Source organism: Pseudopipra pipra, chromosome 3, assembly GCF_036250125.1.
Source record: "Pseudopipra pipra isolate bDixPip1 chromosome 3, bDixPip1.hap1, whole genome shotgun sequence".
NCBI lineage: Eukaryota > Metazoa > Chordata > Aves > Passeriformes > Pipridae > Pseudopipra > Pseudopipra pipra.
The window spans coordinates 71,464,373-71,518,182 of record NC_087551.1 but is presented as its reverse complement, the minus strand read 5'-3'; the positions used below and the strand labels follow the sequence as shown (position 1 = coordinate 71,518,182).

General features: G+C 41.2%; 2 protein-coding genes and 1 long non-coding RNA gene across 3 annotated transcripts; 1 reads left to right on the top strand and 2 right to left on the bottom strand.

The window, feature by feature from the left end:
• Positions 1–31,758: 31,758 nt before the first annotated feature.
• Positions 31,759–36,375, bottom strand: CD24 (CD24 molecule). Its single transcript, XM_064649845.1, has 2 exons — positions 36,221–36,375; positions 31,759–33,662 (listed from the first exon to the last, which is right to left on the bottom strand). The coding sequence occupies exons 1-2, from the start codon at positions 36,287–36,289 to the stop codon at positions 33,477–33,479; spliced, it is 255 nt and encodes an 84-aa protein (XP_064505915.1). The 5' UTR covers positions 36,290–36,375; the 3' UTR covers positions 31,759–33,476.
• Positions 36,376–44,110: 7,735 nt separating this feature from the next.
• On the bottom strand, positions 44,111–48,006 carry LOC135411789 (uncharacterized). Its single transcript, XR_010429316.1, has 3 exons — positions 45,871–48,006; positions 45,597–45,729; positions 44,111–44,198 (listed from the first exon to the last, which is right to left on the bottom strand). It is a non-coding gene; the product is annotated as an uncharacterized LOC135411789 (long non-coding RNA).
• A 104-nt stretch (positions 48,007–48,110) lies between these two features.
• MTRES1 (mitochondrial transcription rescue factor 1) lies at positions 48,111–52,500 on the top strand. The gene is made up of 4 exons (XM_064649844.1): positions 48,111–48,216; positions 49,650–50,079; positions 50,906–50,978; positions 52,071–52,500. The coding sequence occupies exons 2-4, from the start codon at positions 49,658–49,660 to the stop codon at positions 52,245–52,247; spliced, it is 672 nt and encodes a 223-aa protein (XP_064505914.1). The 5' UTR covers positions 48,111–48,216; positions 49,650–49,657; the 3' UTR covers positions 52,248–52,500.
• Positions 52,501–53,810: the final 1,310 nt, after the last annotated feature.

Here is a 53,810-nt window from a genome sequence, read left to right as displayed (position 1 = left end):
GCCATAGTTATTCTTCCTTCACTAACTCAGTGGAAGAAGATAATTAAATTTCATAAGCTACTTTTTCTCTAAAGGCCTGATATTTTCAGTAATAACGCTCATTAAAACCCAGTCCCTCTCTGGTTTCTAACAAGCAATCCAACACACCACTTCTCATGAGGACCATGCCAAGATGACTATCCCTGCCTGTGCCATGAGTGCAGCATTTCCACAGTCTAGAGCCAGCTATGCCAACAGCCTTCAGCTGACAAAATCCCTACCAAGGGTTTCATGGCTCTGGCTTAGAAAAGTAAGTCCATATATGCCATGTAGTAGTCCATGTGCAAGATATTTCTAGCTGATTTTGCACCCCAGAAGGCTTTAGAGGAGCTAAGCAAACCAAAACACAGGTGGGAAAAGTGAGCTACCAGACATCACCTGCTGACTTTGCAAGAGATTTTTCTTAGGGAAGTTTTCTTTAAAAGGAAAGGCAGCTTTGTTTTGAGAGGAAGTTGTAATGTAAACAGCGTCTTTAGAAGATATATTTGCTCTTTTTTTTTAGCAGCCATCAAAATCGGAACAGTTTAATTTTTGATTCCTTTTGATTGCTTTCATATTTTTTTTCAGGAGAAATAGAATTTTTTTTCTTTTATTCTAGTCAATTTTGTGACAAATACTACGTTTGGGAACCCTTAGAATTTCTCCCAAGAGGAATAATCCAGCTCCTGCCTAGATCTAGTCATCATTAAACAGTACAGCTTTCAGCATAGGCACAGGGGAGATGAAAGTTTGAAAAAAATGTTAAATACTCATGGTCTTAAGCTTCCTTTTGGGTTAACTGATGATACCTCTACTTTTGCAACACAAACCTTCCCTTGGAACCAACTGGATGTAAAGACAACACAGAGGACACTATGTTCAATCATATATCTTCTAAAAAGAAAAGAAATAAAATAGTGGCACTAAAGTAACATGAATTTCTGTGCTCACTGAAGTCAATTAGAGCATTGGCTTTTATTTTGGTGATGAATAATGGCACAAAACAGTGCTCATATCCCTGGCCTTTCCTTTGAGGAAGAATGCTGAAACAGGAAGGAGATAAGCAGTGCATGGGCTGAAATCCAAGGCAGGCAGGACAGCGGGAGACCAGGGTTATCACTCTCAGACGAACAAAGCTTTCCAACCCCACACGAAGAAAATCAATACAGGAGGAGAGACAGGGTGAGGCAGAGCATGCTGAGTAAAATTTAATCCATCCAACAGTTACAAAGACCTAAATACACACTGTATTTATCCAGGCCCTGTCTGTCAGCCTATAAACCCTTCAAAGCAGTGAGGGCTGCTCTGGGAAGAAGTGCAGCAGCAGGCTGTGTTACACTTATAGCAGATTTTCCAAAAATCTCCATGCCATCTGGGAAAATGCTTGGGGCCCTTTTCACTAGTGATGCCCATAGATGTTTATGGTTTCCTAGCACCATATCTAGCTGCATGTTCATGGATAAAACCTAGACATGATGCCACAGGAAAAGCTTTCTTGTGGAATAGCTTAGTCCTTTGGTGTTTGCAGCCTGCTTGAAATAGCTCGAAGGGAAAAAAAAACCATTTCTTTGCTTTATAAAATGCAGCTGCTCCAGGGCTGGGAGCAATAGTTACTGCTCTCATGAGAGCAGATACCACAGTAAGACCTGGTAGCTTATTTTGGAAAAGATATTGATAAAATACAGGTAGTTCAGTGAAAAGCAACAAAAAATTGTGTAATGCCCTGGAGATGCTGATTTACCAGGAGAAAAAAAAAAAAAGAAAACTAAGAAAAAAATCTCAAGAGCATGTGAGCAAGAACTGATAACACTCTATAAATATTTGAGAAAGGAAAAAATATAATATGGTATAGTTAGGAAGACATGAAGGAAGGGAAACAGTGATTAGTGAGTCCATGCTAACACCTAGCACTAAAGCTTGGATAGCTTGTGAAATAATTCCATTGCTTCCTTATGATGGGTCACACAAACTTTCTCCAAAACCTAGAAGTGTCTCAAGATTTTCCAATGGACATGAAGAGCTCATAAACATCCTAAGGTGAGAGGCTGTCCTTTTACATACTTTTCTTATCTAAATCCCCACAAACATAGCTGATCTTTATCTCAAAGCCTAAGGGCACTGCTTATAGTGTCATGCTTGTTAGATATACCCTCTTCATACCAGCTTCGGCCTCTTGAAGAGTCTGAAGAGTCTGTCACATTTCTATCCAGCCTAATACCACTTTGATTGCCATGATAATATTATTGTATCTGCATATTATTGTATCTGGGGATTTTGGGCCTGCCTTTCTGTCAAAGTTATATTGATTCTCTGCTATATTTTAATCTTGTTATGACTCAAACGGAGAAGTGAAAGGGAACAAAATAACCTTTTTCAACACTTAGGTCCTAGTTGGGGAAGGAAGATTATTTACATACACACAAACACACAAGCACGCAGCTCTGACTTAGTGCTGTTGGCATTTTCCTAACATTTGATCATCTGGTTGCTAAGCACACTGCTACATTACCACTTGACATTTACATTTTATTTTCAGTTTATTGCTAAAGGTAGGAAATGAAGCACTCTCCTACTCTCTTAAATTATATTCATCTTGCTAATAATACTGCTAAAAGCTCCATTCCATTTCATTTAATGAACTTAGAATACCTGATAAACATTCAGATACTGCCAAGCAAACCTATTGTCTTTCCCGCCTGAAGAAGCAGGACCTGCAGAGAGCATTTCTCATTAGAGAGGAGGGTTACTAACAAAATCCTGGCTTGTAGTCTGGGTGGAAACTCACTGGAGCCTTCCAGAAGAGTTAAAAACATAGAGCAAACCAAACCCACAAGAGCTTTGAGATGCAACATCAAAAAGCTGAGCTCCTATAATCTAAAATAAATGGTAGGGTGTTGTGCAACCAAAGAAACTAAAGCAGAAGTCACCATGCGTTTTCTCTGCCATCAGTCAGCAGGACAGTAAGTAGCAGAAGCAATTTAATGCGATGTACTCCTGAGCATCTGACTGTGAGGCTGGCCTTCCCTGCAAAGGAAAGGCCAGGAGAGGCTGTTTATCAGAAGAATGAAAGACCAGAACTAAATTTTGCCAAACTCATCATCTTTGGAAGATTTTGACTCGCTGGTGGCTGTACTATAAATCACTTAACAGCTGAACGATGTACGTCTCCTGTGCCAGAGGAAAACATGTGAAATGAGAGCTTTATCTAATGCATAAATAAGTGGCTAGGGAGACTAGCTCAGGTTCAGATGTCTAACTTCCAGACTCCCTAGTCAGGCATCCCACTCCTCAGGGCCCACCTAGAGAAGTACTGAGTATCTCCAACTCCCACTGGTTACAGTGGCAACTATAATTTCCCAGCCACTGCTATCAGTGAGAAAAATAATATAGTCTGATAGAGGTCTCAGAAATAAAGCTGGGACCTTACTTTCCTTCCCGAGCAGACCAGGGCGATGGCAAGGATAAATCTTCTGCTCCAGGAAACTCCAACTGTAATGGGCAACTAAGGACAGGATATAAGCATATGTCCATTTGTAAGAGAACATGGAGGCTCTAGCTCTTCCCCATGCTTGAATGGGAAACAGGCAGCAGGGACAAGCCAAGGATGGCCAAGACTTCTGTAGCTCACTGCTGGCCCGGCAGAGGTGAGCAGACAGCTGTGACAGCCTGTGGGGTGGGTGCAGGAGACTGGGAGGCAGTCCTGGTGGGGTTCATGCCTTCTTCCTAACACAGAGGAGGAGATGTAGGAGGAGGTTCAGCCTGGGGCAGAACTGGAAATTGTTTTGTAGAATAATGAGTTTGCCTGTCCTCTGTTTCCCTGTAGTCTCTCTACACTGATCTACCCAAATCAGCACCCAACTTCTAAAGCCCCCTTTTTATCCCTCCCACAAACCCTCACAGTCCTGCATGTCCCAAAGAGCCTGACCACAGCCTGGACCCATCCTTGCCTACTCCACCTCTCTCCCCTGACAGACTCCAGTTCTCAAAGGTCTGACTCTCATCCTGTTTCCACAGGCAAGCCCCAGCCTAGGTGCAGCCAGGGTAGGCAGGGAAAGCTCAGGAGCAGCTCTCTTTCTTGCAGATAAACAAGTTACCACCTGCCAGCTTCTCTGCCGTGACACATGCAGCAGCCCACACACAGGTTCTTCTTTCTGCAAAGGAAAAATGTAGCTTACCCCTCCACATGAAAATAAACCATTGGGAAAAAGCCTACAGGTGGAGCGCACTCCTGTCACAGCTGGGACACAGCATTGCATCTGTGTTGTAGGAACTGGAGCATGAGGAATTGCTGCAGCACATGTGGTCCCTTGAACGTCAAGGAGTGACCAGTGCAGAGGAGAGATGTTTAGTGCAGGAGAACTGGGAGCACTAGGTGAAAACAACAGCACAGAGACAAGGATTTCTCTGAGTGGGTGGAATATTCTGGAAGAAAATACTCACTTATTTTCCAAAGTAATTGGTGTTGTTCTGAAGAACAATTCATTTTTCTGGTAAAAAAAGTAACTTTTATTCAGTGTTAGCATGCCTTGCCGACAACCCAGCTTTACAATGTACAAACAGCTTAAGTTGTGAAGAGCAATGTAGAAAAGTAGAGCAACAGGTCCATGTTTGGTACCATGGCAGAGTTGAGCCACTGCCATCAGCATGGTGAGTGAAGTCTCTGAGATACCACTTGGATATACACATCACCCTCTGGGTTTGGCCCATAGCACCTAGAGGGACACGGCATTCACAGGTTTCAGCAAGTAAAGCTGCAGATCACTCTAAATTTAAGTGTTGCAGTGGTCTCAGAATTGTCACATCATTTCTCCTGCCTGCACTGTGCAGTGCACAAGCACAACATGAGGCATTCATGTAAGCTCTGTGCTGTGCAGAGCAGTAGGCACAATTCAGTTTCTCCTGATCATGAAGAGGTCCTGGAGCCATTCTGATTTTCCCTGTAGCTCATGTGGATTATAACTATAGCTTAATAAGCAATTTAAAAATAGTTTATTAAAAGAATAAACATTCCATCAGTTACTAAACTGCCCGAAGCTTCTGTATGCTTATAAATGAGGCAATATCAGGATCTCTAATTTTCTCTCCTATAATTTTAACAGAAAGAAAACATTTTGCTAGACAGTAGATTAATTTTCCTTTTTTATTATATGAAGCGGTTCCATTGTTTGGGAAGGGATAGTAGTCAATCAGCTGCAGTTTCTGTCTGTATGCAGATGCCTAGTAATACTTGAATGTACAATTCTGATTATTTATGAGCTAGTTGTCGAATATGTGTTGCAGTCAATTCTCACAAATACTAGGCTTTAAGAAAAAAAAATAGCATAAGGTTCCAATCCTAGTGTGTATAAATAACATTGTCTTTGCCTATGTGAAAAGCAGATACCTGCAAATTTTCTATCAAAAGGAAGACACTAAATATGCACAGTCCAGATTTTTTTCCTAGATTTCTATCCCATGTGGCCTGAAACACAAATTGCAAATATGACAGTGATTTCCAACCTTCATCCTTTCCATCTAAGGCTTTCTAAATATCTCTTAATTATATGACACTCCTCGAACTGTTAGATCTCAGGGGAAAGAGGCTTTGTTCATTATTTTTCTATATTTCTGCCTAATTAGATCTGCATGCCAGAGGAATCCCTGCACTTTGCAGCTGCAGTAAAGTCAATGGCAAAAATCAAATTAAATCCCCAAAGACCTGTGAAGAAGCTGTACCCGTGTCACAGATATCCAAGGGCTTCAACACAGTCGTGTGGTTCCTCGTTCTTGTCAAGGGGTGGCACTGGCCAGGCCCACGCAGACTGCAGTTTGCTAAGTGAAGCAGGTGTACTGATTCCTGCAACACTAGCCAACTTTTCTCCAGTAAAGGTTTAATCTAAGAAGAATGTACAATAGCAGGTACAGAAAACCTCCCCTACACTCCCGTAAATTTCATCAGTCCAATTACCACACTTAAAAGGCAGCATGGCACTGGGCTGTACCTTACAGGCAATTCACTCACCCATGCTGAAGAGACACAATTTAGACATATGAAAAGGGAGTGTATCTAGCACCTGTTTGAAGAAAGCAAATAACAAATAATTAGAGAGAAAGTGAAACTTCACTGAAGCGAGGAAGTAAGTTTAGCTCCACATATACTGACTCCTGAGGCAAAAGGTTTCTAATTAAAAATATTGTCGTGGGAATGCATTGCCAGCCACCAGCCGGAGGGAGGAGAGTCCCTGTGTGTTCAGTGGGCTCTCATCAGTCTCTAGTCTTCCCTCACCACATCCCAAAATAATGAAGGGTGGTGGGTGTGGGGCTCCTGGGAGCCGAGCTCCAGCACACGCACAAGATCAACAGTCAAATGGAAAGTGGTACCACTTTCAGAATCACTTTTGCCCAGTGGTTGCCCCTGAGCAACTTGGAAACTAATGTTTTTCTTAATTAAGGTCTCATTTCAGTTGCAAGGTTGCATTTTCCGTATGGAAATATTTTACATTTACATCAGAGGAACATGAGGGTGCACTATGGGAGGGTATAGTTTCCTTCATTTCCATACTGTCTCCATCTCAAGGACAGAAACATACTGTGTGAGTATCACGCCCCAGCAGTTGGGTCTATCATGTACCATCTAGCAGCTTTAACCAGACCATGACAGAGTTGTGGTCAGGTGTGGTACAAATATAAATGAGTTCAAGCATTCCTGGGATGCCCCAAGTAGTGACTCCAGAACAGAAGCAGTTTTTAACCCTTATTTCACCTAATTCAGATAGGCAGAATTAGGTCTGAGCAGCAGGAACATAGTTGGCAGAAGCCAAGTAAATATACAGAGGTTTTGAATTATCCTTGGTTTTGCTTTACCCAAGCTATCCATTATTCCTCATTCTCCTGTTCCCTGGGATAACTGAGGGACAGATTGAGACGAATTGATGAGAGTCAGCAGTGCCTCACATGTAATCCAACATACACAAATTTGACATCAGTGTTGTTAAGAACTGACTGAAGAGTTCAAGCTTGTGTTTTAAGTGGCAGAAGGAAGAAATTACACTTACAAACCTGTTATTTATGAATGAGCAAATCTAGATGTATTCAAGCACTGGAACAGCATTTCTGGCTGGCACCAAAACACCACCCTAGGCAGGCAGCAGAAGTCTGACAAAGGAGGAGACAGTTACTTCTCTTATAATAGGATAAGAGCCAACAGTTTTAAGAGAGGTGATCACATCTGTGGAACAATTTTCAGAGAAGACCCAAAATGAAAGTGATCCCTTAACAGCAGTAACAGATGGATTTTTCATTTACAAAAGTAAAAGCCAGAGTGTTTGCTGACTTCTCATGATAGAGAATTACAGGGACAACAGATAGCCCAAAATCACTGCTCTGTATAGCACAGGGATGATACTAAAAATGTCACAAAATATAGGTCTCTTGAACTCTACCAGCTCCTCATTGTTACCACATATCTTGGTCAGCGTGGATTGTGTCACCACCTGCCCAACAGCCTTACCTGAAACCTGCATATGCCATCACAAGCTTTATCAAACCATGCTGCCTCTCCCAGTGTCTCCAGGATATGGCACCATCTTCTAGGCACAAAAATTCTCACCCAGGCAGAGTTTCTATGCATGAAAACTCTTACACATGCAGACATACACACACACACACACACACACACACACACATTCACTCTCCACACATGGCAGTAGGGTCTCCTTTCTTCTTTCAGGTCAACCCTGGACATCTGAGCCATTGGAGCAGCCCAGGTGAAGAATCCCATGAAGATGCTCATTATGCATGTACTGAGATTTTTGCTTACATTTACAATGCGACCCATATCCACCTCTAAACTTTCACAGACATTTCATTTTCATAGAGTGGTTTGAGTTGGAAGGGATCTTTAAGATCACCTAGTTCCAATTCCCCTGCCATGTATAGGGACACTTTCCACTAGAACAGGTTGCTCAAAGCCCCCGTCCAACGTGGCCTTGAACACTTCAATCTCCAGATTTCTTTTAGGCCCTCTTTTGGTACTGGAAGGTGTTGTAAGGTCTCCCAGGAGCCTTCTTTTTTTCCAGGCTGAAGAACCCCATATCTCTCATGCTGTCTTCATAGCAGAGGTGTTCCAGCCCTCTGATCATCTTCACGGCCCTCCTCTGAATCCTCTAGTTCAAAGACTCTCTTAGATTTTGCTACTCTTCTGGCTTTCATGCTGGGGAAACAGCTCTTTATAAGCCCCCAGAAATCTCCTTCTTTCTCAGCCAAGTTGTCCTTTGCCACTGAGGCTGCTGAGTGCTCACATCAACTGTTGATATATTTTTCTTTCACAAATTCAATATAACTTTAGACCTTTGATGGGAATTCCGTGTCTTCTTCACATGCATCATGTTTTCCCTCCTCCATCACCATCTCCTTTTTGTTTGTTTGTTTTTGAGATTGTCTGTATTTCAAGATCAGTCTACTCCACTATATGATCTGGTCCTCTTTCTTGGATGGTCACTCTCGTTATTAAACAGTTCATGCTCTAGGTGTTCTTGTTCGGCAAATTTTGAGCAGCCTATGCAGCTGCTCTTCCCTTTCATTCAGAGTATCTACACATCTCCATCTGAACTCTACACTTGCCTCCAGCATCATCTCCCTAATCCTCTGATCCTTGTTTTCAAGACATGCAGAAGGCTGAATTTTATCAGCAGGTAGATCTCACATATCAGTAAATAGAGACTCACTCTAAAGTAGTACATGGCAGAATGACTGCTTACAGAAGTACCTCTGACTGCTCTTGGTCACTGTGTCCCTGTAGCCATTAAAGTCTTCTCTTCTTAGCCTTTGACCCTAAAAAGGGGGAGGACAGAAACCCCACCAGACTCTCCTAGATCTCCCTCTTCCTTTCTCTGAACAGATGTAGACACAAAATAAAAAAGAAACAAAACCAAAAAGAGTGGCTTACTTATCTGAGAGTGCATCATATTACAGAAACCTAATAAGAAACACTGTCCCAGGCTTCCCTGATCACTGACATGTGAGCCAGGCGCAAGGAAGGTGTCAGCATTACCTTGATTCTCTGCTGCCTAAAGGATACTGCCACCTTTGGAGTTATTTTTGTAACCATCTTCTATATGGAGTCTTGATCAGGTTGGGCATTCAGGCAACAAGAACAATGTCAGTGCAAACAGTTTTAAGAAGTAGAATGAAAAGAAATTAGGTCTTGTACATGCTTTCTTGTTTAATATTAACAGCAACAACAAAAAACCCAAACAAATTAACTACAGCAATAACAAATCCCAAACAAATTTTCACAGGCAGCAGCTTCATTAATTTAGTTTTAACTTGACAGTCAAATGGCTTGTAAATTCCCTGTTCAGAAGTCCCGATCCTGAGCTGTGCTGCAGGTGATGTTTGGTACCCTGACAGCTAGCAGGATGGCCATGAATGGAGTCACTAACACCTTCAGTCACCATGAGATGTCTTCTGGCCACAGCAATGCATTCATGCTTAGGATTTCTTCCTTCCTACCTGAAAGCCCCTTTAAAACACAGTGGGCTGAGCTAGGACTACAGTGTTTTAGCAGCATTTGAGAGGCACTACGAACATCACAGCTGCAACTTCACTTGTCAACAAAACAGCAGACCAACTGATGTGTCTACCTGTTCCAGGCACCTGGATCTCTTCTTCCCCTTTACAGCTGGCTTAGGATTATTTTCAGCCCCACATAATTAGTGAGCTAACAGACACTTTTCAGTGTCTTCAGTTCTCAATTTTGTAAAAATCGATCTCTTTGGAATTTGGAGGCTGGGAAGGAAGGATACCGTCATTTTACTTACAGTGTTCTCACATTTTCACCTGAGACTTCCCTATTGAGCACATTAACTTGAATATCCTGTGTAACACCATTCAGCAAGGCCTCAAAAATTTGGTCTAAAGACACTTCCCATGGTCCTTTTCTAACAATTTTCTCCTTTAACTTTGCTCAACAACTCAGATCTAACCACTCATTATTTTTGATGTAACTAATATACTATGCCATACTTTCATAATTTTTATCTCCCCTCCTATTTTTCTGCTCTGAAAATTTAATTCAAGTAGAAAATGGGCAGTGACTGTGGAATTAAATTGTAAGTATGAACAGTATTCCCTTTCCTCTTATTTCTTCCATTTACTTTTCTGGACAGTGCTTTGGAGAAAATATGGAGAAAATATTGCTGTTTAGGAATAGCTTGTTCACTCTAGGCACAATTACTTTCACTCCTTTGCAGCACTCAAGCCATGATATTCCCTGTCTGCCTTATCAGTTCTTCAGCTTGGAAGATGGACAGTACATATTTCGACAAACCTGGCTCCAAGTAGTCATCACGTCTCAGAGGACCCTCCTCATCCAGACATGGGGAGGGAGGGAGAGCCAACAAGCAAACCCCCAGCTTTTTGCATATCAAAATAAATCTTCACTTCCACTCTTCCTTTTCAAATTGCATTTTCAGTCCTTAATTAAATCAATGGAGGAAATGGACTGTCCTCCTCTGGACAGATGAGAGGGCAAATGGAAGAGGTGAATGTCTGCTCTCTTTCAGTAGTAGTTAAGGAGGTTCCAGTAAGAGTCACTGCACAATAGCAAATGGCATTTTGTTTTTCAGGTGTTGACTGTTTTCCAGACATTTTGATGCAATTAGGCAGACATAGCAGGTCTGTACCATTGTACCAGATTTGCAAGTTTACTCCAGTTTTGCTGCAGGCTGTTAACTGAAGTCATGAGAGAAGCAGCAGTAATATTTCAATTATATAGCTGGAAAGATCCTTATTACACAGGCATTCCAAAATAGTAGTGGCAGAGGCCTGGTTTACAAGCACCATTTGATATAATACATTCTGAAGGGATGCTGTCAACATCTTGCTCCTTGCAGAGAGGCTGAGTAAATGGGTTTAGCCTTTTCAATGGGGCTGTAAAAGGATTTTCTTTATAATGAAGAAAGTCCCTTTAGCTCTTTGCAATACCTGTGGTGTCCCAGTCTTTCACAGTGCCTCCCTTAATCTTTTGCTGCACTCCGTGGGTACACTGACAATCAGGATAACAGCAAGTTGTTTGAAGACTAATTCAGTGACAAAGAAAATGCTGTGCAAGGGTGGCAAACAGAAAATTCATGCCATGGATACTGGTAGCTACAACAAGGTTTTTCTACACACACACCCATGCTTTTGAATTATCCCCAGACCCCCCCAGGTGCCATTCCCTTTTTTGTCATCTTGAAGTGCTGGCACGAAAAATGAAGTTTACTCAGTCAGCCCCTTGCAGGCATCTCCATGGAGCATAAACAGACACTTGAATTGAAGCATGAATTCTGGTACTGAATCAGGCCTTTGCTCAGAGCCCTGCAGGGAGCAGACCTGGAGATAACTCTATTTCACCCCCAAAAGTCTTTCAAACTCTTCAGAGACTTTTCAGGTGGATTCCAGGGTCTTTGATTCTCCCTGAGATTTTCAGCAATTCATGGAGCATGTTCCACTGCCTTTAGAGGAGGACACTGGGTGAGGACAAACGTGTCACACTGCTTCACAAAAATCCCCATCTCTGTGTCTAGAGCCCTAGCAGGAGCCTGGAGGAGACCTTCAGGGCAGGCAGCCAAATGTCTCACCACACTTCTGTCAGCAGTTACACACTGGCAACACAATTACATGTGCGCAGCACCTGGAATGCATAAAGCATTTTTTTCCACTATTCATAGGCTATGATAAAAAATAATTAAAAAACAAACACAAAACAAAACCCCATCAACCAACCAACCAACCAAAAAAAACCCAACAGGAACATTTAGAGAAGGATTTCTGCAGACCATCACCAAGTATGTTAAAATGAGGACTAAACAATCCTAGAAAAGGCTGATTCTCAGAAAAAGGTTTAATCTGAATCTTTGGAGCTGAACTCTTTGCCTCTCTCTCTTCTCAGCCTGGATTGGTCTCTCCTCCCTTTACTAAAGTGCAGCTCTCTTTTAGCTTAGACTGGCTTGGAAAATGCTCTTTTCAACAAGCAGCAACCCAATGTGTTTTCATTGTCGTAGAAAACCCTGTTCTAGTAATTCAAGACAAATCACCTGTGTAGACTTAAATTTTTTTACATTCAGATGTCATCTGCACTCCTTCTTGGTTTTTTTTTGTTTTTTTTTTTTTGTTTACATCACCTTTTCCAGCTTTACTTCTTTTTTTTCACGTCTTCATCCTCAGCAAGACAGTGATTCAAATTTTTGAATCTACCTTCTTAAAGAAAGAAAGTTTCTCAGAAACAGGCACTCTGGACTTTCATTCCTTACTTTAAATGGCTAATTGTTTTCTAAGGCAGTCCCTGAACTTTCATACAGAAAGAGAGAAGTCAGCAACATGCAGGAGAGCTTGTTTCCCTTCTTGCAGGGGAGCACTCCCAGGCAAGTAGATGCAATATTTGCATTGCCATCCTACCCTGAAACACTTTAATCTGCCCGTTCCCAAGGCACCATTTGCATAAACAGTAACGTACAGGAGAGCTGCCCAAATAATCTTGCCTCTGCATCAGAAATGTAGCTTAATTTTTTCTCAAATGAGCAAAGCACCTTTATGTGTTAAACCATTTTGAGTAGGAGGTATCCGAATAAAACATTAAAGGTATTCTAATGGGAGGGCAGGCCACTGAGCAAAGTGTGTGCAGAGAAGCAAAATATACAGAAGTACAGAGTAGAATATTCAGTCACCTTTTTAAGTAGTGTCTATGTTAGAGAGACCTCAAAACCTTACATGACCTGCTCTTATGATGATAGACTAAAAAATAAGAACAGGAGAAAGCATCCACGAAACATCATCAAGAGACTTAAACAAAACATTATGCATAAAAAGAAGTATTGCTGTATGTTTTATTTTGGTCTTTGGGTTTTTTTAGTTCTTGCTCCCCATTAGCTCTTTCTTTGGCAACCTCTGCCTATCTGCCTCCCACTCCTCCCTTTGCTTGTGCAGGAGCAAATCCTGAACGGTGCAGTAAATCCTTCCTGCATTTCCTTCATCGCAACAGAGATCAGAAGCTGGACTCAGAGCACCAACCAGCCTTAAAAACTCTTGCTGTGGTTAAAGGGGGAGGAATTTGTAACACCCTGATACAGCCTGTGCTCGTTGGCACTAACGGCAGGAAAATACAGAAATACAAATAAAGGGTATGATAAAACTCACAGCAGAAATACCCCTTTGTATATTTTCTAACCGTCAAACAATTGTCTCAGTGCTCTTGATACAACCTTGGTAACACTTATATAGGATAAACTGGGGCTTTATTCTCTTTGTCAATCTATCCTGTGCCCAGGATACTGTTTTTTAACTGACTGCAACAATCAAACAAAACATTAATGGGCCAAAGTAAGTCCAACACCAAATACTTCCTCAAATTGCTCACTACTTATTTATTCTGTTTGCAGCCAAGAAAACTTTGAAATTCATTCTCACTTGTGCTTTTACACAGCTTCTCTGTGTCACCAGTGGCAATTTCAAAATTTGATGTTATTTCCTGCAGTTCAGACCTATGAACAATTCATAGCTGTGATGTTTTTCTTGTATCAAACTTAGGAAGTGTGTGAACAAGAGGTTATTTCTTTGGAGGGGCAAATGTCAAGACTGGTGCCTACTATATGTAAAGTGTTTAATTCGTTTCAGCTGAATAACTGGGCAACAAAAATTACCTTGCTGTATATTCCAATACAATACTTTAGCTGGCTAAATTTTATTGTGCTCTGAGCTGCAAAATTAAGGGCACATAGGAATTACCTGTAGTGGCACACAAGTAACATCTGCCTTTATCAACAGCTGTACTATACACCTCTCCAAACTGCCCTTCTGTGACCCCTCGTAATTTCTCTTGGCACAGTAACCTATATAAACTTGCACAGAACCCGGCTTACCTCTCCCCAGCCAAACCACCCCCAGCGTATGAATAAAGAATAAACACTTTCTGCTTTATCCTGCTATCGAGATCAAATGAAACATTGCCCTGGTTTTCCAAACAGTGCCAGTGCCTCTTTTTGTACGTTTTCCTGGGTAATTTACTTCTAAAGAGCTTTTCAAATCTGAATTTTTTCTCTCTCTCCTACACTCAGCGATGGCCGCAGCCCTGTGCCGGGCAGGGCGTCACAGCAGCCCTGCCCGCCACCTGGCAACCCTCCCCACGGCATCCTCCGCACCGAGCTACTCTCCTTCCCACCACAGAGAACAAAGGCGCGATTGTGTCCGCACGGAGCGGCAGGGCTTGTTTTCGAGCCCTCGGTCCCCTGGGCAATGCACCCAGTCCCTTCTGGTTCCCAACGCACCGGCACGGCACCGGAGACAGGCATAGCTGATTTCGCTCCCTGTGTCCCCAGGGCCTCCCACCACATTCCAGCACACAGTAACTGTGATTATGCTGTAAACTGGTGGCTGCCCAGTGGGGAATAGGCTGCTGTAGATTCAGATGAACCTGCACACCTGAAAACATGGGCTATGATTCTGTGCTTCTGAGCACATCACATGCCTTTGTCAAGCCATAGCACCGGTACTAAAGCGAAGCAGGGAAAACACGGGGAAAGAAGCAATGGCCAAGTATTCTCTTGAATAATGATAATTCTCTCTTCTAAATATTATCACTCCTAGATATATCTAGGTATGAGGGGATTTTGATTTTTACAAAACATTTCCTTACTAGGTTTCGTTTCTGATTGCTTATAAATTTGCAAGCAGTTTATCGGGCAGACCATCATGGTAGCTTCAGCCTTCCATTCACACCTCGGAGAAGTTACACAGCAGTGTGCTTGAGCAAGAACACTTTTTCTGATGAAATATAACTGCTGGAGCACTTCAGCTGAGGACAGACTCTTTGATATGGGTTGGCCAGAACCCAGCATCTCTTGGTACAGCAGGTGACTCTTTGCTCCTTGTTCTCAGTTCCCAGTGATACTGCTTAAATGCATTCTCTCTTGCATATATTTTCTTAGACCGTATCTCCAATTTTACTGTTTTCTGTGCCTGTCTCTCACTTGCTGTTTGCCCATTGAAGAACGCTGTGTGCACATGGTTAAACAATACCCTGGGAAATCCCACCAAAGCTCCATGCTTTCAACTCCTCTGTGAGCAGTTCAAATCCAGTGCTCACATAGTGAACAAGTCCTTTTTTCATCTTTTTTTTTTTTTTTTAATCTGCCTAGCTCTGTGTTTGTTGCATTTATTCATAACAGAAGGGCAGCCATTTCACTCACCAGCTCCAGTCAGTTTAACCCAACCCATAATACCACCATTGTAGTCAGCTTGCTGAGAGCTGGAAAAATTAGACATACCTGTTGGTAACGAATGCTGATAATTACACAACACACAAACAACAAAGCAGTCTGCTAGATCCAATCACTCCCTCAATTTAAAGACATTAACATTGATAATTGCATACTGTGGAAACTCAGAGGCAGTAAAGAAGATTGCATCCTCTGTACTTATCATGAAAGGCAGCACAAGAGCAGAGAAACTTACACTTTAGGAGGAAAAAACACATGACATCTCTTCTACAGATGAGGAATGGGGTACAGAAATAACCATTCAGCCAAAGATGTAATAGAGTAGAGCTGGAACCAAGTTAACTGAGTAACATAAATACCTGCCACAAGTTTTGGCATCAAGCCATCTTTATAAGGCAAACTCTAGGACGAGACTGAAAGATCTTGTGAGGCTGTACAGAACCCGCAAATTCCATCTCTACGTGTAATTCTTTTGAAGAGCAGTTTTTAATTTCCTAGTTTGCTAGATATTAATCTCTGAGTCAGATTGAGCTTTTCGAGCTGTTTATTTATATGATGAAAATTAAATATTTTTAGTCTCTATGTGGAAGGATGCACCACAGATAGTGACATTCACATCCAGATGCTCCATTTGTGTGTGTGTGATGCAACATCTTAAATAAACTTATTTCTGGGTTCCTGATTTTCTCTTATCATCAATGCCTGAAGATATGACTCACAGAGAGATGCTTTTTGATCTAGATTGTTATACATGGAACAAAGGCATGAATTTCCAAACCTTAGCAGCCTGACACTTTTTTTTCCCCTTTCCCCTTATACTGAACAGGTGTTGTCATTTCAGTAGACCAGAACACGAACTCATCCAGCATTTAATTGCTCTGAAGACAGGCTGAGAGAGTTGGGGTTGTTCAGCCTGGAGAATAGAAGGCTCCAAGAAGCAGCCTTCCAGTACCTAAAGGGGGCTTGCAAAAAGAGTGGAGATGGGCTTTTCACAAGGGCATGTAGTGATAGGACAAGGAGGAATGGCCTTAAACTGAAAGACGGCAGGTTTATATTAGATATTAGGAAGGCATTCTTGACTGTGAGGGTGGTAGGGCATTGGAACAGGTTTTCCAGAGAGGTTGTGGATTCCCTACCCCTAGAGGTGTTCAAGACCAGGCTGGATGGGGCTGTGAGTAACCTAGTCTAGAAGAAGATGATCTTTAAGGTCTCTTCCTATTCAAACCATCCTATGATTCTATTATTAATTTTATTTATACCTCTATTTCCACAAGACTGTACTTTCTCAAGTCCACTTATTTGTATAATACAAAACTAATACAAGCTACACAAATACAGATATCTTTTAAAACAATCACTGCATTCCACTCCCAGCATTTGCAGCAGGATGAGGCATCACTTGCACCACGTGTCATGTCAGCTACAATTATGAATGCACATCAGTATGTTTGCAAGGCAGCAGCATACAAAAAGCCTGATCTTACCACCCCTGATGATGAAGGCTGAAGAATACAGAAACAGAGTGGTAATAAAGAGCTGTAAGAGTTGTAATAAAGTGCTCATTTTACACACTGCCGTGCAAAGATCCAATGTGCTTTAGGTCACTTGGCAGGACACTGGCCAGTCCACCTGCCCTAACTGCACAAATTCCCAGCACTGTTCTCTGGAGATGTGCAGGGAAGTTTTCTGTGTATGAAGCTGTTCCTTTCTATTGTTAGTGGAAAGAATTGGTGGGAAGCGTGAGATGTCTCCTCCTGATGATAGTATTTGTAAGACAAAAGCATGATTTCTAAACTCTGAATGAGCCCAACAAAGACTGAATTGAGGCTTTCTACACTGAAGAGAACTCTCTGAACCCTTGGCCTTGGAGAATTCGGGGGAAAGCCTTTACCCTACCCTCTGTGGGTTGCTGTGCAGAAACACATAACATGAGGGCTTGAGCACCACAGCCAAGTCTGACTGTTCCTCAGGAGCAGGTTGTCCTGTCCCTCCACCACACAAACCCATCAGCCAGTCACAGACCCAGCCACATTCAGGACTTCAGGCCACCCCAGAGCACCCATGCCATTCAGGTGCCTGCCTGCCTGAACCATGACAGCTTTGGGGAGTGGGAGTTACCTGTCTCTTTTCTAACAGGTGCTTTTAGGCATGAATAGATTACTACTGTAAGTGCCCAGGAAACTTTCAAACATGGTATAGAGGCACCTTGCAGTGGAGGAAGCAGACAGACTGGGTAACTGTCTGAGCCTTAGGCTCTGGGCTCCTAAGTCTCAATTTAGGTAGGCTGGATCCTGCAGAGACCTAACACCTTATTAAATGTTCCTTTTCCAGGTCTTTCATAATTCCTCGGCATTCCAACTTAAGTTCCTCTCATCCTAGCACAATGGCACCATTTTCAAAGTGATATTTAGCCAAATATCCCACTATATCAAAGATGAAATATCTCAGAGGAACATGAGCATTTCGAGTGAGTTTTGCTTGTGGCAAAAATGAACTGCATACCTGAGGTCTTTGATCTCAAACTAGGCATTTCAACCCAGCTCTCTTTCACAGAAGCATTTGAAAGGGGCCACTTTATATTTTGTTCCCACAAAAGATACAGAAGGACTTCAGAAACCTCAAGTACTTTCCATGGGATGGAATTGCTGTTCTTCATCCACTTCTAACACTTCACAGGAGAGGGGCATAGATAAGGGCGTTCATGTCAAGGACATTGGTCATTCAAGAAAGAGTGGCTGGAAGCATGATTCAGGTTCTGTGAGAAATCACTGAACATTTTGCTGAATTCTCCTAAAAAGCCAAAAGAAAAACAAAATCACTGTATGAAAGTATGCTTCATTATTACAAAGTATCCAGAAACCTCTTGTATCATTTCTCTTCCTACACGTGGTCCAATTAGTCTTCAGTTTACTTCAACCTTTCATGTAAGGAGTAGTGTAACTTGGTTTATGTCTTTTTAAAAGACACTTACTAGACATTTTGTGCAAGTAATTACTGAAGCTGCAATAGAAGGGGGAAAAAAGGCTATCTTCTACTCCATTACTGTACATTAATATATTTTCCCTGACAGTTATTGTCAGGACTCAGTTTTCCTTACCATCAATCTACTTCACACAATTTAGTCTTCAATTGGATGGAAACTTTTCAGGCTAAGAATATCCCACAGTCCTTCTGTTGCATGATGATTCCCACCACTTTAGGTATCTGTTTTATCAATCAAGAGGACTAGAGATAGAGATTTTTTTATTCCAAAAAATTAATTATTTACCTTGGAAACTGATATGATTAGAGTCAAAAGTGTGAAAAAGATTCAGAAAATGTTGCCTTTGCATGATGGGCACTCTCAGGAACAAAGAATGAATTTCCATTTTCTATCTATCTTTTGGCCTTTCACATTTTTTGAGTGTAATTTGCATTTGAAATCAGGACAGAATGTAGGTTGATGCCATAATTTTTTTCATCTGTCAGGTGGACTCCTATGTTACTATCCCAATTCCTCCGTACATTGCAGCCATTTCATATGGTCATATGAAATTACTGTCAGTATAACAAAAGTGTTTTGTCTCCAGTTTCCTGAACTTACTCATCCATAGCTTTCTGCTTGCTTGTATCCAAGTGACTCTCTAATGAGAATGAATGACAAGTTGGATTATTTCAGCCCAAAAGGGTGAAGCTAGATTTCAGGAGAAAATTATTTATAGTTTCAAGTCAAAGATGATGCACAAATAGGTTATTTTGTATCTCATATATTGTTGATCGATTGTAAAAAGATTTCCCCACTTGAAGTTGTGAGTTCATTGTATTTTGGACTGGAGATAGGGATTGAGGAAAAAATTTATAAGAAACTACTCTACCAAAATAATTAAAGTCAAATAATTTTCATTAAGAAAAAAGAAAGGTCAGACATAAACAGATTGATAAGATGTGATGGTCTCTTCCTCTCCCTTTAGCTGTTGTGTGTGTGTGAAGTCTGCTTTGAGCTCTCAGGCAGAAAACAGGTGGGAGAGCATTTCTGGAAAAATGAAGCTTTTCCTTTTTTCTGCCCCTGTTCAGATGTACTGGCCTTTCAGTTCTCATTGTCAAATGCATGACCATACTCTAACGTGTGCAGAGAGAATGACCTCTTGTAACACCACAGCCAAACTGAATCCACCAACAAAAGGGAGTCATGCAGCTCAGGCACCACTACTCAGAGGTCTCTGAGCCTGCTGAGCAGACTCAGATCAAGCTGCAGTAGTAGCTCTCACACTTGTAAGTGTTCCAGCCCCACACCTGAAGCTGTGCTGCTGCAGAAGAATCATTTCTGCATACCCCTTCAGTTCAGATAGCATATCTATGTATCTGCACACAACCAGAAGGGATTACTGTGAATGCTTAGCAAATGTCTGAGAAGAGCTGTCAGATAAACACTTCATCATTTTTAGTATCCTCAAACAGTTTCCATTAAAACAAAGAAATGGATGGATGTCACCAATTGAAGGACTCACTTCCAGCAGTGAAATACAAGAAAGCAGCAACTGAGAAGGTGCTGAAAATTTTTGGTATTTTTCATGTTGCCCAAACCTGAGAAGGATATCTGAACATGTCACAGCTTTCAAAGCAAAGGGATAACTCTTATTCACAATACCACATTTTTGATAGAATATGGGCAGCCAAAAGGGGGGAAAAAAATCAAGAACACCCATTTGATAATTCTAACAGAAAAAATTGTCAGATGAGGGACTGAGACTAAAATCAAAGGGTGAAAATGAACAGTGAGGTACAAAGAGGTAGGTATCTGTCCCAAAACAGCAACAAAGCAACAATAGCTTTGTAGCTTCTTCAAGTGTAAGGTCATTGAAGCAAGGGCACCTTGCTTCATGCTTATGCAACAGGTAGCAGGGTTATAATCCATGGGTTATAACCTACTAGTCAAGCCACCTTGACTAGTAACAGAATGGGTTAAGTAGCATGGCTGCAGTCTAACATTGGCAAGTCTGAAAAGTGAAAGAAATTTCTAGGTTCAGCAGAAGATAGCCCAATTCCTGTAGAACACCACTTCCAGGCCCCTGAGAAATGCTGCTTTTGCTTCATCTGATCAGTGAACCTTGCATTCCATAGGAAATAGCAGGTGAATAATTTCACTCCCACCTGAAGAGGAGGGACTCCACTAGCAACAGTGAAATCTGCACTCCTTCAACAGATGCAAAGTGAGGTTCCTGGGAGGAAAGCGGGTCAAAGGCTTTGATATTTCCTTTGCTGAAGCTCAAACATCAGAGTCAAGCTGCTCTAACAAGATGAAATGGAAAAAGATACAGAAGGTTCCAGTTTAGAAGGTGAAAAAAGCAACTGTGCACCAAATGAAGTATTTTATGTCCTTATTTCAGGTGTCAGTCCCTGAATTCTTGCTATCATCCAGGATATCACTCACGCAAAGATAAAAGAACCCCAAAACTCAACCAAAACCCAAACCAAACCAAACCAAACCAAAGAAAACCCAAACCCACAAAAAGGCTAACCCAACTAAAAAAAAAAAAAACAAAACCCCCAAAAAAACAAAACAAAAGACAAAAAAAGTCCCTGTACTACAAGGAAGTACTATGGACAGAAGCTTAATCAGTCCGTTAGTGATGTGTAGTATCTAATAGGTAACTTTCCCTTCCCTCGTACTCCCATGGATCAATGCAAACTTCTGGTTATTTGTAAGATAAAATATCATGCCATTAGCATATCTGCCATTAGCAGAAGCCATCCATGACAAATAGCTCAGGCACTTGACATCCCCAGAACAGTAGATGTTGATTTTTGCTCTAGCTCCAGCAAATTTGTGATTAATTGGAAGCTATTCAGTGTTCCAGTGCCAAGGTAGCACTGTAAAAAAGCACCAAACAAGACCTTGTGAACATCTTTGCTCTCTGTTATTAAAAGAAAAAATTGCATATCCACTATAGCTGAAACAATTATTCTGGTGACTTCATTTCTGGCTCTCTTTCCTAGTCACAGGTTAGTGATATTCGATGTAATATCAGTATGTGTTTATCCATTCAAGGGTGTCAGGGAGTGCTGCCAAAGCAGGGCTGTGTCATGGGCTTAAACTCCGAAGGAAATTCAGGTGCATATCCAAGTAGTGTCACCTCCAGCTTCTGGCAGTGGTGTCTCCCAAGGGCTGAGCAAAAGGAGTCACACAGAACTGCACCGTGCTAAGCACAAACCTCTGTGACCCTGGGATCAATTGTCCAGGGTCTGACCAAAGAAATCCTGTCCTCCAGGTCTCTCATTCTCTTCTTGGTAGAAAGAGGCTGCTCCCTCTGCAACAATGCTTTTGACATTGTGAGATGTAGATAAAGCTCTTTCAAAATTGCACAAAAAAAAAAAATCAGATGGTTGAAATGTACAGGGAGAGAAGAAAAGTCATGAGAATTATTTTTCTTTCTAACACCAGCTCACAGCTCCTGTCTTGTAAGCAGTCTTTGCCTCAGCTCCTCTTCACATATCTAGATACGTCTGAGGACTCATTTGTCTTCCAGGGATGTCTTAAGCTGTAATGGATGTTTTACTATGTAGTACCAGAAGTCTTTTGGATGAAAGGAGCAATGTAAACTCAAAGAATCTGTTAATGAAAACCATTAATAATAAATGTAATTACAGACCTTTTGTAATGATGCAATAACTTCAGAATATTTCAACATCTGCATTATCCACTTATGATTTTAGAACACAGGAAGATAATAGAATTTTTGCAGATCCCTTTAAAAGGGATGAATTCTACACAATTATTTAAAAAGTAAGAATTTCTTCGGGGAAAAAAAGATATCCTGGGAATGGGTAAAAAAGGAAGTGGAACAAATCTTTATAATATGGTATGAGTTTAAAGGTCGTAAAAATACGTACTATTTAATACTGAGAGGGGGGAGTATTATGGCTAACTTGAATAGAGTCAAGACCAGACACTGATTAAGATATTGAATATCACAGGCAAAAAAGTCATTAACATTCAGAACAAAACTGTAGAGAAGAAAATGGATGAAAAAGCAAAAGGCGATTGTTTCTAATGGAAAATAAGAAGAAAATAAGAAAGGTCACATAAACAAAAAAAATGTATAATCAGAGAACTTTATATCCCATTTTGTAATCCTCTGTGCCTCATTGCATTTTTGCTTACATAAATATGTCAAAAGTTCAACAATATAAACCATGTGCGGCAGTGTCACTACTCCTCAGAAATCTTTCAGGTGCAGTTTCCTTAAGTTTTCCAAGTTATTTCTTCCTTTCAGATGAAAAGGTTTTCATTTTTCTAACCACTGCATACTTAATGAGTCAAGTCTTATTAAAAAAGCATCCTGAAGCATCTGATATCAAGAACTGAACAATTAACTGGTCCATTTCTTCTTTACATAATCTTTCCTAACACCACAACCTTTACCTGTTGTCTTATTAAGCTCTTTAGAGAATAAGGTTTTTATGGTATATTCCCTGCCTTTCTTTTAAGGACCCAGAATATACTGCAGGTAGAATTTTCATCTCTGTTGATGCATCCTGATAGTGGTAGTAAAATGTAAGTAGGAACAAGATAATGGGAGGAGTCACAAAAGCCTTCATCAACCCCCACAGGTTGCAATAATAAAACAATTGCTTCAGAAGAATTCAGTGCTGCAGGCTGACTTCAACAAAACCTGAATTAAAATTACGAAACCGGGCCTCAGTGATATTAACCTTCAGCAGACAAAGTTGCTTATCATTAGAAATCCAAGAGGTGTTATTTTAGTTTGCTGTATTTAATTTTTGGAAGGTTTTAAAATTAACACTAGTGTATAGTGACTCCCACGAGATTTTACAAAAAATCATGATCTGTTCCTTGTATTCAACACAAGTATTCACTAGAGAAACATCGGTTGATATGCTTGCTTGATGTTCACAAAGCATTTTGAAGATGAAAAGTATCTTGTGCTAAACATTAAGTTAGTCTGACGATCTTCTCATTACACCAAAGATAGACAATCTCTTAGAACAAGAAAAACAAGACACAAAGCTGGTCTGGTGAGGATCTTGTTTTGTCTCTGAAAAAATGTTAAAATAATTGATAGTTTCAATAATAGATAGTTTCAAAGTATTAAGCATTCCTTTGCTCAGTGCTTCAAAGGGGTCCCCAAATACCTAGAAATGCAACTATTTTCCTTTTCATGTTTGATAGGAAAAAGTATTAAAAAGACTTTTAAAAATACAAATAAAGAGATCTATACACTTTTTGATCCACCTTTATCTGAAATTAAAAAAGAAATTCGAGTGCTTTACATGTCCCCCTGTAATGAAAAGCCTCACAGAAAGACTCTGATGTGGAACTAATTTGCATTCTGAATGTGCTGAATGGACTATAGAGACTATAGTAACCTTCAGAGAATCTTTGCTGCGTTAAAAAAGTAATTCACATTCTATCTCCTTCTACAGAAAATGAAAGGTTGAAAGATGTAAATTAGACAAAACAAACAAACCTTTCATAGTATATTATGAGCTCCAGGTTTCCTGAGCACTTACTAAAATTTCAGTAACTCCTCTTCCAATTTCAAGCACAGTAAATCTGGGCCATTTGACAAATGCCTAATCACCGTTTGATTTAAGTGTTGTTACATAAAGAAGCTTATTTCAAGGAGACAGACATTAAGAAAAAACTTCTTTGAACTTGTTTTTCTCTTCTTTACTGTCTTCCTCATGCTATCAAAGGCATGATGGGTTTTTTATTATTTAAAGCTTCCATAATTTCCAGCCTGGCTAACTGATTAAACTGTTAGCTTACATGACCATGTGGTGCATGTACATCTTCACATTTCCTTAATTCATGTGTTGGAACCCACTGGCCCATCTCAACAGGCTTTTACAGAATGGTGAAAGCCATAAACAGAATTAAATTCCTGCTCATCCCATGAAAACAGAGAACCTGGGGAAAAGAGAGGCATCCTTTAAAAACCCTAATTAAGAAATTTGGAACAACATACGCTTGTCCCATGTGAGAGACAGTGAGCCTTCCTAAAGGCTCACCTCACACAGAAAGTGTCTGTTAGACACCAGAATTCCCGTAGCTTGAGTGTTCATGGGGTTGTTCACTAAAGGGCAATAAAGTTAACTTCAAAAGTAGTCAAATAGTGATTTGATAACAATTCATTATCCCCACCGTGCAGCATCATTAAAATTATCTTTCACCCACACAAACTGTTTGTTTTTCCTTATTTACCCTTGTCCTTAAAACGACTCTGCCAGTCCTACTTCTCCATATCCCCCAAATCCTTGGAGGCTCTGCCCTTTGGTCTCCCACTCCCACAAGTTTTATCTGCAGACCTGAGGAAAAGATCACATCCATTACCATCTGCTACGGTGACACGAGTCTTTCTGACACATGCTTTGCAGATCTGCTATTCCAGAGAGTGCTGTGCATGGTGAGATTTGTCCTTACTGCCTTGGAAGACCAATGTTTGTTTGTGCAAGACATGTGTCTTCACACCTTCCACCTCCTGTGGTTAGGGCTGTTTTGGAGCTGTGCTGGTTTGCCCTTTTTCAAACATACCCAGTGTAGCGCTACTCCAAGCACTTGAATGGACAACATAGTTACTGGAATTTGCTAACTGGAGGCATGGGTTGGATCTGGAGATATCTACAAGTCTTGTTGCCACCAGCTGAGAACAGATACTTCCTGTATATATTACTATTACACAGTGGAAACAAGGAACCATATAGTGGGCACACAGAAAAGTAAAGTCTCATTTAAGTGCTGCATATAAGCTTGTTTGTGTTATCCACCTGATAGTCTCAGAGGATCCTTCTGAATTTTCAGTACTGAAGCAATAAATTCAAGGAGGCAGTACTCACAGAAGTGGGAAACTAGAACAACTCGGCATTATTAATCCTGATTATTTTGTTTAAAGGGATGTTTTACACAGCAGAAAATTTTTTTTGAGTGGAGAGATTCTGAATGTGTACTCTTCATGCTCTGGGATTGCATCATCATGCTCTGGGATTGCATCATCAGTATTATACTAGAATCAGAGGGGAGAGAAGGTCCATGAGAGGCCCTCCAGTCCTCCCCTCTCCCAAAGTTATGATCAGCTAGATCTAAACTATTACCAAATGATGTTTGTCTAACCTGCTTTCAGAAATATCCACAAGCTCCCCCCAGGCAAACTAGCTCAGTGCTTTGGAACATGACTTGTTATCTTCAGAGCACGCAGGAAGGACAGGTTCTGTCCCTATATCACAGCAACTGCCTTTTACCTACAGGTTTCATTATGCTTCCTAGTTCTCTTTTTGCAGCTAAATATGCTCCACTCTTTCTACTTTTTTGCATCTATGGCTCTTGTGATTTGCTCTACTCTGAATTTTACCAGTTCATATCCGCTAATTCCAGTGTCCAAAACTGGATGCAGGACTTCTTTGGAGCTTGTAAGATTCCTGTTGAAGGGTTTGCTATAAGCATTTTTCAGATATATCTTTATTTTTTGAGTCCCTCCATGATGCTGTCCTTTTCCCACCAGATCCCCTACCTGCCGCCCCAACTCCTGCCCTCTCCCTAACCTTCCTGGTGCCCCATCCTGTCATGTAAGTAGTGCAAGACAACAATTAAACCCCAATTTTTCCTACCTTTCCCCGGTGGAACAAGATGAGCTCCCCAAGCCTCTTCTCATATTCGACATGTTCTAGAACCAAGACCACCACAGTGTCTTTCCTCTGGCCTCTCTCAGGCTACTCTTGCACTTGGGTCCCCAAACTGCACACTGTATTGCAAATGTGCTCACACGGGAGATGAATAAAGGGTAGTGATCATTTCCCTCAGCCTGTTCACGACCTGCTGGCTATGCTCATGAGCCAGGGATTTCAGAAGTGCATGCCATGACCGTGGGCTCCCGGTTCCCCACAGGTGCACAGCCAGGCTGTTCCCTGCACTCAACTTCATCTTCCACTGTAGGGCAACAGCTGCTGCCGTGATCCCACCTGGGGCGTTTGCCCTGCTCCTTATCCACAGCCAGCAGTTCCCTCTGGCCTCAGGGCAGCTTGCATGACAGGGAAGCCTTGCCTGTTCCAGACAGGAGATGAGGAGGTGAGAGGCCATCCATTGCCCTCACGTCCCAAAGGCTGGGGTGTGCTGAGTTGATGAGGAATCACATTTTTCTTGTCTACCCGTCTGCTGTGTATGTTTTTGAAGTAAGACTGCCAGCTCTTCAGGGCTGAGACCATCTCAAAAGGCCCTTAGCCATAATTTATTTGCTATAATTGGCTGTATTATCTATATCTGCTATATATATATAAAAACATGAATATATAAAAATTAAATATCTTAGCTATAATTAGCCATACTTAGCTGATAAGTAGAAGTATTTCAGTGTTACTGGAAATCAAATTTGAAGGGTCCAGCTGAAAAAGAATGCAATTTTCCATATTCCCAGCTCATCAGCTTCTCACTCAGCCCCTCCTCCTGTCATCTCAGAAATGAGTGTAAACCCATCATTCAGGTCTTCAGTGCAATTATTGGCTCAAGCCCCAAACTGGGGTACAGCTGAAGCCCTCAGCTCTCTCTGAGTATGGCTAAAAGAGTATAGCTGCTCTGAAATGGCACTGACCCTCGTGTGTGAGAGCCTGGGACAGGAGTGCAGGCAGACCGTGGAGAGCAGGCAATTCTGAACCCAGCTGTACCAAAGTCACCACCTTGGTGGAACCGTGTTTACAAACACTCTTTCTGCCATAGCAATCATAGGTTCTATAATATATAAAGCAAACAAGCAGGCAAGAAAAACAGAAGAGAGAGGGGCTTAGATGTTGTTTCTCTGGAAAATAAGCAGAGATCCTGTGAGATCTATAAAAGCCTTCAGTATTATATACTAATTTTACATGGAAGGCAGTCAGACTATAACCTGCAAGGACACTGATCTCAATAAGAATTCAAGTCAGGCACCAAATTACCTTTGAAGACCTGGGCTTTAATTACTACTGCTACAGAAAGCAGTATAAAACCTGCTGATTAATACCTAAAGCTTAGTAGTAGTTTTGCAGACACTCAGCAAAGACTGCCTCTGCTCTGAGGAATGCGTGATATCAGACTGCAGGGGGGAAAAAAGGACTGAAGTAGACGTTGAACAGTGTCAGCTTGCATTGCTGAGTAAGAACAGACCTGCTAAATGTAAACAAACTGAAATACTAATTTAAGTCACAGACCCCTATCAGCCACCTAGCAAAATCCACAAATCCCTGGTAGATGGAATCATGCATTTTGGGATCAAAGCTGACATCTCAGTCAGGTCGCAGGAGTATGTGGGGATGCCTTACCTTTCAACCGGTTCCTCCACCATGTTCAGAGGGCTTACATCAGTGCCAGATTAACAGGGCTAAATTACTGTAGAGTTCGTGTTCTGAAAATAGCTGAATGTTCTTTTGATATTTTAATTTCAGTAAAAACACAGACTAGCAGGGGAAAAGAGTCAAGTCTGTCATCCTGCTAATGCTTAACGTTGGCTCATTTCCTGAGGGGACTTCGTGAGAGGGCACACCTTATGGAAGCCTGAGAATTTTGGAATGGAGGCAACTACTAATTCCTGAAACAGGAAAGATAATAAAATCAGAGTAGCAACAATAGCCTTAAAAAGGGTTTTGAAGATACTGATGGAAACATAAAAAGACAATAAATGACAGCAAGTTTTAGAAAATATGTTTTAAAAATCGTATATAGTAGATATATGATAGCAAATGTCATTATCAGAATAATAATGCCATGACTTCTTTGCATTACTCCCACAGCCCTGCCCAGGGACTTTTCTTGCTCATTGTTCAAAAACTTCCTTGTACTTACACATTAAAACACTGCAACTGCCCTGTTCAGGCAAAGACTTCAACAAATCTATATTGTTCATCATGTTTCATGATTCAGTGAAGTCCATTTTCATTCTACTAACATGCCTCAGACTGTCTTTGTAACTGAACAGCTACCAGGTAATCTGCTTTCAGAGGGAATTCTCCCTGACTCCTAAAACAATCAGGATTCTCACAACATGGTTTCTACCCATTTTAAAATTGGGGGTTTTTTAATCCTTGCTATTATGGCTCTAATTGCTATAATCAGCTGTATGAAGTCAGTCAGTTTTGAATCCTACTAGTCCAAACAATCACACAATATGCATTTGTTACTGTACTCTGATGTATATATTCCTCTGAATGCAAAGTTCAGTCTTACCCCTCAAAAACCATCTGCATTTTATGTAATTCAGTAGAAAAAATATACAGTTTTGTCATGTGAAGTTTACATATTTCAACACAGATTTTAAATCCAGATTATGCACACTAAGCAATCTGAAAAAAAAGTCCATGCTGTGTTTTCAGTCAGAGTTGTTGAAAAGAGTGAAACAGAACAATTGCTTTACAGAGGCATTGCTTCCTTTAATAATTTGTGCCACATAAAGAATACTTTTCACACTAGGTCATTCAAGAGAGATTTTGGTGGAATGCGATCATTCAGTTTATGCAGCAAACCCAAGCTACCACGATTTAATTCTGCTGTGTGCTCAATTTTTATATTGTACTCCCATCAGTTGTTAAAGCATAGCTCCTGCTAAGCTGAAAGCATAAAAGAAAGAGTCTCAGTTCACTTCTGAAAAGCCTGAAAATGTTTTATTCATGTACTTGTAGCACATACATTGCAGGGAGTATTACTGGATTCAAGAGAGAATTGAATGACCTTTCGCAGATGAGATTTTTTTTAGTTTAGGATTTTGATTGGGTGGTATAGAATTGATCAGGTCTTTTTCTTCAGCTCCAGGTCATTCATTCTGGACATTTTGATGAAGTCTAAACCAGAGCAATTATGCATTCATGAGCAGGATGCTGAGGGTTTCACTTGGAAAACTGAAGGCTGATAACCGAAGTAAGGCTCGAGTATCTTTCCTGAGGCTACTGCATAATGATGAAAACACCACATCTCAAAGCACGTATGGCAGAAAGCCTAGTACTGCTCTTCAAACTGCTGTAGATAAACTGGTGGATTTAAAATAACCAGCCCCTTCATCTGTTGGGACACAGTAGACCTTTAGAGTGCATCAAATGTAGTGTGTGTTCTAGAATGAAGAGCTTTGTGCTGCTACAAGGCAGAGCTGACAGCTCCTGTTTCAAAGCTATCTTTAATGCAAAACCAAGAAACATTCTCAATTGTATCCATTACAATAAAGATGCTGGATGATAAAGTCTGCTACCTAAATCATTTCAGTCATGTATCGGAAATCAAATCCCTATAAGCCTGAATGCACACGAAATGCAAATTTCTCTGAATTGCCTCTAAAATATGCACGTTTATATAGATCTTCACTTTCAAATACAAGGTGTCATTGTGAGCTCCCTGCTGAGCCAGGTGTAACCTGAGTGCAGGGAAATGCTGACTTGGAAAGACCTTGACAAAGAGCCCGGCCCTGCAAATGTTTGTTCTCATGAGCCCTTCCACAGGCCAACAGGCTGTGTAAGAACTACTCTCAGGAGAAATTATTCAATATTAAACATTGTACTAATAACATTAGAGAGTATGCTACTGTCTCCAGCTAGCTTGAGAATATTTGCATTGTATAGGCAAATCCTAAGTGTTTGATGGATTAGGTTAAGAATCGGCAATGGCTTGTCAAACTAACCCTGAGTTCATTTGGAAAGTCATTTATTGAGATGTTAATAATGTCCCATCTCCACACAGACAAAGGGGGACTACCCCTTTGCATCACCATGCACACTGCTTTCACATGTGGAGAAAGCCTTGGGGAACATGGCTGCATCTTGCTGAAAACAAGGAGGCCACTAGTAGAAGCTTATGGGTATTGGATCTGGCCCAAAATACTTCACCTTTTGGAGATTTTTGTTGAATGAAAGTTGTTCATTCAAAGACACTGTGCATTTCTAAACTAACTGAAAACTGAAGTTTGAAAAAATTTACAGGGTATTCAGAGTATGACATTGTGAAGGAAGGAACAGTAAACTGCAAACAAACTGTAAGTTCTCATTTGAGGTTATTTCACTCAAATATTAACACTATACTTTATTCAGGACATATGGGGCTAGCATATGTTTACATCAAAAGCAGTGCCATGCATCAAACAGAAGCAGAACTGTTTCAGAGTCATTGCAATATACATTATCCAGACACACTTCAGCTGGACAGATTTGTGAAAGTGAGAGGCATAGGTGAGAGCTGGTTCTAGTTATTATAGCTGTAATTTAAAAAAAAATTAAATAGTAGTGCTATGTGTGGGCTCCATTCTCCTGCCTTCCCTCCTTCCCCATTTTGTTACATCCATCACATCCTCTTTCCCTGAATGGATTTCTTCATCACTGATTCTATTGTCCGGTGATGGAATGGAACGGAAAAAAGGTTACCAGATCATTTTTCTAAATCACTCATCTGGTCTGGTGAAAACTCAAAAACTTGAGAGACTTTAAATACACTTAGATGCTATTAAAGAGCAATCTGGTTCTACTTTAAAAAAAAAAAGAAAAAAAAGCGTGCTACCAAATAGGCCAAGCACCTCAATTCATTTGAATTAAGGATAATTGTTGCAGCCTTTCTCATTCTCTGCCTGTCTTTATAGAGAGGCTATTTTCAATGTTATGTTTTTTTAAAAACGGTACAGAGCCAGGTTGGTTGATTGATCTTCATTGCTTTCTCCTGGAGCATTTGGAGAAAAGCTAAAGCAGGGAACAATATGCTTTGATACTCCCCGCACATTCCAAGATTTAGTCAAACAGTGAGCTTTGATAAACTTATCCTGCTCCTTGGCTTTGTTCAGCCTACTGGAAAAGTAAAGGAACATAAGCAAAGGCCTGCCGAGCCACATTCCCTCCGGAGGCCTCTCCAGGGGCCTCTTTCCCACTGACAAACACAGACTCATGTGCAGCATGCCTAAGTGCTTAGGGGCTTTTAAATGTGTTTCTCCGCATTTAGGGAGTGAAGATAATCACTCAGAATATCAAATATCCTAATGGTTATTAGAAAGGAGCATACCTGAAAAACAACAAAGACACAGATTTGGAAAGTTACAGTTTGTGACAATCTGTTATTGAATTCTCATCTGGCTAATTTTTGCTTTTCAGCAAAGTTTTGCATAAACTCCTACCTCTTCCAGCCTCTGTCCTTTATCAAGAATGGTGCAGCTTGTATTATTAGGATATTCTTAGTATGTTAGTGTGTTTGTGGGAGTCAGAAACCTCAAACAGTAAATTCACATACTTGATAACCAGAAGCTGAAAAACAGCTTTAGCCGTTGTGAGGGAAATTACTCATTGCCACAAAAGGAAAACTGCTTAAGCACTGTTTGTCTAACATGAAAGCAGAGCTACCTGCACCAGATGGATTCCTCAACAATAATAATACTTAGAAAGGGAAGAGGTTGTAATAAGTATGGAAAACTTATTGCAGCTACTAGAAACATTAATCAAATCTCAGTCACTGGTTTCAGAGTGGAATCCAGACTCCCAGTGCCACTAAACCTTCCAGAGAAATAAAACTAGTTACACTTCAGCATTTCTAGACCTTGAGGTTTTTAATCACATACACCATCTTGCTTAACAGTTCATTCACTTAACACAGGCAAGTTACAAGTTTTTGTAGAAGTGTCTGGGAGCACATCTAGAATGCATTGCCTGTCCACTGTTTTATTTACAGATTTTTTCAATGAAAATCAGTAGCTAATAAATCAAAGCATAATTATACAAACACAAAAATACAGTCATTAACATTTTACTGAATACAAATGATAAGCATAAGGAAATGTACACTCATTGACGTGAATTTGTTAGTTTGCTATTAATATATGGTACTGTGAATTGATGGTAAAGTAACTGAAAGACAGATGTGTATTAAAAAAAAAATTAGAGAGCCACTCATGTTTAACATGATCTTATACTGAGATAAATATCTACAGACAGTGGTATGGTCATGTACACTCACATGTGATCATATCAACATAATTAATTTCTTTCTGACAAGGTATCATCATCAAGGTAGTTGAACCTCCTCAACAAAGCTTGTTTTGATCAAGTACCAGATACTATTCTCTAAAGTGTTGGATGATACAGAAACAATCTGTGCAAGTATAGCAGTTTTGATTCAGAAAATTTTAAAAAAAAGTAGTATTTACAATGATAACTTTTAAATTCAGTGATTAAATTAAGACTCCAGTCTTCATATTCTAAACACCTAATCATTTAATTTCTTTTCTGTTTTGGCGGTTTGCTCTCCTCTCCCCATTCCTTCTCCCCACTGCAAATATTAGCCCATGTTTAAAGTAGACTATCACAATTGAAACTCTTAAAAAAAAGCAGTAAGTTTTTTACCTTGTGCCCAAAAAAAAAAAAAAAAAAAAGCAGCACTAGAATATTACTGAAAAGATTCCATAAATCCTTCATAATTAAGGAAAGTTCCAGGAGCAAAAATTAATTATACAAATTGTAGAACTTGGGAGGAGAAGTAGGGGAAAGAGGAGATATTTATCTCTTGACATTTTTTTGTTTTTTTGTTCTTTTCTGAACTTCATTTACAAAAAGCTCCTGGTGCTTCTTCCAATGTTTCCACACCTCCTTTCTCTGGCACATATGGTTTAATATACAAACAATTTAAAGAAAATGTCAAATTCAAATTCCCACCATAAGTAATTCCACTCTTATGAAAACTGGGGGGGGTTTAGCTATTTCAAAACTAGCCCTGCCTGGCTAACCATTTGGTTAGGACTGAGGTTAAACAAGAGATTCTTACAAAAATTTGGTATTCTATTTCAGCCTTGTATGAAATTTATAGAAATTAAATCTCAGGTAAAGCCTTTCCACTGATATTGTTCCTTTTTCATATATCATACTACCCATGAGTTATAACTGTGTAGGCTGTGCAAGAAACAGAATCATTCGAGCTTTTCTTTGTTTTCCAGGGTTTAAAATCAGGGGTTGTCGATACTGTCTCTTTTTGCTTCCATCTTGTTTTTCAAAATTCCAACTCATTTGGTGAAAGAGCTCATCATTTTACCTCCTTGTTGAAGCTGGTCTTTTCACATTGGTCAGCTTTGGAAAGTCAGAATACTGAGTGCTTCTCTAGGTCAGACTGGTACTAATTTGAGTATGGAGTGGAACCAAGCTGTTTTGATGTGGAGTTTGGACTGATTTATTCTCATGCTGGGTTGGAGATCTAGCCATCTCAGATGGTTCAGGAAACAGGGTGGGGAGTGGTAGCCATTTCCATGCCAAAGTCTCTTAACAGCAAAAATACAGAAGAGAAACAGAGAGAATGAAAAAAAGACTTGTGGTTGAGTGAAGAGAATTTCCATGTCCGTGAGTGGTGGTATTGTTCACTGAATTTGTCACAGTTGACAGAGAAGTGGAACTTGCTGAAGAATAGTTTGAAGGTGATGGACTTGTTCCAGCGGGATCACAGTAGATCTAGAATGTGGAGGGGGGGGGGAACAAAAAGGTTTTTATTGCCTTTTTTTTTTAAATCAAAAGACAAATTACTAGTAATAATGTGTAGCAACACTCAGTCACAATACTCAGATACAATACATACAAATGCTCGTGTCTCTCATTGTGCAGTTAAGGACAAAGACAATTTGAATTGTACACGTGGGATTTGTTAAAGAAATAAATCTAATATTTTTCTAAATGTTTTTACACAACTATCACTTTATCAAAACCCTGCTCTAAAATAGAAGATAAGTAGGTTTTAAAAAACCTCACACAGACACAAACAAATAAACAAAGCATACGTAGAGCTATGCAGATATACAAAGACTAATCTTAGGATAAGAAAGACCTTCAACCAACTGCGTGAATTGCAGTCTGCCTTTGCAGGCTAAGCCACAGAAATGAGCAAACAATGGTCAAGAGTCTACTAATACTGTTTCTGGGACTGGTTTGTGGATTCCTTTCAAGGAAGGTGGGGCTTATGTGAGTAGATTTAATATTTCAGTCTCTCTTACATTGCTGCGGTAGACTGAACTGCTGAAGTTAGAACAATGAAACCATACTGATTAAATCAGAACCTATCAGCATGCTAGAACGTACGAAAAAAAAGTGCAGCAGAAAGACCACAGAATATTAGCAAATTTTTAAAAATCCTGACAGAAAGCAAAATTTAAAAAAATACTGTTTTTCCCTCATAACTCTGCATGACAGGAACAGAACAAAAACCTACACTCTGTGTAACTTCAATATCAAGCTATTTCCTATACATGCACAAGATGACTTTCAAAGACAAGCTAAAGTGTTCCTTTATTCCGGTGAAAAAATCATGTGACACACAAGATGAAAAACAAGAGCAGGAATCACATATCTGCTCCCCAAAAATGAGCACAGTACAGAAAGCTTGGCTTCGGTTCTGTGGCAGCAAACTTGCATTATACCAGAGCATTCTGGTAAGCCCTTAGAGTTAATTAAAGTAAAAACAACTTTCTTTTTTTTTTTTTTAAACAAGTTCATTAATAAATAATACTCTCCACAAAGGAGTCCTAATTTTCAGGTATTTCTAGTGCTGCTGAGAAAATAGATTTTCTTTAGCAGAAGAAAAAAATAAATTTGTCCCTCAATACTGAAGCCATGAAGTTAATGTTAAATTTATTAGAAAATTGCATAAGAATTTTCTTTCAGTACATTCTACTAAAAAAAAAGCATACCATAGACAATGTAAGGATGGTGTAAAGCTTCTGTTAATTACGGGTTTTGGCAACCGGCACCATGCTGGAAGCAATTTAGAACTGCAGGATAAAAATCGCTGTGTGGAAGTTTCTGTTGAAACCAGTCCGAAAGTGATCAATAATGAACTGCAGACTTAATAACCTAAAAGGCAAGTCCCAGCCCACTCTGGAATTTTCCTATGAAGATTCCACAACCCTTCCACACTTGGTTATATATTTTAAAAGTTTTCTTAGTTTTAAACAGAAAACCTTTTTTTCTGGATTTGTTTTTGTGTGTGGAAGAGAAAGGGCTTATAGCCAAGTTCCACAACATCATAGTAGATGGGACCCTGGAGATTTTCTTAACGTGAGTGTGATAAATACCAGTAACCCAAGGGGTCTGACCCTACTCTCATCACTGTCAAAGGCAAAACTCCACTGAGCCAACGGAAAAAGGATAATGCCTTTCCTTGCAAACCAAGGGAGAGGGAGAATTAAAACACCTTCCGGCAATCCCTTTGCTGTTTGTATTTCTGATACTGTGTTATTGACCTTTTTGAAGAGGTGGTCTCTAGGAACAACACGCCGACCCGGAATCTGGGAGCCCCGCTCGGCTTGGTCCCTCAGGGAGAAGCGGATCGCTTCTGCATCCATTACGTTTGCGCCAAGGGCAAGGCTCAGTCAGCGCGGCAGCCAGATGCTGGTGACTTTGCATCGAGCCTCCAAACCTCCCACTCCTGCCGTGAACCGAGCCCCAGGACCGGACCTAAAGCCCAACACGCTTCGTTGGGGTGGTTCAGACCAGGGACCCGCTGCCCTCTAGCTGTAACACTTTTGCCTTCCCGGAGCTCTCTCGGATTTGGAGAGATTTTTCTCCCTCTCATCAGCGGGGGAATGAACGCTGCGCCGCCGCGTACACCTCAGTTCCGCGGCTTTCCTTCGAGGATCCCATGGGAAAAAAAGGCGGCGAACTGCCGCTTCATCTTTTTTAATTTGACCGGGCTAAGTCACGACACCGCCCCCGCCATCCCAGGGCGCCGAGCTCGCCCCCGCCGCCCGTCCGCGCCCATCCTATCCCCGCCCCATCCCCCGCCGGGGCTGCCCGGGCTTGCTTCTCTCGGGCCGCCGCTGCCCCGGGGCGGAGGAGCCGCCCGCCACCCACGGCGGGCTCCGGGATGGCGCACACGGACGGGAGTTTCTCTCCGGAGAAACCCGGCTCTCTGCCGCTCCCGCGGCGGGGAAGCGGAGGGAGGGTCTCAGCGTGGCCGCTCTCCCGTGTTTCGCACGGGGGCCGGCGGAGGGGAATCGTCGAGCCGCTCCGGGGCTCACCTGCGTGGGAAGGAGGAGGGCCAGGAGCAGGAGCCCCAGGCCGAGCCGCGCCGCCAGCGCCGTCCCCATGCCCGTCTGATGCTGTCCCGCCGCGATAGCGATGCTGCTCCTCCTGCCGCTGTGGCTGCGAGCGCCAAGGATGCGCCGCTCTGCCGCGCCCGGCTCTTTTATAGCGGAGCGGGCTCCGTGACGCCCCGCCACCGCCTTCCCCCGCCCCCGCCCCATACCTCTGCCCCCGCCCTTCGTGTCCGCCGCCCCACAAGTCGCTGCCTCCCCGTTGGCCCTTGTCCTGCTCCGCTGCGGGCTCCGCTCCCCCTCCCCGGGCTGCTCTGGCAAACCCGGGAGCTCTGTCCCCCGCCCCTCGTTTGGGTCTTAGAGGCGGTGGTTCCTCTCTGCTGACGGCGCCGTGTTCTGGTATGGAGGGATTGGCACAGGACTGCAGAGGTTGAGCTGCAGTTACTGCCGAGAAAAGCTTATGTGTATAAAAACATCTGGCTTTTTCTATTTAAAAAAAAAAAAAAAAATCCAACCATGAGCGAGAGAAGGAAAGGTAAAAGAGGCTTAAGTATTTCCAGTGACGGGAGCAGTGGGTGAAAGGTTGAGGACTTAAGATCCCATCTTGTTCAGAGCTGCCTCACCACTAGTTCTCAGATCACTGGTTGCAATTTCAAGCACTCTTTGGATCGGAATATGTTACTACCATTATTCCTTAAAGAAACCTGTGTAACAAGTGGAACTGAAGATTCTTCCAGCTGTAGCCTCTGCGTAGGTGAGGTTCTAGCTTCTGGCACAGTAAATGCTATAGTTATATTGTATCTCCTCCCTTAACTGACTGAAGATATATTATGCCAATGCCTCACCAAATCCATCAAGTGTCTCAGTGTACAGACAAATGAACAAAAACAATCTTGTCCACATTATAAACTACAAAAAAGAGACACCAATGTGCTGACTCTGTTGTCACGAAGCAGTTATTTCTATTTAAAAGATGAGGAAGATGTCCTGTTGGCTCAGACTAATCAACTGATTTCAAAATTGGATAAGTTTTTATTCATCTCAGAACAAAGTGTGAGGGGATATCCAAGTGCAGCACTACATAACTCATTTGCCATCTTTAAGGGCAGGACTGCTTTTGAAGATTTTCCAAGGGCACTGCTAGAACTGAGTCCCAAAGCACAGGAAACGTGTCTAGACCGAGTCTCACATTAATTGTTTCAGAATGCCTGACAAAGCTATAGATATTTTTTTCTTCCCAAGGAATAAAGGAAATTTGTAAGCTGTACCACTCAAGATATCAATCCTTATTCTATACCAAGATGAAAGAGCTTCTGAGAGGTACTCTGTGTGAAGTACTTTTGAAGTAACATTTCCCTCTTTTTTTAATAAATCCCTGATCATAATCAGAGTCCAGTTCCTAAATATTAGAGGCACAGTCTATCTATAGTGTAACTATGGTAACAGTAATCAAATTGAGGGTCTTATGCCTCTGAATATTCATTAGTTATATGCTGAAAGCTGGGAATCAGAAGATGAGTTGTCATGATCATAGACACAAGGAGAGCAAAAAGGAAACTGTAATGGACCTAGAATAAGAGAGGGGTGACAAAGCTGAAAACATTCTTATCACTACTTTTCCTTGCAAACACTTTGCTTTAGTTGTCACAGTTAAATGAATCCCAAACAGGAGAGAAGGTCACCCTTTCATTCAATAGACAAGCTTAACACTACACAAGGGTGAAATTCCTTGCGAGGAAAGTCACGTGAATCACAGCAGTAAAGTGAGGGCTCACACCATCCTGACAACAGATTCCCTGGAGGAGATGTAAAACAAAGGGAATCCAGTTGGGGCTCTAAAATAGCCAAAGAAAAGAATATTCCAGTGTAAAGCTGACAGGGGTGGTTTCCATTATTATCTCTCCTGCCTTGTTTGGGAGAAAAGAAAGTGATAAAGCTGTTGCATGATCTCATAGGGATCATAACTGACTGTTGCAAGTTAAAGCGGCAGCTGAGACACTTTGATGTCAACACCAGGACAGATAAAAATGAGGGAATAACTGTCAGATGGCCTTTCCCATTCTCTTTAGCTGTGCATCTTGCCTGTGATCTGGAACTGAATCTGTAACAAATTAGGATGATGCACAGTTCTTGTAAGGTGACATGAACCAACACAACATTATACAAATGATAGTTATTATTATTATTATTATTATATAGTATATTGCACTTTTGGCATTTTAACAAGTTTCAGTGAAAATGAGGATATCTTTCTTTTTGCTAAAAATAATGTAAAATCTGTTCCTTTATTTAAAAATAAAGAATAATCCAGAGGTTTGAACACATTTGGCAGAAATTATAAATTACCGATATAATAAAACTACGTTAAGTTTATGTTCTGAGGCGAAAAACATGCCCTTCTGAAATATTCCTGAAATACTAATGCAGATAGGGAAATGTACTGGCAGCAAGGGAGAAGCACTAAAAATATTTTAAGCTTAAGATTTTCTTTGAAACTTTTGTCATTGAAAATTATAATTATAATGCCTACGCTCTGTTAGATTTCTACAACCAAATTCCCCTGCTCTGGAAATCTGCAATGTTCTTGATTCCTCCTGAACACATAAATCACCTGCACTCCTAATTACAAAATCTCTACCTTTTTTTTTTTTTTTTTCCCAGCTGAAGTCTATAATGAAGTCTGCAAAAGATGTATCTGAGCAAAGAGACCGGAATCAAATATATGGATTTTTTTACAAGGCAAGGAACACTGTGAGTTGAGAACTGTACAAAGAGAAGCACTGCTATCTGGTGGCCAAAAGTCACTTCCGATATTTTTCTGTTAGAAAAGACAATATACTCCCTCAATCAATCAGCTTTTGATAGCAGTGTGCTCTTAGTTTTCATCATGCTGAGATATAGTTTAGCAAAGAGAAGGGAGAAAATTATCTCGATCTTTTGAGTTAAATGTAATTCTGTATATTCCACCAGTGACTTTTAGGTTAATTGAACTTTGCAATAGGCACAGCTTTCAATTCAGTGAACAGAAGCAAAACTTGTGCTGTTTTGTGTAATGCATTAGCAAACAAGATTAGCTAAAATGACTGGCAGAAAAAAAAATTGTCTGTAAAAGGAGGCAGAGAAATAGTCTCAGAGACATATAAGTAATGTATTTAAATACATTGCATTAAAATAAGAAACTTTAGCAAAATAAGTTCATTATGTGGAATTAATGAGAAATAATTTTGACTTAACCATTAATTTACTCTTACCTTTTAGATGCCAATCTTGATCCATCTAAAATATTTTAGGACCATCAATTGCCAACGAGAATCACTAGATCCCATGCTCCCCAACCAGCTTTTCACTATCCTTGGCTGGGCATAGACTAGAACTTACTACTCATATATTAGAACTTACTCTACTCTGTGGCTCATATCAGTGTCTTCATCCATTTCAAGCTCATGCTACTGCAGCTCTCAGTACTCACCTGAGTCATATTATAAGTTATTTTAGTTAATATCCATCTGTGAACATACAAATTTATATATTAGAACCTGGTCTTTTTTTTCAAAGGACAGATTTGAAGAGAGAAATCCAGCTTTGCAGTATGCATCAACTAGCCCATATATGCTGATCTAATCTAGCATCATCTGGTGATATGTTTCCTTGATGTCCATTTTTGGCATATTGATTTTGCCTTGAGAAAAAGGCCAGTATTTTCTAATATATAGGAACACTACCTTTTCATTAGTTAGGCTGGCCCTTCTCTTGCTTGTTTAGTGGAAAGGACCTATCTTGCAGCAGCTCCAGTCATATAATCAAAATTTGCCAGCTATTTTGAAGCATCCTTCCTTACAGGTGCACATTCACTGTCATAGCAGAACAAGACTGAAATACTGATGGGAGTTGGCTGGTTGAAACTGATTTTAGACAACTGTACGAAGCTGTTTGGCACGTGTCTTGGGTAAGAACTTGGAATGTACATTGAGGATTGCATTTCCTCTTCCAGTGGAGGGTTGATATTAAAATTACGTTAGTAGAACTTTTAATGGAAGGCATGATCGGTGGTACTGTAAATCTCCACTTGGTAATAAATGTTGATTGGATTCCACTATGCGTGTCTTCCTACATGGGCCTTGCTGCCATGGTGCAGAGCCTCATTATACCAGGATCCCAGCAGTGCCACTGTTTCCCTTCTGAGTCTGAGACCAAAAGCATTGGGCTTCTTAGCAGTATACAGTTAGGGAAGTAAACAAAGCCATGATTTCCAGCCATGGAATCATAAGTCTGGAAGTTTGAGCAGAAGTGAAATTGTGATTTCAGAAACAGTCTCAAGAAGAAACATGTAAGAGTTGCTGCCTTAATGCCTATGAATCCTTAGACTTCTGGGTAGACTTCAAGGGATGGTGTCAGCCTACACAACTAGGTGTGGCTTCAGATCTGCTTGAAAGCACACCTTTCTCCCTAAGTCAACAAACTCTTAGGTGACATCAATACAAACAAATTAAATGGCAGAAGAGCCTGTTCTTTGGCCTTGAGGCCAACTGACATGTCTAGGCCTGTCAACACTATTAAATTCCCCCAGCCTCCAGAAAATGGAGGCTAAATCTAAACTGCCTGTGGTAGGTAGTTGTCCCTGGCCTGGGCCAACCCCTGAATCATGGTCAGGAACTGTTTGGGATCATGCTACTTGGAATAGGACAAAACCAAGACAGGGCTTTCCTTCACTCATGAGGCATAATGTCAGATAACAGGTCTATAGACACGGAGAAGTAAAACTGATCAAAGGTCATTTATGCATCTTCTGATTTGAGGCAAGTTTAAATACAACTCTCAGAAAAAAATCAGTGAACAGTATTATTCCACGGCCCACAGGACTCCTGTTACTTTGCCAAACTATCTTTGCAGAATATATCTTTTAACACAAAGTCTTCTTTGCTGCAAATTTATAGTAATGATTTATCGCATTGCACAGTTAAGTACACAGATAATAATATGACCAGATTTGTAACAAAGTGCTTACTGGAACATATCAAGCACTTTACATTGAGAGGAGAAAGGAAGGGTTGCATGACAGCAGCCACCTACATCTAAGTGAGTCTCCCTGGAAATCCTTGATAGATGATGAAGAGAAACAAGTGCTTCTATGATGTAACTCATCTCATTTCAACACAGACATCTGAAACAGATCAATCGCATCCGAAGGATGACGACATCTCTTCACTGACTACCACAAGAGTGTTGATGATGAGCTCAGACATTTGCCACTATATTTTCCTGTATTTTGAGGAACAGATTCAGTTCCTTCAACCTTTCTCCCCAGGATTTCTATGCATTTTTGTCATTTTCCTTTGTTCTCTCAAATCTGTCTTCATTAGACCATGTTTCCCAAAGCAGCACACTCTGCTTAAGGTGAGAGTTCAGCATTTGACAACTCTGCTGATGCAGCTTAGAAAGAAATTTGTCTTTTTTTTTCTTCATCAGCTTGATAATGTTTGTGGTCTGATGCAATTTTGAGATTATCTCACTCCAGGTCTTGGGCAATAGTGCAATGTTAGCACTTTTCCCATCTCCTTGAATTTTTATTCTATCATAAGACTTACTAGTAATTGCAAGCAGTGCAACCAAGTTCTTCTCAGCATTAGCTTGAACACTAGCTCTGTAAGCCTATGATTTCTCCCACTGGATATGATTTTCTGCATTACCTCTCTTACCAATGGATAAAAAGTTAGTTATCCTCATATTATACTGCTACTTCATTGTGCTTCTTTCCCAACAAAAATATACACTGAAAATCTCTGCATACTTATTAGTCATTTAAACCACCACCATTAGTTTATGACTTGATGGGATTTCTTCTACTCTTCACACTTTTCAAGACCTATGTTTTCAAGCCCTGCAGATGAAGCATTTTTTTTTCTGGTAGCAATGGAAGCCTTTATCTTCTTTTGAGAAGTGTTGAACCTCTGTACCTTGCAATTTGAATCTAGTATTCTTCTGGCTCCCTTTTTTCTTTGTTATTGTTTGCTTGGTTTTGGGTTTTGTGTTTTTGTTTGTTTGTTTGTGGCTTTGTTGTTGTTTGTATTTATTTATTTATTTTTCTTTATTTGCTGCCTTCTCTTTGCCACTTGACAGGGCAGGTTTTTACACACAGTTATCAAAAAATAGTGTATATGAAAAGAGAGGCTACCTTACAGAGGACTCAGTTTCAGAATTCAGTCCTAGTCATGACTGCTGGATAGCATCCTGAAAGGCTTATTCTTTTGTAACATTTTCTAGGTAATTTCTAGTTTGAGTATGGGACAGGCAGAGATAACAAAATAATGAGAATGAACCATCGAGAAATCTGATAAACAGGAAGATATTAAGATGGAACTGTTTATTTTATAAGCCAAAATAACAGCAAATATTATTAAAATGTATATAAATGGCCAAATTCTAGAAGGTAGATCAGCTCTTCTTCCCATTTCACAATAGAAAAAGGGACTAGTCTAGGATTTGAAAAGATGAACTAATGAAAGCATGTATCGTGTGTCACTAAGAGTGTCCAGACTTCATCTATCTTTTAGATGGTGAACACTGTATCACAGGGTATCCTTAGGAGAGGTGTACAGAAGGGGTGGTCACACAGTGATGAGAACACACAGAGTTTAGACAGCTGGTGTTCCAAGGACACACTTCCATAGGAGACAGATCATCCCAGATCTTCCACTGTGCAATTTACACATCTTTTACACCTCTGGAGCTGGACACCATGAAAGGATGAGACAGCCTTGACACCAAGTAATATGATTATTCTGACACTCTATCCCTCCCTATTGTACCTTCATTTACATTATTTCTTTACATATATATATATATCTCAAAGGTGTATTGACACTGACAGATCATTTTTTCTTTCCTAATGCAATAGTGTTTATAAATGCTAATCAAGACAACTTTGTTCCTTAGTCACAATGGAAGCTGAAGTACTTTGCACAGCCTTTTTCCTGTGTATATATTGAACTATTTACTGTCAACTAGAGAAGAGAACATTATTTCCTAAATACTAAAGTCATTAATCTGAGGAGAATACAGAGGAAACACAGAAATAAACAAATAATTCAAACTAATTAACATTTGCTCATGGACTATGTTGTTTTATGGCTAATAAATAAGGTTCAAAGAATGACTGCTTAATTGATTGCTTTTCCTTTTTATTTGCCACCCGCTGTTAGTGGTAACTAGATAAATCCTAGAGCAGCAACCAACACCAGCAGGACCTGAGCACATTCACTACAAAATGAATGAAAGTCTCTAAGTTCTTTTTAGGCAAAAGTATATTAACTTTTCCTATAAAAGAAAATCATGTTTTAGAGAAGTGGCAAACAAGAAAGTGAGGGGGAAACAACCAAACAAATCTCATTGAAAACCTCTCACCAAATTGGGAAAATTAAGAATTAGCAGTGGAACTGCAGAGCCTTTAATTTTAGTGTAGCTGGATTTAATACCAGACTGACAAGGAAGTTACTCACTGTTTTCCTCTCATTTGCTTAACCAGTGATGCAACACCAGTTTTCAATGGCAAAGCAGCTATGTATTTCGGGTTTAGGTGGGTCACCCTGCTCTGACTGATTAGGGTGGCCTCTGTTGCTTCTGCAGTGCTGATTAGAGCAGTCTGCACTTCCCACCTCCATATTCTTTCTTCTTATGACTCAATGTGGTCTTCTACTGTAAAAGGCAGACAAAAGCCAAATTAGTCAGGTAGTGAAAAGGATAGGAAAAAAAGAGAGAATACTACTTTAGCAAGTGCCTATATCTCCATCACTTAAAAAAATACCAAACAATACCTGAAACACATCTATCTTACCTTACTCCATTAATTATCCATCTTTAATGTCTAAGATGTGTTTTCAAGGAATAAGTAAGCTGCAGTCAAAGGTGCTTTGTGAAATCTTGCTTGCTTCTGAAAAGGGATTCTTTGTGCAGGATGCCAATGCGGCTGCAAGAGAAAATGGACAGAAGTTCATAACGCGATTGTTATTGCAAGAGGTGAAACGGCAACACAAACACTTGGTAAGGAGAGAGAAACAGAGCCAAGTTTCAGTGTATATAGTGGCTGGATACATTAAAGGTATCCTAAAGAGAATAAGCACGCTGTTTTGTAGTAAAAACTGGCACAGTAGACTATATGGGCAAATGTGTGAGAATGGGTAGTTTAGAGCAGAGTGTCAACTGAAAAGACAGCACTGGAAGGGCTAGAAAGGGATCTTCTTCTGCATGAAAGATTATTTTTCAGAGAGGAGCTTTAGAGAAAGAGATGGTAAGATTATCAAGTCACAGACCTGATGCAAGTAACCAGTTAGAGGAATTGTTTCTGGACTATGGACTAAGAAAAGAGAACATCTAAGCAGTTACAATAGTTATAACACTGGAGGAGATAAATTAGCAGTCAGGAAACTCATTATTCAAATAAATATGGACAAACTTAAAGGTGATGCTCACATGGGGACACTGTGTTTTCCCAGGCAGCATAAACATGCGTAAAACACTGTCCAGTTACCTTCTCAGTACACCTTGAAATAAACAGTGCAACTTAAAAGGCATGTAGTCTCAACAATGCAATGCTGAAGCTAAATCTGCAGTGACAAGTAATCTGGCGAGATGTGCATTGCAGAATGTTGGTCAGAGGTACTCACAGGGCTCTAATGGCAATTTGGTGCTCTTTACTTTGAGATGCAATGAGTGTCAGCAGATCTACTGCTGTCACTTCACAGAATTACGAAATATGCCGAGTTGGAAGGGACCCATAAGGATCATCAAGTCCAACTCCTGGCCCTGCACAGGACCATCCTCAAGAGTTACACCTTATGCCTGAGGGTATTGTCCAAAAGCTTCTTGAACTCTGTCAATCTTGGTGCTGTGACCACTTCCCTGGGGAGTCTGTTCTTGACAGACCTTGCAGGAAAATAAAGGCAACAAAAACCCTAGGCAGTGGGGAGGGAATTCCCAATTACAGAACCCAACGTACAGGTCAAAAGCTATTGAGAATTTCCCCTCTGAGTTGCCAAACCTAAAAGACTAGTCTCCTTGTGAGTGAATGCCATAGGGAGTATATGGAAATACACAACATGAAAATTATAAACAAGAGAAGAATTACCCTTCCTAGACAGGAGATGACTTGACTGAAAAAAAGGAAAAAAAAAAAAGAAGCAATTCTATGAGAATAGCCCTGGGAAGAAGAATACATCTTGGTCAGACTAATTAAAAAAAATAAAAGTTAGACCACCACTAATCTGCCAGAGATGAATGATCACTACTTCTTACCAAAGCTGAAACTTTCGACTGTATGTTGCTGAGATGTCATATGATTTAAAAAAAAATAAAATAATCAAATGACCTGAAAGCAGCTTAAAGAACATTCTTCTTAGAGATAGATATGACCGGTCTGTGGCTGAGCAAAGCCTCTTGTGAAGGAAGCCTGAGCCCGTGGCAGCTTTGAGAGGAGCTTTTCGCTGCCATCTAATGGCAAACTGGGAGAAGAGAAAAATTAACACTGAGGTTTTCACCCTGCCGAAACGTTTTGGTTATAATTACAGCTCCATATAATTAAAGAAGAATTATTGATTATTAACTCTTTTTTTTTGCATTTTTTAATTAAAAAATGCACTTACTGGCTCATGTTGGAAGTTGCCAAGCCCTCACACAACTACAAATCTTGTGCTAGGGGTTTCCTGGCCTCTGCACTCTGTGGCATGGAGGCAATCTGACAATAAGATCCATGGGACACAGAAGTTCCTCTTTGGTCCTGGTCTGAATGAATCCTGAAAACAACTGCTCGGTAAGCATCTGCTTTCATGACTGAGACATAGTAACATGATGCACCTTCTAATTAGTACAACTAGAACAGTCACCCATATAGCTGGACTAGGAAATGAAGCAAGATGTCCCTGTTTGGGGTTGTGCAATGATGAGATAAATCAGATGCATGTTCATGACATCCAAGTCACATTTGCTCTGTGGCTATTTAATTTCTGCTTTTGTAAGATGCCACTTTATCATCATACTTGAAAATATAAAAGACAGAGTGATTTTAGGCACATTCTTTACCTTGCCTTTCAATATGAAGGTACAATAAAACATATAATGCCTGATTAACCTTTCTTTACTAAGAGTAAGCTAACTTCGCTCTTAGCAACGTTAGATCATGGCTTTTATCCTACATGAGACAAATCGAACTTCAAGAGATCTGAAAAGAACGGGGCGTATGGAAAGCTAGGTTTGGAGTGGTTTTCATTCAATTTTCAGTGTGGAGTTTTTTCCCCCATAGAGGACGTAACATGTCTGCTCGGGGATTCCGCACTGTTCTAGATATCAATTTCTGTTCTGACTTACTATGTGCCACTATGAATGCAAGAAAGTTACTCTTGTCAACCTTTTTTTTCTCCTCAGCAAGTATGTATTTTAAGATATATAGGGGGAAAGTGCTAAAAAGTTAGCATTTATATTCTCAATTGAAATTGGTCAGAATCTCTCATAACTGGGCACTGGAACATTCAAAATAAAGACATTCACAGCTTCCTTCCCAGTGAGGTTTCTAGAGAGGGGGAATAGCTTTGCCAATGACTTGCTCCATTACAAAATACCCCTGAGATAAAAACCTCCCATTCAAACATTTTATGACAAAGTTTATATAGGCGTAAAATTAACCAATCACTTATAATGTGCTCATTGCAAGCTGTTGTGCAGCAGTAGCTCCACAGATCACTTTTCAGATTTGCCAATAATCTTCCAAGGGATGATTGATCTGTCAACAGCATTTTAAAACAGAACTGTAAGGCGGAGGAGCTTCTTCATCTGCCAGAATTACCCCGGACCTTGTGCAGCCATTTACATCAGGGCAAGATGCTGTCAATCTGGCAGGGTTGCATTTTGTACCCATTCTGTTAGGATACAGAGAATTCCCCAAATGCTAAGCAATCAGAGCATTCAGAAGCACCAAGTATCTGAACACTGAAGAGAAGTAATTACCATCAGTAATTGAGATGGGGAATGAAAGAGGGAGATGTAAAGTGAAGGAAAGAAAGATAAGGGGAAACCCAGGCCACAGTGGGATCAGATTGTCATGGTGGCCAAGTCCTTCAAACTGATCTGTGGTCGGGAAACTAGCATTTCCACCGTTTTCTGTTTTAGGCATGTGGGCGGAGCATGAGGGGCTGAAAACACAGGGGGGAAAAAATCCCTAGAAAACCGGAAAAAATAAAACGGGAAACAGCTCGGAAGCTTGACAGCGGGGCGGGAGAGCAGCTGTGGCTGGACAGGTCTCCTGGCCGAGGAAGGGGCAGAGGCTGGAGCGCAGGGGGCTCCTCGGGGGGCCCCTCCCGGCCCGGGGCTGGGCAGGGAACAGCAGGGTACCCACCGCCCTCCGCCTTTCTGCCAACCCCCTCCGGCCTCCGCTCCCAAACCGGCGGGCACGGGGAGGAGAAGGGGAGAGACACCGCCAAATATCTACAGGAGTGCCGCCAAGAAGATGGAGCCGGGCTCCTCTCGGTGGTGCCAACCACTAGGACACGAGGCAATGGCAGAAACTGATGCACAGGAAGTTCCACCTGAACATGAGGAAGAACCGCTTGAGTGTGCAGGTGACCGTGCACTGAACAGGTTGCTCAGGAGGCTGTGAGGTCTCCCTCACTGGAGATATTCAGGAACCCTGTGATCACAATCCTGCGCCATGTGCTCTAGGATGGTCCTGCTTGAGCAGGGAGGTAGGACCAGATGACCCACTGTGATCGCTTCCAACGTGACCCATCTGTGAGATACACTCCCAAACCGATGGGCACAAGGGCGGATAAGCGAGCGGCCCCGGCGCCGCCCGCTCTCCCCGTCCCACCCCGGGTCCGCCAGGCCCCGGCCCCGGCAGAGGGCGCCGAGCCCGGGCTTCGGCGGCTCCGCCTCCGGCCGGCGAGCGGCGGCGCGGGGACGGCAGCGGCGGCGGGGCCTGAGGCGCCCGTGGGATCCAGGTAAGGCCCGCGGCCGCCGGGCCGCTCCTCGGCAGGGCCGGGGCGGGCGCGCCGCGGCTCCGGGGTGGCGGGGCCGGGGCGCTGCGGGACCGGCGCGGCCCCCCCGGCGGCGGTCAGGCCTGCGCGGCCCAGTCCGCCCGGGGCAGAGGCCAGGGAAGGCGGAGCTGCCCGGGGTCGGGCCCCGAGCGCCCCGACGGCGGGTCAGGGCCCGGCCCGGCTAGGGGGTGGTGGGTGAGGCTGTGCCTGCCCGAGGGCTCTGACGAGGGAGAGAGGGCGCCCTTCCTTCGGGACGGGCTCACAGCCCTCCTAGCCCGCTTGTACCCGCTTGCCAGCGGGGAACAAACTAAGGTCGAGCGCTAAAAATAAGCAATAATAATTGTTTACACGTTCAAATAACTGCTCTAGGAATTTGTCTGCGAATTAAGGAGAGGCGAATGTCTTCTGCGAGGATCGTACCATCCTACAATTTAAACTATATGTCATACATTGAAATACCAAAAAAAAAAAAAAAGAGAGAAAGGAGATGTGGTTATTTTTATTTGACCAGTAATTGCCCTCATTGATCAGGGCTTTTTCTGCAACCACAAAAACCGCCTCATTTCAGATTTGAGCAGAGGTCATTTGGGTGTGGGGAAAGCGCCAGTCTCATGAAGAAACACGTATTTCCATGGAAATAAGACTATAATAAGAGCCAGCACAGCACCCTTACCCAGTAAGGACTGTAAATCATTTTCTCACAGCGTTGAAAGACATCTGGGTTTTTGGGGGTTGTTTCCACCTACTTGTCCCAGGTTAGGAATGGCTCCAGAGGGGAGCAGCGCCGGGGAGCTTGCACGTCTGTCCTGTTTTGGTACACAGAGCTGTGTTATTTCTCCCAAACCCTACCGTGGTGCCAGTTACCATTTGGAGAAACAGGGGACATTGTGCAGCATTCTGCCACATAGCAGTGTTGTGGCCCAAGCAGAAACTGAAGTTAAGCAGCTTTCGGCTTTTCTGGGTTTGCTTGCTTGCTTGTTCAGGAACTTGAGAATGACTCAGGGTAGATATAGATCTCTCTGTGCTTTTTATGACATGGTTAACTTAATTTCTGCTTGTTTTGTGAATTGTATTTCGGATGTAGGGACAAAAGTGCCACCAATGTGTTTGGACATTTAGTACTGAACACCAGAAAAGGAGTTATGAATGGAGTATTCCACTGGGGTTTTTTGTGTTTGTTTCTCATCTGGTGTTTTAGCTCTTTGTAATGGCGAACAGTGTATGAGAAAGGCACATCATAAGGCCATCTAAAGCCCTGTGCTTTTAGGCGATGCACTGCTGTACAGGGAACTAGATAATCATCTTTTTGTAGTAACTATTATTCCATATGTGGGGAAATCCTTCCAATAGTCAAAGCAGTTGCTCATTTTTACATATGAATGTTTGATTTATCTTAGGGTATGCTATGACTGGCTTCAGATTCCCCATCACTGCTTTTAGAAAACTAAATGTCTGGTTCGGACTATGGGAGAAGTTTCCCTCAAATAAACTGTATCCCACTTGGAGGAGAAGCATATTATGTAGCTGTCAAGCAAGCACAGTAAACTACAGAAGATGTTTCAGTTTTTCCCCAGTCAAACTCAGTGCACTAAGACTTTCTCCAGAGTATATCTCAGTACTTTCTCTGCGGAACAAAAGTAACAAAAGCTCTAGGAGCAGACAAACTGTTCAAGAAGAAGAGGAAGAAGAGGATGAAGATGAAAGTGATTTGGAAGATGAATTTGAAAATGACCCCAACATAGTAAAAGATTACAAGGATCTCGAAAAAGTAGTGCAGTCTCTTCGATATGATGTGATCATAAAAGCTGGCCTAGACATGGCGAGAAAGTAAGTACAGAAGAAACAACTTGCTGATGAGAAAGATGTCATGCATCTTAAATTCGACTTTTGATAACCTTTTACTGCTGGAATAACCCAGCATTTGGATTTTCTTTTGGTGTAGCTGTTTTAATTGTCTAAATATATGTTTACAGGGTATGGCTGTTCCTGTTTGTTTCACCTTAACTCCCTTGGAACAGCCTGACTTTGCTTTTCCCTGTCTGCAGTATTTCTAAGATTGCTGAGGAGGCATTTTCTATCAGTTACTGTTTTTTTAAAATGAAGAAAACGCAAAATACTGTACTGAGTAATACAAAAAGATCTAATTTGAGATTGAGGGAGTAAAATAATGCGCTGCTTAATGGCTGGAGAAATAGGTGATGGTAAATACAAACCTAATGTACCAGGTCCAACAGGTAAATGTGCAGTCAATAAATGTATCACATGTTTGATCTAATGCAACCTACAGAAGCCTTATATTTCAGTGTTGTTAGAACAGAATATTAGTATAACTTGATCACTTAAAAATTATTAAACTGGCTGATGCAGGAAAGGGTACATTATTTATTGGGTATTCAGGAGACATCTTTAGAAACAGCTTTTCTGGCACAGAGCAACTATGTGCTATTATTTCATTTAATATCTGTGAAAGACTTTTTCTTTACTTCCAGTTCAGGTCTGCCCTGACCTTATAAATAAAGGTGTCCTTTATGCATAAATTAGAGTTGTGGAAATGTGCCTTGCATGTGAACGTTGGTGGTGTGTATCTGCAGAAAAGCAATTGCATTTTATTTGCTGCATGCTGTAACTGCAATAATACCTTGTTTTTCTTCAGTAAAGTAGAAGATGCATTCTACAATAATGAACTCAGGCTGAATGGAGAAAAACTATGGAAGAAAAGTAGAACTGTAAGACTTTTTAAAATTTAAATCCTTTTAATACAGTAGAAGAAAATAGTTAAGGCATTACCTTCTCCCTCTAAATCACTCTGCAAATGGGAATGCATAGCATTGCTAACACCACTTCCAGCTTTGGAGGGGTGTTTGTGGCTATGATTCCCCTGGTAAAACCTTATTCCCTAAGGCAGACAGGAGACTTGTGTTGTTGGAGATTCAAATCTAAGGCTGAAAGTCAGGAGAAGGCAGCAAGGACAGAACATTTTAAGTTGCTGAAAGAAGTGATGGTATATACACAAGGCTGATGGAGTAGGAATGATTAAATCTGAGATATTGGTGAAGCAGGCACATGATTAAAGAAAACGAGAAAGTTTGATGATAGAAAGGGTTTGAAAGTGAGGTAACTCAGGGAAGGTTATTGCATCTGTAACAGAGCACTCAGGACCACGGTTAGGGGAAGAGCCAGAAGGGTTGCAGGCCATAAGCTTTTGACATCAGAGCTCACCAGAATGGTGACAAACATACTTCTACCCACCCTTTCTTTATGTGAGGGTGATCCTTGGTGGTAGTTACTGTCATCAAAGAGCAGTATGATGAGAAGTTTTCACTCCTGATCCCATAAAGTTGAGGCTAGTTTTTGAGAGGTGTGCTGCTTCTGTGACCTTTGAGAGGAGCACAAGCAGTTGGTGAGCACTCTGTTCTTTAAAACACTTTAAGTTGTTTTAAAGACAGGAGTGAGAACTTTGCATTTTGCTGTTTTGTGTCTGTGTTGATAGAGAAAGATTGGTGGGAAGCACCCTTAAGGAAAAAAACCCCATACATTACACCTTTTTCACAGATTAGGTGTTGGTTGTGTAATAGGAAGGGTGAAACTTTTGGCAGGGAAGGTCATGGGCCATTTAATTGCTTATTACCGTAGCTTTCCTAGAAATTTATAGCTGGAGGATCTATCAGGGTCTAGCATTGGCTGCCTTCCTCCTCTCCTGTGTGATAAGAATATTGAATGGAAAAAAAAGAAACAAAAATGAAATTGGATATAGATTGCGGGGACTTGTTTTCCCCAGAGAATGTTTATAATCACTCATCTTCTCTTTCTGTTTCCAGGTGAAAGTTGGTGACACACTGGATCTCATAGTAGGCGAAGATAAAGAAACAGGAACTGCCGTAGTTATGCGAGTAGTCTTAAAAAAATTATGGGACAAAACTGAAAGTGAAAAATACAAAGTAATTTTGAGGCGTTGGAAAAACTTAAAAGTGCCCAAACAGGATGTACTTAAGTAACAGGGGGTTGCATGTGGTAGCATAAGATTTTTGCAGAAAACCGTATTTTTTGTTAAATATGAATTTTGGTTAAACAAAATTGCAGTACCCTTTTTTAAGGGCTTGTGTCAGAATGTTATCTCCCTCTGCTGCGTACATCAATAATCATGCAATAAACCTGTCACTTTTTGCTGGTAAAAGATCCAACACTTGTATTTCCGGGCAGTTTCCTACAAATAATGAACCAATAAAGACTAATTTGATCACTGTTTAACTGCTGTCTAATTTTGTTAATCAGAAAGGGTACATTAAAGTTGACATCACAACAAGCAGAATGTCTTTGTTTTATCTCTATATTCATGAAGTAGTTAGGGCTAAAACCCACAATTATGTTAAATTGTTTCCTTTTTCATTATTAGTCTAATCTTGGTTAATAATACCAACTCCACTGCTGCTATACCAAGAATACAGAAGGATACAGTGGCTTATTTCTAAGCAGGAAACTTCATGATGACAGAGAATCATAGAATCAGAATATTTTAGGTTAGAAGATACAAGATCATGGAGTCCAACCATTAACCCAGCACTGTCAAGTCCACCACTAAATCATGTCCCTAAGTGCAAGATCTACATGTCATTTAAGTACCTCCAGGGATGGTGACTCCACCACTTCCCTGGACAGCCTGTTCCAATGCTTGACAACCCTTTAGGTGAAGAAATCTTTCTGAATGTCCAATCTAAAACTCCCCTGGTGCAACTTGGGGCTGTTTCCTCTTGCCAATTCCTTGTTACCTGGGAGGTGAGACTAACTCCCGGCTTCCTACAACCTCCTTTCTAAGCCTCCGTTTCTCCAGGCTAAACAATCCCAGCTCCCTCAGTTGGTCCTCGTAAGTCTTGTTTTCCAGACCTTTCACCAGCTCCATTGCCCTCCAGCACCTCAGTGTCTTTCTTGTAGTGAGGGGCCCAAAGCTGAACACAAGATTTGAGGTGCAGCCTCACCAGTGCCAAGTAGAGGGGGACAATCACTGCCCTTGTCCTGCTGGCCACACTACTCAATACAGGCCAGGATGCCATTGGTTTTCTTGGCCACCTGGGCACACTGCTGGCTCATGTTCAGCTGCTGTTGATTAGCACCCCCAGCTGCTTTTCCAGTCACTCTTGCCCCAGCCTGTAGTGCTTCTTGGGGTTGTTTGACTCAAGGGCAGGACCCAGCACTTCACCTTGTTGAAGCTCACACAATTGACTGCAGCCCAACCTGTCCAGATCCCTCTGCAGAGCCTTTCTACCCCCAAGCTGATTAACACTCCCACCCAACTTTGTGTCATTTATAAACTAGTGAGGGAGCACTTGATTCCCTTGTCCAGATCATTGATAAAGATATTGAACAGGGCTGGCCCCAGTACTGAGCCCTGGGGGACCCCACTGGTGACCAGCCACCAGCTGGATGTGGCACCATTCACCACCACTCTCTGGGCTCAGCCATCCAGCCAGGGTTTTACCCAGTGAACAGCGCACCCATCGAAACCATGTGCACCCAGTTTCTCCAGTAGAATGCTGTGGGAAATGGCATCGAAAGCTTTACTA

Excerpts from the sequence above, each read along its gene's own strand:
- CD24 (XM_064649845.1), bottom strand. The coding sequence starts at position 36,289 with ATGGGGACGGCGCTGGCGGCGCGGCTCGGCCTGGGGCTCCTGCTCCTG. Across the intron at positions 33,663-36,220 it reads CCCTCCTCCTTCCCACGCAG|ATCTACTGTGATCCCGCTGG; the intron begins GTGAGCCCCGGA and ends TCCACATTCTAG.
- MTRES1 (XM_064649844.1), top strand. The coding sequence starts at position 49,658 with ATGACTGGCTTCAGATTCCCCATCACTGCTTTTAGAAAACTAAATGTC. Across the intron at positions 50,080-50,905 it reads GGCCTAGACATGGCGAGAAA|TAAAGTAGAAGATGCATTCT; the intron begins GTAAGTACAGAA and ends GTTTTTCTTCAG. Across the intron at positions 50,979-52,070 it reads TATGGAAGAAAAGTAGAACT|GTGAAAGTTGGTGACACACT; the intron begins GTAAGACTTTTT and ends TTCTGTTTCCAG.